Genomic DNA, 72,089 nt, shown 5'->3' on the forward strand with positions numbered 1-72,089 from the left:
TTTTTTTTTCCTTTTTTCACTTTTTTGCACTTTTTTCCTCTTTTTTTTTGCTCCGCAACAATTTTTTCAAAAAAGTCCACAAATGGTCTAAAAACTGCCTAGCCAGTATTTTGAAAATGGAACTATTTTTCTACTGCGGGTATCACGGAAGTTCGGGAGTCCTAATCTGTCATGACTCGAAGTATGGCGTGATCTGGAAATCCAAAATAGAGTAACAAAATACTGGACTCAGACTGGTAGCGGAGCTGAATCTAGTGGAATTCGGAATGGTGGCGGAGATGAATCTGGTGGAACTCGGACTGGTGGCAGATATATGTTGCAGGTGGTCTCGAATTGGCGTGATGGCGACGGATATGTGGTGGCGTATATGGACTCGGATTGGTGGTGAATATGTGGTAGTGATATATGGTAGTGGCGATGAAGTTGGTGTGATGATGTTACATGGCAGCAGCGATGATGATGATGTGGTGGTGATATATGGCAGTGGCGACATGACAACCTGTGAACAGAACTCGATACTCTAAATGACTAGACGCTAAGACCAGCAACTTGACACGACGATGCAACCGCAAATTCAACAAAGCAAATACAGAAAAGATTATGCAAAGTCTCGGATTTGTTCGGATAGGATGAAATAACCCTATTTTTTTGGCTTTTTCGTGTACTATATGTATGAAGACAGACTCGATCTAAACTACGAATAACTGTAAAATCTCACCGAGCAACCTGGAAATTTGATACCACTTGATAGAGGCAAAGTTGTCCCGTCTTTTGATGAGATGGTGCCTATCGTTTTGGAGGAAGTCGACTTTGACGATCCGACTACAAACGTGAGAGGACGTCGCGCCTTAGCAATCGCTAAACCAACTCCGAGAGGTTATTGACCATGCCGAAGCATGATCAACCTGACCATGAAGATTTGTTTCCTGCAGGCAAACGAAGAACACGCAAGAAACGAAGATTGCAATCTGGATATTGCGAATATAAGAGGAAAGCTTTATTGATCAAGGTGGGGTTCTTTGACGCCTTTGTCTGGTCGTTGAACACAAACGAAGTACGCGAAGTTGCAGCTATGGCGAACTTTAATCTAAACAAAACCCAAAGTCTAAATGATGCCCTAAGGGCTGTATATATGGAGGAGAGAGGGGGGAATTTCGTGGCCCTTGGAAGAGGGGTCCGAAACAAACCCTAACTCTTGTTTCCCCACACATACAGACTCTAAGACAGCCTATAATCAAGTATTTCGAAATTACATGGGCCTGACCCAAAAATAAGGTGATGCAACACCTAGAATAGCCTCTAGACGAAACTTATGAAGTGGCATCTTGTATATTTCATCCAAGGCTTCGTGCACTCATTATGGTGGCTTCAAAGTCCTGGAATCATCACTTGTAACTCCATTCTTGTTCCCCTTGCGCATGCCATCATCTCCATGCTTGAACTTTCTGCAAGGTTCATCTGTCTTGTCCAAGCTAGGCCCTTCATTTGTAAGCAAAACAAACGTATCCAATTTAGGCAGCATCATATTCTCATGAACATTAGAATCGTTACCAAGAAACGAAAGTACCTCGTAATTCAATTGGCGTGCGCGAGCTCTAGTAATTGGTCCAGTATGTATATCAGCAGGGGCTGTGGGTATAACAATGGTATTGATGTCCTCATTAGTAGGACACCGTAGCGGTGTACCACGCCGGATATAAAGTAAATCACTGGCCCTGCTTCAGCCATTCTTACTGGTTTGGCCTCTATCCACTTAGTGAATTTGTCCACCATAACCAGTAAATATTTCTTTTTGTGGCTTCCCCCTTTAAGGGGTCCGACCATATCGAGCCCCCAGACTGTGAAAGGCCAAGTGATGCGGATTGTTCTTAAGGCGGTGGGAGGCATATGACTTTGATTGGCGAAAAGCTGACATCCCACAGAACGTTGGACAAGGGATTGTGCGTATGCTCGGGCTGTTGGCCAGAAGAAACCTGTCCGGAAAGCTTTGCTTACGAGGTCCCGAGCTGCGGCATGATGGCCACCCAGGCCAGCATGTATTTCAGCCAAGAGTTGTCGTCCCTCCGCTTCGTAGATGCACCTTTGTAGAACTCTGGTAGTGATTTTCTTGTACAACTCACCTTCATGAACTTTGTAGGCTTTATAATGCTCATTTTGATCATCAGGAAGCTCCTACCTGGTTCGGTCCATGGAGCAATAACGTCCATGATCTCATGAGCAGAGGGTGTTATTTCAGTATCCGAAGCCCCGATGATATCGGTATTGTGTTCGACTATTGGGGGTGTGATCAGGTCTGTACTGGCATCTCCGCTCTCGTCCTGCCATACCACGGATGGCTTGAAGCGCCTTTCCACAAAGGTATTAGGCAGGACGGGGTCGCGCTTGGTGCCCATGCGAGTGAGTATGTCCGCTGCCTGGTTACTGTCTCGAGCGACGTGACAAAATTCGAGCCCCTCGAACCGAGCCAATATTTTTAATACGGTGTTTCTATACGGAGCCATTTTTGGATCTTTTACATTGAATTCTCTTTTTACCTGAGATATTGCGAGTTTTGAGTCGCCACACACCTCTAGGCGTTGTATGCCCATGGAGTCAGCCATGCGAAGACCATGTAGAAGTGCCTCGTATTCGGCTGCATTATTGGAGTCCTTATGCATGATTTGCAACACATAGCGGACTGTGTCCCCCGTAGGGGATGTCAAGATAATGCTAGCCCCTAGTCCGGTTAGCATTTTAGAGCCGTTGAAATACATTATCCAGTTGGAGTAGGAAAGATGTAGGGTGGAACCCTATACAGTCGATCTTTCACGAAAAGAGCGGATCCTGCGATGAACAGGAAGAACACAATTAGAAATCATGAGGGGAAACATGAGAGAATCACTCAAACAAACAAGATACGGTCACACATGTGCTAGATTCTCGAAACAAAAAGAGATACACGATCCAAATCCAACAAAGGACGATACATAGGGTAACCAGTTCTTCTCCGTGAGGAAGCCTTGAATCCGTGAGGGATCTTCCTGTGAAGGGGTCTTGTATCCAAGATGGATCTTCTCCGAAGAGGCCATGATCTCTCTCGGTGGAGTAGATCCGGATGGATGAGCGAAGCTCCATCTCACATATGAGCTAACACAACGCTAACCCTGACTAGGACGAGGTGGAGGAGTATATATAGTCTAGGGCTACGAAGGGGTAACTTGGGGATACATGGGCCTCGGCATGATACTCTGCGCACAAACAGGCATCAGACGTCTGACAGGCACCGGACGTCCGGTAGCTCGCAAGGGCCCGGTCGTCCGGTACTTGTCGGACGTCCGGCGTCTTGATTCGGGATAGGTGGCACTAGATTTCCGGTCGGCGTCGGTTGTCCGGTGGCTCACGAGTGTCGGACGTCCGGTGTCTGGCGGCCGTCTGGTCACTGTACACTTGGTGTTCGGCTGTAGTTGTCCTGGCTGGCTAAACCTCCAGGCGTCGGACATCCGGTATGGACCGGTCGTCCGATGGCTGTGACTTTCTATCAGCCGTTTCTTTTGTTCCTCGCACTTGGTGTAGTCGTCGTCTTGTCCATGGTCTCCCTCTTGGTTCCTGGTCATGCATAGCAAATATGTTTGAGGTAGTAGCCATGTCTCACAAGTGGGAAGTGACAGTTCGGATAGGAGCGAGTTCACCTTGTGTCCAATGGCGTATACTTGACGTCTCATCTTATGTCCTCTTGGGGTTTGGAGAGTAGACATAATGTACATGGGGATGATCGTAGGATGCTCCGCATCATCTCCCTCCTTGGGAAAGATCTGACCTCGAATCATGATCCTCATCACCATGGAAAACGGTTATAGTGGACGGACTTGTAGTTGGACGATGTTGAAGACATGGCGCAATCCAAGTACTCCAAGGTGTCTCCGGAGTGATAGACATGCAAAAAGAGCGAACACAAGCGACACTCAAAAATACAATGATTATAGCACACAGAGTGTCCATCAAGTAAGTATGAGTCCGTTCGGCAAGTTTTTGTGTGGCAAGACACATGATGCTTATCCAAAAGATGTAAAATGATATGCAAAGCATTCATGGGAGCAAAAACATTTGTAATATGCACAAAGGAATTAGGAATGTGATTAATGCGACCATTGTGCAAAATGATGTCATAATGGGATGGTTTATCAAAAGCATGAACATGGTAATTGGTGTGCAAAGTGATTATGTTGTCATGCAATTGATGGTGGGCAATATGATCATCATGTATATGAATATGCCATCAAGGAAAATCACAACAAATTTGCTAAGGAAATGCACATGCTCATATATCATGGATGACATGGGAATACAAGATACCACAAGGCAATCATAATGTGAGTCAATCCATGCATAAGATTCAAATTTGTCATGTGTATGATATGTCCATCGAGCATGACATGTGTGAGCACAATCAACAAATATGGAGGTGTTGGTGTACCAATGCTCGCTGTCATGGCATGAGTGGAGGTTTAAAGGTGCATCCAATAAGTCCGAGCGCTCCTCGATGTGAAGGTCCATAGAGCCAATCTTCAATGTCTCTCCTCCATTTGCGAGATGTATCATGTAGACAACAAGAAGGAAACAACAATGAAAGAATGACCCATCCAATATGCGTATTTGAGGGTGTCTCAAAGGGAATGAGGTCACCTTTAGAAATGTCTCAAGGATGTTGGAGTTGCGCATCTTGTATGCCTTCACACAACCAATATGTCTCGTGATGGTACCATCTTGTGAATCCTTCAAAACAAAAGAACAATACAAACACTTGGAAAAACAAATGAGGTTAGCGGGAGTGCAAAACCTATCATTCGTGTGGTAAGATACCCAACAAGGGTATGCATCATTCTCATCATAAGAAGGGACAAGGGAGCATTTCATAGTATGGAGGCATATGATGCGAGAATGACCAAATACAATAGGCTCAATCAAACAAGCATGCATCACAAGTAATATGTCCAAGTCTCCACGATCAATAAGAATAGCAAGTTGGCACTCATTACAAGGGTATATGAGCGATGGCACTAATGGAGACAAGAGACAATGATCAAGACAAATCAAGTGAGAGGCATGAACATATATGTCATCAACCCAAGAAAGTGAGTAAGAATGGAACATGGGTGATGCGATAAAGCAAGCAATCATAGTGATCAAGTCAAGCAAGCTAGTAGTGCGAAGATGCAACATACTAGAAGGAATCATGGCAAGTGTGTCATGGGTGCAAATAGTGTGCATGGCTACTTCACATGAAGTAGCACAAGCATGAAAGGAAGATCTGAGCAAAGTAGGTTCATGGTGTTGGCAATAAGTCCTATGTAAATAGCAATGGAACATCATGACTCTCCCAACACAACAAGCATCAATAGCATGAGGGACATGATAAACATGGCAATAGCAACAAGGATCTCCACCAAGCATGCAAATACATATAGGAGTAGCATAATGGTGAATCATGGGTAGATGCAAGCAAGGGTCACAATTGCATGGTAAAATCATGTAAATATGCATAACATGCAAAGTGAACAAGATACAATGGGCATAAAGTAACAAGTGATATATAGCCCATAGCCGTGTGAGAGACAAGTGAAAGAGATGCGCGTAGTTCTTGCGCGAATGGAACGGTGGTAGTGACAATCCACAGGATACCAAATTGTCGTTGCTCTCAAGAGCTCGTTTCGTCAACTCTTGGGATTGAGAGGTTGACGAATATACGTGAGTACCTACACAAAACAAAGACAAAAGGAAAAATTGTGTGTGCATGGTATATGTACACATCATCCATTATGATGCGCACGTGCTTGTGTTGGTAAGCTCAAAATATCCAATGCTCAAATAAATGAGATGCATGATATAGAAGCATGTCATCCATCATGATAGGTTTGTTATTATGTGTAGCATAATGGAGACCCAAATTGTGTAGAGCATTGTTATTCATGTAATGCATATGGTGCAAGCAATTATGGGAGTAATGCAAAGTATGGAATGCATCAAAATCTCCTAATATGTATGAGGAAACTATGGGGGTCTCCTCATGAGAATTAATGGAAACATCACATGGAGAATATTGAGAACATCCAAAACAATGCAATTTGGAACATTGTGATCGTGGCATGGCATAGTAGATGAATTGCACAAATCATGTAAAGGAAGCATGGCAATATCATCATATGAAAAACAAAAGCCAATGACCATCATCTCGTCATCTATGCCATAAGTGCAAATGGGATTTATTTTAATGGGGCATGCATAGCTACTATGTTGAGATTGAAATGATGCAATATGGGAGATCTCACTCATAGCATATGACAAGTTTAATGGATTGTCAAACATGAACTGACCAATAGAATTTTCATATGATATCCTATGGAGCATAGCATCACAAGTAAGCAAATGAACATGCTCATCATCATATTCATCATAAATGGGTGGCATATCGAAACATGACATAGTATGCGATGAATCCATAAGGTGATCATCATCATGCAAGCAATCATTTGCAAGATAGTCCATTAGTGGGACAAGTGAAGTACCATCACCTAGGTTACCTTTGGAGTGTCGCTCATGTGTTGTAGGTGAGGTGTCGAAGATCCACTCGTTGTCATCTTCATCTTGATGGAACCATGTGGGGGTGCACCTTCTTCCACCATGGCCATCGTCGTCTACATTGAAGGTATGGACTCATCGAGGATAGGCATGTCGTCATGTAGGAGACCTAGCACCAAAGAAGAAAACACACTCGGAGTAGAGGTTAAGTTGTTATAAATCATAGTGGCCTCACATGCCGTGTCAACTACCTCACTCACTAAGTGTTGTGGCTTACTCACTCCCTCTTGGATGCGCTCACTCGTATGGTTGGTGGAGTCACTCAAATGGCTCTCAACCTCACATAGGATGTGTGGCATGCTCTTGTGTGTGGGGCTAGCGGTGATCACACTCATCCTCTCATAGGAAATGCTCTCAATGTCACGTATGGTGGAGTCACTCATGTCACTCATGTGGTGGTGGCTCTCCTCACATGGAAATTGGGGCATCTCGTCATATGTGGGTGTCGGAGAGATGTAGGTGGAAATGTCTCCATGCTCAACTTTGTTGTCACCGTCTTGTTGTTGGAGGCCCATGTTGTAACACCGCATGGCTATATCTCCCACGTGTCGGGGCATGACTTAGAGGCATAGCCGCATGGTAGGCTTGTCGCAAGAGGGGTAATCTTCGCACATCCCATGTACCGAATAAGAGAGGGATGAAGAGTTGGCTTACAATCGCCACTTCACACAGTACATAAATAATCCATACATCATCCAAGGTACAATCAAAGGTCCGACTACGGAACCAAAATAAAGGAAGACAACCCCAAATGCTAGATCCCCGATCGTCCGAACTAGGCTCCACTACTGATCAACAGGAAATGGAAACAAAACAGCAAGAAAGAACTTCATTGAGCTTCCACTTGAGTTGGGTTGCGTCACCTGCACTGGTATCATCGGCACCTGCAACTGTTTGGAAGTTTCTATGAGTCACGAGGACTCAGCAATCTCACACACGTGAGATCAAGACTATTTAAGCTTATGGGTAGGAGAAGGTAGTGAGGTGGAGCTGCAGCAAGCACTAAGCATATATGGTGGCTAACATACACAAATAAGAGCGAGACGAGAAGCAACGCAACGGTCGAGAAGCTAGAAGTGATCAAGAAGTGATCCTGAAACTACTTACGTTCAAGCATAACACAAGAAAAGTGTTCACTTCCCGGACTCCGCCGGAAAAAGACCATCACGGCTACACACACAGTTGATGCATTTTAGTTAAGTTAAGTGTCAAGTTCTCTACAACCGCATATTAACAAATTCCCATCTGCCACATAACCGCGGGCACGGCTTTCGAAATCTCAAACCCTGCAGGGTTGTCCCAACTTAGCCCATCACAACCTCTCATGGTCAACAAAGGATATTCCTTCTTCTGGGAAGACCCGATCAGTCTCGGAATCCCGGTTACAAGACATTTCGACAATGGTAAAACAAGACCAGCAAAGCCGCCCGATGTGCCGACAATCCCGATAGGATTCGCACGTATGTCGTTCTCAGGGCAACACCGGATGAGACTAGCTACGAGTAAAACCAACCCTCAAGTTTCCCCGAGGTGGCCCCGCAGGCAGCTTGGTTCAGACCAACACTTAGAGAAGCACTGGCCCGGGGGGATTAAAATAAAGATGACCCTCGGGAGCACGACTCCCAAGGGAAAAGTAGGTGGTGGTGAGGCAAATGTAAAACCAAGGTTGGGCCTTCCTGGAGGAGTTTTATTCAAAGCGAACTGTCAAGGGGTTCCCATACACCCAACCACGTAAGGAATGCAAAATCAAGGAACATAACACCGGTATGACGGAAACTAAGGCGGCAAGACTGGAACAAAACACCAGGCATAAGGCCGAGCCCTCCACCCTTTACCAAGTATATAGATGCATTAATTAAATAAGATATATTGTGATATCCCAACATAACCATGTTCCGACATGGAACAAACTTCATCTTCACCTGCAACTAGCAACACTATAAGAGGGGCTGAGCAAAAGCGGTAACATAGACAAACAACGGTTTGCTAGGAAGGTGGGTTAGAGGCTTGACATGGCAATATGGGAGGCATGATATAGCAAGTGGTAGGTAGCACGACATGGAAATAGAGCGAACAACTAACAAGAAAAGGTAGAAATGATTTTGAGGGTATGGTCATCTTTCCTGAGATCCCGCAAGGAAGAAGAATGAGTCCATGAAGTAGGCGACCCAACTTAGACGAATGAATCCTCACAACTCCGGAACGAAACTGAAGCTAACGAGAGAAGCAACCCGGAAAGAAGCAATAAACATAGTAAAAAACCATCACATAAACATAGCATGATGCACAACCAAGTATGATGCATGTCCGGTTTAATGAGGCATGGCAAGGCAATATGCAAAAACAATACTACAAATTAAGTGGAGCTCAATATGCAACGAGTTGCATATTGATGAAACACCACATTCATATATTTAGTTCGGCCTTGTTTATGTACCCAACAATATTAAATGTTGTTAAACATGGCAAGAGGTGAAGCATAAATAAGCTATCTATCTAGGCAAGTTTGAATGAGGCCAGAAATAACAAACAATAAGTCCGGAAAATCCCCATATGCAATTTATGGATTTGGTATTGTTCTACCCTAAACACAATTTTAGATTTATTAAACATGCAAGATGAATGCACCATTTTAAACTAGGCATTTTTCTACCCCATTTACATATAAAGTTTAATTAAAATGGAGCTACGGTTAATTAGTTATGAAATACATCATTTTAGCATGTTATTAGAGCAAATTTAATCAAACAGCATTTTAAACATTTTAAACATGCATGAAAGTTGGATATTATGAATCTAGATGCAATTCTAAGAATTTTTCATATTAGAAGTTTTTACATATGATGCATGGTTATAAAGTTATTAAATGCATGGACTTGAAGGGCTTCTCTGTAAAACTGCCAATTCCCTGGAAAAATGCTAAAATCGCTGGACAGGAAAAAACATGACGGGCTGAATCTAGAGGGCAGGGAGCTGCTCACATTGGGCCAAGCCCAGCTTGCGGAGGAGGCCAAGGCAGGCCGGCTAACTTGGCGATGGGCCTTGATGGAGCAAGAGGACGGTCAACACGAGCGCTCGGGCAGCACAGCTCGATGCAGAAGAGTCGTCGCTCGTCTCCCTCGCTCGAACAGAAGGAGGCGGCGCTGGGGACTCGCGGCAGGGCCAGCAGGCGCGGGACTTGGAGCTCGGGGAGGATCCAGGCGGCGGTGGAGCAGCGGGGCCGGCGACGATGCTGGGGCATGGGAGGCCGCTTCCAGCGCGGACGGGGCAAGGAGGAGGAGCTCAGGCGCAGCTCCAACAGTGGCGCTTGCCAGCGAAGCTGGAGATGGGACTTGTAGTAGCGATGATGAGGCATGGTGATGCAGTCGCCTGCAAGCAAGCGTGATGGAGATGCGGCGGAGCATGGCGCTGGACCTGGGGCGGCCAGTCCAGCGGGAAGTCGAGGCGGGCGGCTCCGTGGAGGTTGGCGCACGGGAGCTGGTCGGAGCGGAGGAGAATCCAGGCGGGGGTCGAGGTAGAGGCGGCATCCTCCGCCTGAACTGTTGCCGCTTGATGCAGGGACGCAGGAGGCGGCTTCAAACGCGGAGCTCGCCGGACCTGATCGCGGTGAGGGTCATTGAGGTAGGAAACGGAGTAGCTGCGGTGATTCTTGGGGGCGGCGGCCTGGCTCGATCAAGAGAGGGCGCTGGGTGGCTGTACATGCGCACGTGTTTGGAGAGCAGAGGCGAGGATGGGACACCGGCGGTTGGATGGAAGAGCAGCGACGAGGTGGTGGCGAGGGGAGCTCGAGGCGGCTCAAGTGGTTGGGCAGGTTCGGGCGCGGTGCCGGAGACGGCAGGGGAACGAGGTCGCTCGGGGCCTGGTGCAGCTCGAGCGCAGAGGAGCTCCACGCTGCTGCGGGCTGGAGGTAGCGCTCGATCCACGAGCGCTTGGGCTGGCTGCGCGACGGTTATGGCGATCCTGTGCATGGGAGAGAGAGAGAGAGAGAGAGAGAGAGAGAGATGTGAGCGAGAGACGGGGGAAAGAAGAAGCACGGGAAGAACCAGAGGAGAGGGACGCGACGGTCCTGCTAGTTGCCGGCAAGGAGTGACTTGGAGGCCTCGGGCACAAGGAAATCGGCGAGCGGTGCCGGTTGGTTGGTTGCAGAAAACGAGGTGGATTAGATCGGAAGGGATCCCGAGGGAGATGGTAGAGAGTGGCGGCGGCGGAGGGAGGATCCCTAGAAATTAGGGATTTGTCTGATTTGGGTAGGGGTTGGTCTATATATAGGGACAATAGGATTAGGTTTGGACACTTTGATCAACGGACAGACTCGGATAAAGAGGTTAGGGAGCCCAATTAACAAAACAGAGATAGTTTATAGATGTTTGTGGATGATCCGAATCCAACGGGGATGACTGCCCAGGTCGGGTCCGGGACAGCTTTCGGACGCGCGCGCGAGGAGGGCCACGGGCTGACAAGAGAGGTTAGGTTGGGCCTGGCGGTATGTAGTGGACTGTGTAGACGGTCTAGGGAGAAAAGAGAGGGAAAGCCCGGCAACAATTTTTGGAGACCAAAAACGTTCGACGATAGACCGACTATAATGCCGCTATAGTTATCCGTTGGGGCGTCAAACGAACTCCAAATGCGATGAAACTTGGCAGGCAGTCTGCCTACACTACACCAACTCTCATCCCATTCTGAGAACATTCACCAACCACTTATACAATATTATTTCAGACGTGCCGCGGGCGCGTGCAAGTGTGTCTGGGCTCAGAACGGACAACAGACGGAACTGGGAGACCGGATGAATGCAAGTTTCGCAAACATGTAGATGCAATGTGGATGATGACATGGCAAGATGCAACACGCAAGCGAATGACAAGGCAACAACATTGAATAACAGGAAGACACATGGCGCATCGGTCTCGGGGCATCACACTTATGAAGTGGCACCTCATAGCTCGTGACCATGACCTAAGGGAATTTCCCATGCTTGGCCATCTTCCTTGGGGGGCTTTCGAAGAGGGAAGGGTCGCCCTCGCTCGTAGTTGGCCGCCTTGTACTTGATGATGTCAATGTAGGCGAACTCATGGGAAGTGGGCAAAGATGTCGTACGTCCAAAGGCAAAGATGCCTTGATAGCACTTCGCAAAGATGCTGAAGTGGTTGTTCTAGCCGTAGCGCCGCCTTGGTGGTGCCCGTCTCGTGGTCTTCTCTTGTGCTCATGAAGTTTGTCCTTGGTGTGAAGTAGGGCTTGTTGGGACTTGTGCATTTGCGCTTGGCGAGCATCTTCATGATGATGGTGTCGTTGTCATGCTTGAGCTCGATGGCATGCGTCGTCGTCGTGCACATGATGCTTGGAGGTGACTTTCCGTTCATGACGATGTGGATCACGAACGTGATGGTGGTCACCATGTAGATGTCGACGTGGACAAATTGCAGTTGCATCACATGGGCACTCCAAAGATGATCGACTTGCTCGCCGCCGCCTTGAAGATGACAAAGGGGAAGTAGACTTGACCAAGGCCCGAAGCTCCTCCATCCTTGCATCATTCTCTAGTTTATGGTCGTCAAGCTTGCGGTCGAAGAGTCGCAAGTCGGTCTCGAGGTTGTCGATGCGTTCTCACAATCTTGATTGTGCGCCTTGCATTTGTTGTTGTAGATCGAAGATGGACGCTATGGTGATGTAAATGGTTGCGCCGTCGTTGTTGTCGAAGACCGGAGATGAAATGCCTTGCCTATCCATCACAAGACTCGAGCAAATATGAGTGGGAGAAAGAAGAGAACTATACCAAATGTACCTTTATCGATGTTGAAAATGGACCAATGATTACTCAATGATTTAACAAGGAAATAGCACAATTGGTACCAATCTCGTCAATTCTCACACCTACACAAGTAAGGCTTATAGTGGAGCTCGGTGAGGATAGTGGCACAAAAATTTGATGCAAAATGTTAGCAAGAATCAATAATGTTGAAAAAGATTCACAAATTCGCAAGTAAAACAAGTAGACCAATAGCAATATATGGCACACGGAAATGCACACACGGATAGATAAAAATGAGGTCATGCAACCAAGAAATGAGCACAAAATGTGGAATCCACGGAAAATGCTCGTGTTGCACAACTCAAAAGAGATGCCAGCACGATTGCTCAATAGGCGGATACGACACTTGTGCACAACCTATAAGATGCAAAATGTATGAATTTTCTATCCCAAGTATGCTATGTATGTATGGTTCCCGGTGTTTCGCACACAATGATCCAAGATGATCAATATGGTAGTATGATATGTAATGTGGTGTGATTCTATGGCTATTGCTTACAAGCTTCTTTGCTCTTTCTCTTTTTCTTAAAAGCTTATTCTTTTTTTGTGTATGGCCACTTTTGCACAATGCACAAACCAAGATAGCAATTGTGTATATGCGGGAACAAACTTGAGGCACACGAGATGATATGATACCTAGATGATACCGATATGGTATGGTATGTACGCAATGGGAGGTGTAGATCAATGATCACTAATGTGCACAAGTAATGTTGCCGGCAATTCTCAAAGGCTAGTCTCGATAGGCAAGTGACGTAAAATGGGCTAGGGGTTATCAATGTAATGGCAAGGGGAATATACAATGGTGTCATCGAGGTTACCGTCCTTGGCGATGATGAGTGGCGGTGTTCTTGATGTAGAACTGTTCCTAATTAGCCGAAACACCTTAGGAAACGGAAAAAACCACGAACTAAAAATCTCAAAGGAAAATGTCAAACGGTGGTAGTAGGAATGCGGTGTTGGTTGCGAAAGTATTGGTGGAAACCCGGTCAAAATGGGTTATGGTGGTGGAAGGGTATGATGGGCTATACACGGTGTCTGAGTTGGAAGAATGGTCCCTCAGTAGCCGAAACACCTTAGGAGACACTACTCACAACACAAACAAAATTGGGTTAAGTTGGGGTGGTAGAAGTGTATGGTGGGCAAGCTTATGCGGAAGTTATGGTGGTGGTTGATGAGGAATCAATGGTCGTTAAGTAGCTGAAACACCTTAGGAGACTCGAATCACAACTCCAACAACCTCAAATGCTAAGGGGAACAAAATGGGTTAGGTTGCGGAAGGCTATGGTGGTTTTGTGGAAGATATTGTGGAAGCCCTAGGCAAAGATAACAAAGTTACAAAAATTTGATGGACTCAACTGATGTGGGTGGCATTTTTGTGGGAAGGGGGATGTCAAGAGCTTCAAAACAAGCTAAAGAACGTCAAAATCGGAGTCCGGATGAATTAGTTATGACCGAAACAAAAATCATCCGAAGTTGATATTTACAGGTAGCGTCCGTCCGGAAATGGATGGATGTCCGCTGGTCGAACGTAAGGACGGCTCGGAAATCCACTGATTTGAGGTCGGGATTGGCGTGTCGGATATCCGGTAAGTACCGGTCGTCTGGTGATACCTGGGGCTCCGGACGTCCGGTAAAGTGTCGGTCGTCCAGTGGGTCGGAGTCAACGCGAGATGCGAGATTCGGGACGTGATTTTGGGCGAAATTTGGGGATTTGGGGGTCAAAATTGAGGAAACTTCGCGGACGAAAAGTGGGAAAACTTGGGGAAATGCTAGATGCACTTAAAACCAAGCAAATCCATGGATCAAAATCAACAAAACTTCATCATACCAAAAAATCACAAAAAAATTAGGGCTATTTTTGGTGGGGATTTTCGAAATTGGGGAAGAACACAACAAAATCAAGCTAGAAAAAGAGGGGCATGGGCTCCAAATTCGTGATCAACCTTGCTCTGATCCCAAAATGATGTAGGGTGGAACCCTATACATCCGATCTTGCACGAAAGGAGCAGATCCCGTGATGAACACAAAGAACACGAGGAGAAATCACGAGGGGAAACATGAGAGAATGACTCAAACCAACAAGATACCATCACACATGTGCTAGATTCTTGAAACACAAAGAGCTACACGATCCAAATCCAACAGAGGACGATACATAGGGTAACCGGTTCTTCTCCGTGAGGAGGCCTTGAATCCGTGAGGGATCTTCTCGTGAAGGGGTCTTGTATCTAAGGTTGATATTCTCCGAAGAGGCTACGGTCTCTCGCGGTGGAGTAGATCCGGATGGAGGAGCGAAGCTCTATCTCACATATGATCTAACACAATGCTGACCCTAACTAGGAGGAGGTGGAGGAGTATATATAGTCTAGGGCCACGAAGGGATAAGTGGGGGATACATGGGCCACGACCCGATACTCTGCGCACAGACAGGCGTCGGACGTCCGACAGGCACCGAACATCCGGTGGCTCGCAAGGGTCCGGTCGTCCGGTACTTGTCAGACTTCTGGCGTTTTGGCTCGGGATAGGTGGCACCGGATTTCCGGTCGGTGTTGGTCGTCCAGTGCCTGATGAGTGTCGGACGTCTGGCGTCTGGCGGTCGTACGGTCGCTGTACACTTGGCCTTCGGCTGTAATTGTCCTGGCTAGCTGAACCTCCATGCGTCGGACGTCCGGTATGGACCGGTCGTCCGGTGGCTGTGACTTTCTATTAGCCCTTTCTCTTGTTCCTCGCACTTGGTCTTCCTCTTCGTTCCTGGTCATGCATAGCAAATATGTTTGAGGTAGTAGCCATGTCTCACATGTGGGAAGTGACGGTTCGGAGAGGAGCGAGTTCACCTTGTGTCTAATGGCGTATACTTGAGGTCTCGTCTTATGTCCTCTTGGGGTTCGGAGAGTAGACGTAGTGTACATGGGGATGATTGTAGGATGCTCCGCATCAAGGAACTATACTCTTTAGGGAGCTCGGCTTGCGTCCACTCTGCAACAAAGTCGGCTAGCACCTAAGATTTAATAGCTCAGCGTGGCTTGTATGTTATTTCAAATGGTAACAGCTCGATGGCTCATTTAGCTACGCGGCCAGTGGCGTCCCTATTGTTTATAATGTCGTTCAGTGGTACTTCGGATGCCACCATAATCAAACACTCTGTTGACACACGAACACGTCACGTGTACCCTCTACGCCGGGGGTGATGCACCACAGCTCACGTTGAAGGAGACCCGACCGACAGCACGATACGCAAGACAGTCGGCGGGCGCTTTTGCAGAGCCGAAACCCCGCGCACCCGGGAGGGACCCCGTCAGGGATTGCGGCGGCTATGGGCTGCTATATGTCGATTCGCTCACCCCTAGAGCCTCGTGGATCGCGGCCCTCCAACGTGAAGAACGAACGAAGAACGAGAAAGAAAGATACAAGGGAGAGATAAAAAGTAGATGAACACGAAAAAGTAGTAGATTGATTTGTTCGATTGTGTGTTGTTCAATCGGCCGTCACCCCTTAGGTATATCAGAGGTGTATGGACTTCCCGTGCAAGGAAAATTCTTGGATTCACGTCCAAAACCCTAGTCAAATTCGGATAGGTTTTGTCCGAACTTTCCAAAACTGTTCGGTTTAAACTGGCTGCACCTTGCTGGTCCTTTTTGTGGTGGCAAACGATCTCAGATGGAAACGAGCCCAAAAGGAATCTTGACCGTTTCGACGAGACGAACAACTTTCATGTTGAACGCTTTTCGATTTGAGGCCTTCTTCTGGGCCAAAACGTTCACGCAGTACACCTGTTCGCTCGCGCTACCCATCAGACCTATGTCTGGTGGGGCGCGCCACATCTCGCCTCATGACAGGGCTGCACTCCGATAACTCTAACTTTTGCATGCTAACTCGGATTGGGACGATTTTTATATCAAAATCAACCATTTCGACGAGACGCACAACTTCCGTGGAGAACATTTTTCCATCCGAGATAATCTGAATAACCTTTTGAGCCTATATTCAACTTCTCGTCCGATTGACTATCACAGCCTCCAACCCGGCAAGGTTTCCATCCGATTAAGCTTTCCATACTGGCAATGTTTTTACCCGGCAAGATTTCACACCGGCAAGGTTTCACTCCGTCAAGGTTTGTACTCCGGCAAGGGTTCCTCCCTGACAAGGTTTCTCCCTCGGCAAGATTTCACACCGGTAGGCTTCCACACCGGTGATCTTTGTGTGCCGGCAAGCTTTCCACGCCGGCAAGCCTTCACACCGGCAAGCTTTCACACCGGCAAGATTTTACCCCGGCAAGGTTTTCGCCCCGGCATGCTGCTTTATGATTGTGCCACTTTTGAGCGTCAACACATGCCCCCTGTTTTTCGACAAAGCTAGCGTGCCAAAAAATACTTGTACCAAGTTTGTTCTAAGGACGATGTCAACACTCCATCGGCCATTTATATGTTCTTAGGACGATAAGTATATATCGTCCATGTCTTGTGTGAACTTTCTGATGCAAACTTGGGTGAAACCTTCTCAGCTTCATTAACAATCCAGTGATAAAGTTCCATAGATATGTATCTCAATGTCATCCTCCGAACCATATTGTTCGCCCTTTTGCTAGGATTTTGTAGACAATCAACAATAAACTTTCTCCAATCCTTACTTTCGCCTGTATAAAAATTTCATTAGTGGCCAAAGCTGTGGACTTCGGTTCGGCCTTACCTATGTTGACGAGACTAAGCATCGGCTATTGAGAGAAATGCAATACAACATGATGGACATGGTAGCCGGATGCTTGCTATGCCAACTCTCTCCAATTGTCATGTCTAAATATATGAACAATTTTAATGCAACCCAAGGTAAATTCTTCATCTAGACATACCCCAAGATAAACTATAAGTGATTCGTCAAAACACATTGATAACCCTTGGATATTTGTTGCACTACTCATAACGAATCACCAAAAGCCTCAATATGTATGGCACCTATAGCAAGTAAAAGAGTCAATCCAAATAACAATGCATATTCGGCCTTGATTAATCGTGCATAAAAATATTCTAAGCGGCACGAGGCTTCAAAAAATAATACCATAAAGAAATATATATAAACAACACCAACACTTTGGACATTTCTATGAATTGAACCATCAATACATAATCTCCATAGTACTAGAGAGACAAGGCTAATATTAATATTATGCATGACATTAATCCGATGTTCAGTAACAAAATCAACTATGATTTGGCCTCTTATAGATCTCAAAGATGCATAAGCCAAATCATATGCAAACAAAGTATAAGCCCACCAACCAATTCTACATCTATGAATTGGTCTATGTAGCATATATTCAATGACATCGGTCATGATGTCTTAACTCCATTCAATCATAATATAGGCATACATATAAATTTTCATGAGCACGTACCTTGTCTCGCTCTCCAATCAAACTAAGGACGATGTTAGAATACTACACCGGCCATGCATTGACATACTCTTAGGACGATAGATAAATATCGGCCATTACCTTGTAAACTTCATTCAAAGCACATATAGCCGAAATAAACAAATGAAATGACAAATCAAGTATTTCAGCCTTTGGATCAGCAACAAACTTGTAGCTAATCAAATGTATAGTGACTTGGTAATACCCTCTCATGACGTAAGAAATTATATTGCATCCATGGATTAAAATAAGCCCATTGAGGGTTACCAATCATACCTGATGACGAATTCCATGGCATAGGCGTTAATGGCATAGTTGAGGAATATGGATAATGTGTAGACCAAAGATGTTGAAACCTTCGGCTTGGTCCTTCATAGTTTTTACTCTTTTCCTTCTTCACTTTTGCCGCACTTCTTGTAATGGAGGCTTGCACATAATTCTTATTTTCAGCACTTCCTTTGGGAACCCATGCCATGTTCCTTTCTTCAAGTTCTTGTGCACTAAGTTTGTGTAATTCCCTCTTTTGCCAATACGATAAGCCGAGTGGGCATCTCGGCTGTGATTCTGTTTTGACCAATGGCAATTCCTTTTTGTCCTTGTGCACTCTCAACTTCTTTTCTTCAGATTTGGCACTTTGACTCTCAATAATTGGTTCCTTCGTCTCATTGCCTTTTGTAGCCAATGTCAACACTTTAATTGGCTCTTCATTATTTGAGATCAAATCTGAAGTAGCACACTTACGACCATCTCTTTTCACGCGGTAGACTTGCTTGACCACCTCTTTTTTCATCCATGGTGTCCGGACCGATTCCTTATAATTGAAACGGTCTTTAACATGTGACTGTTCAAATGTTGATCTTCTCGGAGTTGCATAATATTGGTGAGATGGTCTAAAATAAGATGGAGAATGTGCCCTTGTATCGTACCTGTCCCATGATGAACATGGATCTACATGAGCATAGGGAGGCATCCACGGCATTGGCATTGGCGGCCCAAAATAAGGATATGAATATGTTGCATTCAAACTCTCACTTTGCCAATACCGATCCTCATATTTGCGCCTTGGGGGTGATCTTGGTTTCTTTGCATGATTGGGCCGATAAGCATTCTTCTCTTCACTCTTCTTTTAATATTTCTCCAATAGTTCAGCGAAGGTGATTTTTGATCTTTTACACTTGCGCTTAGTTTGGCCTTTGTTTTCTTTTGGTTTGCTTTCATCGATCGTTGGATTTGCTTGCTGCCCCCCAGTCCTTGGCGTCTCCATTGTAGCTTCGATGGAATTCTCACCCTCAAGATTATGTTCATTATGCTCTTCAATAACTTCTTTACTTGAAAGCTTGATCCCATCACCTGCAGTTTTTACCTTCTCTTTAAATGGATCGGCTTGAAGCAGCCGATGCAAAAACTTTTTGCCATCGGGACCAATCGGAATAGACTGGTCATCTCTTGGTGTTTCAACAAACTTCAATCGTCCTTTTTCAATGGCCGATTTAACTATTTGACGAAACATGTTGCAATCCTCAAAATTATGCTTGGACGAATTATGCAACTTACAATACATTCGTCCTTGGATTGACGGCTTAACATGGTGATCAAGAATTGTAATGTAATTATTTTTCAGCAACAAGTCAAATATTTGATCACACATGCTTGAATTGAAAGTATACTTCTTGTTTTCTAGCCGATCTTGCTGTGAGAACGGCTTTGGAACTAAGCAAACGAATGGTTCAGATTTTGCTTCACACCATTCGGCTATGCATTGTGTTTTGCACTCTATCTCCGATGTCTTTGGGTAAGATATTATACTAGCATCGGTTTTCTCAACGGAATTTAATCTTGGCTTTAAATTTCTAAAACGAATAGAACACACATGTCTCAATTGAGACCAAGTGCAAGCAAGTATGAAATAAGCAAAGCTACCCAAATAGATATGAACTTTAGATAAAGCAACGGGGAAAGCTTTGGCTGTAATAATAAGTCACTATCGGTCTTTATAAATGGCGTAATGGGTTGACCGACATGCTCAATAACAACTTTATTGCTAGCAAGTAAATTACCCTTCTTCATTGGTCTTTCAAAATTACTTATGAGGATTTTTCTAATAGATGCATCAACAATAAAGTCCTGACCAAATCTGAAAATAGGTAAATTACTTGCTAAACATACCTCTTCAAATATTTTGGGAGAGCACGATGGTAGTGTGACTTGAACAATATCTTGCTCCGCCTTTGGATGGCTCCCCAACGCTTCTTCATCTTCTTTTTCTTGATTCCGTGCATCATTACATTGAAGATTTTTGTTGGCCGAAATTTGTTCGGCTACTTGTTCTTGTCCTTGAAGTTCATCAATTTCTCCGGCACGAAACTCATAGGGCAGGAAGTAGGTTCCATTAACTTTAGAAAAATCAAGTATGGTCGCTTTGCTATGCTTTCCATGCCCTTTCTCAATAATGCTTGCCTCTTTGCATTTGATGGATTCAGAATATATACTTCTTGATCCGGCTCTTTCAACCGGAGTACTTTCATGTTCTGAATCATCTTTCTTTACATTGCTTCTACCAATTGGCAATGCTTCTTTCACTTGAGCCAATTCTGTTTCTTTTTGTTTCTGGCGGCGAGCGGCGAAATTGGCTTTAATCTTTTTCTCAATTTCAGCCCACTTCGGATACGATTGTCCCCCAATGCTTTTAGATTCTTTCGGCAATGGCACATGGGTGTTGCCGAAACTTTGCAATTGTGTAGGGGATGTATAATATGATGTAGTATTAGGTGAAGGCATATGCATTGTTGTAAAACCATATTTTTGCTCGCCAATTTTATCAATTGGCAAAGATTCATCTTCTTGCAAAACTCTAGCTTTTATTGCAGCATAATCAGGAAACAACCCCTTTTCATATTGTTCAAGGCAAAGAGCACTAATCCTCTTGTTTTGTGCCAAGCTCTTTGTTAATGCAGCCACAACCACTTCTGGAAGGGATTGCTCCGCAACGCTTTCAGATTCTTTCGGCAATGTTTCGTGAGTGTTGCCGAAATTCTTGAATTGCGTAGAGTATGCATTATATGCTATAGTATTTGATGACGGCACATGTGTTCCTGTTAAATTTTCACTTATTCGGCTGTGACCATGAAGATGCGGGGCCAAATTATGAACATCTACAGTTGCATATGGTGCTGAAAAATTACTAACTTGAGGTGTAGCATATGATGGTTGAGAGTAACTGGCCGAGTAGTAGAATGGCCAATTCTCCCATCCATTGGCAAGGTTGGATTCACATATTGCAAATCAGTTGCCGATGAATAAAACGGTGAAACACTTTCTTGTATGCTATTGGAAATTTTAATATGAGGTATTTCAAATTCATTAACCAAACCCATCATGTTGTTCATCGGCATATGGATTTGTGGGGTTGCCGATGCATGAGAGTTTGGATACATATGTTGTAGTTGCTAAAATCATAAAAATTTGAAGCAAGAAAATTGTTTTGCATCGGCCCTTGCGCATAATTAGATGCATGATTGATAAAACTAGGGCTAGCCGATACATTATGCTCATTAGGTGATCCAGCAACAACATATGAATTATTTGCATCTACAAAGGGGAATTCGGTATTCATATTACCTTTGTAGATTTCAGCAACTTGATGACGATCTCTTCGCAGCAAGAACGGGCCAGAGACCGTTTGAAGATTCGTCCCCAGCGGAGTCGCCAAAAAGTGTGTTGACACACGAACACATCGCGTGTACCCTCGACGCCGGGGGTGATGCACCGCAGCTCACGTCGAAGGAGACCCGACCGACAGCGCGATACGCAAGACAGTCGGCGGGCGCTTTTGCAGACACGAAACCCTGCGCACCCGGGAGGGACCCCGTCAGGGATTGTGGCGGCTATGGGCTGCTCTAGGTCGATTCACTCGCCGCTAGAGCCTCGTGGATCGCTGCCCTCCAACGTGAAGAACGAACGAAGAACGAGAAAGAAAGATACAAGGGAGAGATAAAAAGTAGATGAACACGAAAAAGTAGTAGATTGATTTGTTCGATTGTGTGTTGTTCAATCGGCTGTCACCCCTTAGGTATATAAGAGGTGGCTGGACTTCACGTGCAAGGAAAATTCTTGGATTCACATCCAAAACCCTAGTCAAATTCGGATTGGTTTTGTCCGAACTTCCCAAAACTGTTTGGTTTAAACTGGTTGCACCTTGCTGGTCCTTTTTGTGATGGCAAACGATCTCGGATGGAAACGATCCCAAAAGCAATTTTGACCGTTTCGACAAGACGAAAAACTTTCATGTTGAACGTTTTTTGATTTGAGGCCTTCTTCTGGGCCAAAACAGTCACGCAGAACACCTATTCGCTCGCGCTACCCATCAGACCTATGTCTGGTGGGGCGCGCTACATCTCGCCTCGTGAGAGGGCTGCACTCCGATAGCTCTAACTTTTGCATACGAACTCGGATTGGGACGATTTTTATACCAAAATAAACCATTTCGACGAGACGCACAACTTCCATGTAGAACATTTTTCCATCCGAGATTATCTGAATAACCTTTTGAGCCCATCTTCAACTTCTCGTCCGATTGACTATCACGGCCTCCAACCCGGCAAGTTTTCCATCCGAGTAAGCTTTCCATACCGGCAATGTTTCTACTCGGCAAGATTTCACAATAGCAAGGTTTCACTCCGGCAAGGTTTGTACTCCGACAAGGGTTCCTCCCTGACAAGGTTTCTCCCCCGGCAAGATTTCACACTGGCGATCTTTCTGTGCCGGCAAGCTTTCCACGTCGGCAAGCCTTCACACCGGCAAGCTTTCACACCGACAAGCTTTCACACCGGCAAGATTTTACCCCAGCAAGGTTTTCGCCCCGGCATGCTGCTTTATGATCGTGCCACTTTTGAGCGTCAACACACTCTTGAAAATAGTGCCGGAGCTTTCGGGATGCCATAAAGACCATTTAAGCAATCCTTTGGTAACGAAGGTATCGGGATTTGCATGGTGTAAGGACCTCCGATACGTAATAGACCGACTTTTAGATGGGGAATTTATGTCCCTCTTCCCCTTGCTTGACGACGAGTACAACGCTCCCTACCTGGTGAGTTGCGGAGATATAAAGCAACATAGGCTCGCCAACACTTGGGGCGTCTAGGATTGGGTTTCCTGCTAGTAAGGTTTTTATTTTTTCCAATCCGGCTATGGCCGCTGTCGTCCATTCGAAGTTGTCCATCCATCTAAGCAGTCTATAAAGTGCTAATGCTTTTTCCCCTAATATGGAGATGAAGCGGCTCAAAGCCGCCACGCACCCTGCTAGCTTTTTGACCTGCTTTAAGTTTGTTGGTGTAGCCAATTGCGACAAGGCTCGGATTTTAGCTGGGTCTGCTTCAATTCCTCTATGGGAGCCAATGAACCCTAGTAGCTTTCCGTTTGGAACGCCGAAGACACATTTTTTCGGATTGAGCCGTATGTCGTATGTTCGGAGGTTGTCAAATGTGAGGCAGAGATCATCCACCAATGATTCGATGTGTTTAGTCTTGATGACTACGTCGTCCACATATGCTTCAGCTGTCTTGTCGATTTGTGTTTTCAAGCACGTTTGAGTCATGCGTTGGTAAGTGGCACCAGCATTTTTAAGCCCAAAAGGCATAGTGTTGAAACAAAAAGGCCCGTATGGGGTGATGAACGCCGTCGCGGCCTGGTCGGACTCCTCCATTTTAATCTGATGGTATCCGGAGTAAGCATCGAGGAAACACAGTGAGGCATGTCCCACGGTTGCATCAATGATCTGGTCAATGCGGGGCAATGGGAAAGGGTCTTTAGGGCAAGCCTTATTGAGGTCTTTGAAATAGTCACAAAGGCGCCAAGATTTATCCTTCTTCGGCACCATGACCAAGTTAGCTAGCCAATCCGGGTGTTGATTTCTCTGAGGAACCCGACCTCAAGTAATTTGCCTAGCTCCTCCCCCGTAGCTTGTTGTTTGTGTTTGGAAAATCATCGTAGCATTTGCTTGACTGGTTTGAACCCTTTGATTATGTTGAGGCTGTGTTCAGCCAGTCTACATGGGATCTCACGCATGTCCAAAGGGTGCCAGGTGAAGATATCCCAATTTTCACATAGGAACATGCGTAAAGCGGCGTCTACTGTCTGATCCATCTGTGCTCCGATGGATACTGTTTTATTAGGATCCGACGGGTGCACTTGAAATTTAACTATTTCATCTGCTGGCTTGAAAGAGGTGGATTTAGGTCTCTTGTCGAGAATCACGTCATCCTTGTCCACCATGGATCGTAGGGTGGTTAGTTCTTCAGCCTCAAAGGCTTCAGATAGTGACTCAAGAGCTAAGGATGCAGTTTTGTTTGCGACGCGGAGTGCCGTATCCGGATCGCTTGTAATTGTGATTATTCCGTTGGGCCCTGGCATTTTAAGCTTCATGTACCCGTAATGGGGTATGGCATGGAAGCGTGAGAAAGCGTCCCGCCCTAGAAGGGCGTGATACCCGCTATTGAAGGGGACAACGTGAAAGAGCAACTATTTTAACCAGTAATTTTCAGGCGTGTCGAATACAACGTCAAGCTTAATTTTCCCCGAACATCGTGCTTCCCGACTGGGGATGATGCCTCGAAAGGTGGTACTCCTTTTCTTGATGCGTGTTCTATCAACCTGCATTTTGTCGAGCGTGTCCTCATATATGAGGTTAAGCCCACTATCGCTGTCCATGAGCACTTTGGTAAGTTGAAAGTCATCCACAATGGGGTTTAATACTAGAGAGGCGGGTGCTCAAACTGATCGGGCCCTTGGTTCATCCGTCAACGGTGAAGGTTTCTGCCGCGTTGTTCCGTGGGCTCACTGCTGTTACTTGGTGGACTTCAAAGAGGTCGCGAAGTTCCCTCTTACGCCGATTATTGGAAGAGAAAGTCTTGAAAACTGTAAGGACTTTAAAATCATCATCCTCAGGAGAGTGCTTCTCTAGAGTGGCGGTGGTGAGGATGGCCTCCCCACTTTTAGCTACCTGCCAGAGTACCCAACATGCTCGGAGGCTGTGAGTTGAGTCTGTGCTTGGCGTCACATGTATTGGACAGGGCTTGTCGAGGAGTATGTCTAGGATGGACCCGTATCCCGCAAAGGGTTTGTTTTTCTTGCCGACAGGCTTACGGTCGGATGCCTCATAAGGGTGTATCCGTTTTGCCCGAGTTGTAGATTGCTTGAAGCCAGCGGGTTCCAACTGGATTTTCTATGCCTTCCATGTGCTTTCCATCGTGTAGTACTTCTGTACTAATTGTGATAATGTTGTGAAACACTGTATGCGACGACGGCCGAGGGCATTCAGAATTCCCTCATCCGTACAATTGCGATGAAAGACCAGTACTGCATCACCGTCACTGCAGTCTTTAATCTTATTTTTAACCAGTAGGTACCTGGCCCAAAAGTGATGGACCGTTTCCTGAGGTTTCTGCCGTACATACATCAGGTCACATATGTCTGGAGGGCCTGAATTACTTGGAGAGTATTGATTGTGGTGGGCGGGTGGGAGAAAACACGAATCCCGACCCAAAATTGTATCTAGAGTTTGCCAAATCTCCAAGGTTGCCAATTCGGGTCCGGGGAGATCCAAGTGCTCTCCGGACTCCCTGTCTGACCCTTAGTTTAGGAGGCGCGGATTCCCACTGAAAAGAAGGGTATCCGACTGAAGGGATTCGGAGGTTCAAACATAGCTGGTCTTTAATTCGGGAGAAGAAGTGTTTTCGGCTCGTTCCTCGATGACCGCTACCAGGTGAGTGATCGGTGGGGGATTGATTTCCCTCTGGTCAGGTTTAAGCCCGATCATAGTCTGTTGAAAGCCCCAGGGCGGCGATGTGATCTAGCAACTCGTTTAAGGATGAGTTGTCCGCCATATCCATCTTTTTGGAGTATTCGAGACCGATGTGGGGGTGGTGTTTGGCGATCACGGGGGACGCTGTCGGATCAATAACCGTGTGGGCACCCATGGTAAAACCGTCGAGCTGGAGGACCTGTCGTGAGGTTAGGCTCGTTCTAGAGGTGATATCGTCATTGTTGACAAGGCAAGCCATAAATCGCTTTTCACGACAACACAACAAAGCTCTTAATGAAAGCACCATTGTCGGTATCAAAACTGGCAGATCTTGGGTAGGGGGGCCCAAGCTCTGAGTCTAAGGATCAATGGTAACAAGGGACAATGGGGACACGGTGTTTACCCAAGTTCGGGCCCTCTCAAAGGAGGTAAAACCCTACATCCTGCTTGATTGTATTCGATGAGTATAGGGGTTAAAAGAGTTGATCTACCTCGAGATCGTAATGGCCAAACCCTAGCTGTCTAGTGTATGATTATTTCTAATAGACTCTAAGGATTGAACCCTCTGGTTTGTATACACACCAGAGGGAGCTAGGGTTGTACAGAGTCGGCTTGCAGAAGAAGGAAACATTACACCCAGACAAAAAACTTGCCGTGTCGAATAGACCGTAACACGGGCAATAGCCTTCTGCTTTATCTTCACGGCCCATCAGTCCGGCCCATATCGAATAGACCGGACACCTGAGGACCCCCTAATCCAGGACTCCCTCAGTAGCCCCTGAACTTGCCGTCAATGACGATGTAGTATCCAGCTTATGTCTTCGGCTTTGCAAGGAAGGTTCTTCATCATACTCCAGATTGACGACAGTCTGGTTTTGACCTCCAGGACTCCCTAATCCAAGACCCCCCACTACTTCGCAAAATCGTAGTAGTAGAGCTTGTTTTATAGCTAGAAGTAGCGCTTGTACGAGCGCTACCACTAAGGCGCTATAGCTAACTAGTAGCAGTAGCGCTGGAAAGGCACCATATTAAGTAGTAAGTAGCGTTGGTGAGGATAGTGGCACAAAAAATTGATGCAAAATGTTGGCAAGAGTCAATAATGTTGAAAGAGATTCACAAATTCGCAAGTGCAACAAGTAGACCAATAGCAATATGTGGCACACAGAAGCACACACACGGATAGATAAATGTGGTCGTGCAATCAACGAATGAGCTCAAAATGTGGAATCCATGGAAAACGCTCATGTCGCATAACTCAAGAGAGACTCTAGCACGATTGCTCTATAGGCAGATATGACACTTGTGCACAACCTATGATACACAAAATGTATCAACTTCTATCCCAAGTATGCTATGTATGTATGGTTCCCAGTGTTTCTCTCAAGATGATCCAAGATGATCGGATATGCCAATCTTATGCAATGTGGTATGATGCTATGGCACTTGCTTACAAGCTTCTTTGCTCACTATTTTTATTTGCTTAAAACTTTATTCTTTTTTTTGATATGGCCACAATGCACAAACCAAGATAGCAATTGTGTATATGCGGGAACAAACTTGTGGCACAAGGGATGATATGATGATACCAATATGATATGGTATGTATGCAATGGAAGGGTGGATCACTAATGTGCACAAGTAACGTTGTTAGCAATACTCAAATGGCTAGTCTCGATAGGTAGGTGACGCAAAATGGGCTTGGTGTTAACAATGCAATTGCAAGTGGATTATACAATGGTGTCATCAAGGTTACCGTCCGGCGGGTCAAACTGCTCCGGATTTCCTCTCGGGGATGAAATTTTGGGTGAAAATGGATGATTTCGGGGAAAAAATTGAGGGGGTTTTGTGGACGGAAGGCGGGGAAACTTGTGGAGATGCTAGACCCACTTGAAACCAAGCAAATACATGGATCAAAATCAACAAAACATCATCAAACCAAAAAATCACAAAAAAATTGGGGCTATTTTTGGTGGGGAGAACTCCAAATTCGTGATAAACGTGGCTCATGATACCAAGATGATGTAGGGTAGAACCCTAAAGCCCGATCTTTCAAGAAATGGAGGGGATCCCACGAAGAACACGAAGGGAAAACACGAGGGGAAAGAGAGGAATCACTCAAATCAACAAGAAACAATCACATATGTTCTAGATCCTCGAAACACAAAGAGATACATGATCAGAATCCAACAAAGGACGATACATAGGTAACCGGTTCTTCTCCATGAGGAGGTCTTGATGGGGACCACCCGTGAGGGTGTCTTGAATCCAAGGTGTATCTTCTCCGTAGAGGCGTGCGGTCTCTCTCATGGAGTAGATCTGTATTGATGAGCCAAGCTCTATCTCTAATGAGCTACCACTTTGCTAACACTCAAATGATGGAGGAGGTCTATTTATAGTCTATGTCACGAAGGGGTAAGTGAGGGGCGAAGTGGGTACACTGGCCTCGGCCCAAGTCATGCCCACAGGCAAGGCCCGGATGATCCGGCCGTCGTCCGGATGATCCGGGAGGGGGCCCGGATGATCCGGCTTCACATGAGGCCTTCGGGTGTCTTCGGTTGCGAGTTATCCGTACAATCCGGGAGAGGGTCCGGATGATCCGGCTGAGGCCGGATGATCGGGACGGCGGTCTGGATGTCCGGCCTGGCTCCAGCAGCCGCTCCAGCTTCTTCTCCTTTCTTCCGTCTTCTCTTCCACGCTTCCCTCGCGGACGGTGTAGTCGTTCCTAGGCGCTTGCGCTCCTCCTCGTCTTCTATGAAGTTCCAACAATACCTATGCATGCACACGGGAGAAGTGTCAAGCAGTATACCATCCTCGAAGGGGTCAAGTGAGCATGTGTAAAGGAGATTATTCACCATTGTGTATGTGAACTAGATGGCGCACGTGTCACTTGCCAAACGAACTCTTGACATGGTGATGTCCGTAGGATGCTCGGCATCATCCCCTCTAAGGGAGTCCTGGACTAAGGGGTCCTCGGGCGTTCGGCCTGTTAGCCATGGGCCGGACTGATGGGCTGTGAAGATATGAAGACCGAAGACTGCACCAGTGTCCGGATGGGACTCTCCTTGGCGTGGAAGGAAAGCTTGGCGACCAAATATGTAGATTCCTTTCTTTGTAACCGACCTTGTGTAACCGTAGATCCTCCCGGTGTCCATATAAGCCACAGGACTTAGTCCGGAGGGAAGAGATATTCATTACCATAGCCATACAAGCTAGAGCTCTAGGGTTTAGCCATTACGATCTTGTGGTAGGTCAACTCTTGTAATACTCGTATTCATCAAGATCAATCAAGCAGGACGTAGGATATTACCTCTGTAGAGAGGGCCCGAACCTGTGTAAACATCGTGTCCCCTGTCTCCTGTTACCATCGACCTTAGATGCATAGTTTAGGACCCCCTACCCGAGATCTGCCGGTTTTGACACCGACATTGGCGCTTCCATTAAGAGTTCCACTGTGCCGTCCTCAAAAGGTTCGATGGCCCCTTCAATCGTCAACAATGACGCTGTCCAAGGAGAAACCTTCCTCCCCGGACAGATTTTCGTGTTCGGCAGCTTCGCACTGCGGGCCAACTCATTTGGCCATCTGCAGGAGATCGATAGCTATGCCCCCGACCATCATGTCAGATTTGGGAGCTTGAACTACATCGCGGACATCCGTGGAGATTTGATCTTCGCTGGATTCGAGACCGCGGCGATCGCTTCTGGCCACCTCGATGAACATGACCTAAATCTGTCGTCGGACCACATTCAGGAGATAGCTCTTGTAATTGCTCTAGCCTTAGATCCGGAGCCTACGACGCCATCTAAGGACTGGAGGTTCAATCCCACCACGGAGGCCATAGATTCCCCAGTGTTGGAGCCGCACATGGACTTAAACTCACACAATATTTGTGTCACGGGAACCCCGGACTCATCTCTGGGTGTAAGTTCCGAACCATGTGAGTCCACGGATGTCGAACTTGATCGCTTATCGATCTTTGAGTTCAGCACCGCAGACATCTTCCAGCACTCACCCTTGGGCGATGTGCTAAGCTCATTAAACAACCTGTCCTTGGCAGGGGACTCACAGCCAAACTATGTCCGGTTCGAACCAGAAGCTGATGACAGGGAATTTCGCTCCCCACCCGCCACCCACTTTATAGCCACTGTTGAAGACTTAACTAACATGCTCGATTATCGCTTCGATGACATTGACAGTATGGGCGACGATGCCGGCGAAGAAGAGGCCTTGGACCCGCCATTCACCGGACGTTGGACGGCCACTTCCTTGTACGATGTGTACATGGTGGATGCACCAAAAGAGAATAGCGGCGATGACAAAGAAAATCCAGTTGTGAATAAACCTCCTGAGACACAGCAAAATGGTTGGCGTCCTCAGCGCCGCTCTAAGTCAGTCATTCAAAGGACAGCAGTACCGGCACCGGAGAATACAATACTTCAGACGATGCTGAAAACAATGAAGACCTTGTTGAGGTAACATCCGAACAGGAGGAGCAAGAAAACGGGCAAGCCAACCCCGACGAACAAGCCAGGCCCAATGACTCGGAGGACGGTAGTTATCATCCGCTCTCTGAGGATGAGGAAAGCCTCGGCAATGAAGATTTCATCGTGCCTGAGGAACCTCTCGCGCAGGAGCGCGTCAAGCGCCAGCTAATAGCCACCGCAAGGAGCCTGAAAAAGAAGCAGCAGCAGCTTCCAGCTGACCAAGATCTGCTCGTCGACAGGTGGACTGACGTTCTGGCAGCCGAAGAATACGGCCTCAGACGCCCAGCCAAGAGTTACCCAAAACGAAGATTGTTACCTCAGTTCGACGAAGAGGCGCCGGAGCTCATACTTCCCTCGCGTAATGCGGCCGACCGGACACTACGCAGTCGGGACAGTGCGGCGGACCAACCACCTCGTGGTCGGGATAGAGCAGCAACTCAAGCCGAACAGCAGCCCACCCCGCTGCCACAAAAAACAGAGACAAAACAGTTCGGGGTCATACACACGAACTCCGGCAGACCCTGGATAGTAGAGCAGGATATACCTGATCGATTTACGGATCGCGAGGACGTTCCTCGTCACGTGATGATGGCTAGCTATTCGGACATGACAAACCTAGTCACACCCGAGCGGGCAACCGCAGACTCCATCGGAGCTACGTCGTGACGCGGCCCGATATAGAGGCGCTGCACACCCTCTTTGCTTCAGCGATGAAGTAATGGATCACGAATTCCCCGAAGGGTTCAAACCCGTTAACATTGAATCATACGACGGAACAACCGACCCCGCGGTATGGATCGAGGATTTTATTCTCCACGTCCACATGGCCCGCGGAGATGACCTCCACGCTATCAAATACCTCCCACTAAAGCTCAAAGGGCCAGCTCGGCACCGGTTAAATAGCCTGCCTGAAAACTCTATTGGCAGCTGGGAGGACTTTGAAGAAGCCTTCCTTGACAACTTCCAAGGTACATATGTCCGGCCACCATACGCCGATGACTTAAGCCACATAGTCCAACAACCTGGAGAGTCAGCCAGGAAATTTTGGACTAGGTTCCTAACCAAAAAGAACCAGATCGTCGACTGTCCGGATACCGAAGCTCTAGCGGCCTTTAAATGTAGCATCCGCACTTAATGGCTCGCCCGCCACCTCGGCCAAGAAAAGCCGAAATCCATGGCAGCCCTCACGACACTTATGACCCGCTTTTGTGTGGGTGAGGATAGATGCCTGGCTTGTAGTAAAAATACGGCCAGCGACATAGGCCCCTCTGAGGCTAAAAACAGCAACGACAAGCTCCGACGTAACAGACACAAACGCCGAAGCAATGGTAATAATACCAACAACACTACAATCAACGTCGGATTCTGCAGCTCCAAGCTCAGCCAGCGGAAGAAACCGTACAAGAGAAACAATCAGGGACCATCCAGCCTGGACCGCATACTCGACCGTCCGTGCCAAATCCATGGCACCCCAGACAAACCATCCAACCATACCAACAAAGATTGCTGGGTTTTTAAGCAAGCCGGCAAGTTAAATGCCGAGAACAAGGAAAAGGGATAACAGAGCAAGGACGATGACGAGGAGCCCCTATAGCCAGACACAGGGGGACAGAAGAAGTTTTCCCCTCAGGTCAAAACGACGAACATGATATAAGCTACACACATCCCTAAGAGGGAGCGCAAGCACGCACTCAGGGACGTCTACGCAATAGATCTAGTCGCCCCAAAATTTAATTCATGGTCATCATGCCTGATCACTTTTGATCGCTGGGATCATCCGACCAGTATCCGTCACGGCGGTTCAGCCGCACTGGTCCTGGACCCAATAATTGATGGGTTCCAGCTGACGTGAGTCCTGATGGATGGTGGCAGCAGCCTCAACTTTTGCTCTATCAGGATACAGTGCACAAAATGGGCATTCATCCATCACGGATCAAACCCACAAAGACTACCTTCAAAGTAGTCATACCAGGTGTAGAGGCCCACTGTACGGGCTCAATCACGCTCGAGGTTGTCTTCGGATCCCCGGACAATTTCCGAAGCGAGGAGATAATCTTCGACATAGCCCCCTTTCGCAGCGGCTATCACGCACTGCTCGGACGAACCGCATTAGCCCAGTTCAACATAGTGCCGCACTATGCTTATCTCAAGCTCAAGATGCCCGGTCCACGTGGCGTCATAACGGTTAATCGAAATACGGAACGCTCCCTCCGTACCGAAGAGCACACAGCTGCCTTAGCAGCAGAAGTACGGAGCAGCCTTCTCAAGCAGAACCTTAATTTGGCTGCCGAGCCCTCGGACACCGTCAAGAGGGTCCGAACTACCCTGCAGCAGGACAACTCGGCTCGTCGGGAGCTATACTAGCAATTCGGCCTCCATCTCAGTCCTGGTCAAGTAGTGGCATTCACACCACACGTACATAACTACGCACTCAAAATTCCATGGGCATCGACGGAGGCATAGCTAGTTTATGATCCACAATTCGGCTAGACCACCCCGGACACTCATACTTTCACAATTCTCCTTTTTTCTTTTATTTTTCCTTTTTTACAGGCCTTTTCTGGCAGCATGACCCTCGACTCTTTTCAAAGGATAAAAACACCAAGACAACAAGAAGCATGGACGTACTGGAAAAATCTTAGGTGGTCTCTTTAACGATCCCTTTACCTATCTTCAGGACCCATACGCAGCTCTCTCTAGGTGAAGACATAGCAAATAGCCTTTCTTCTTATTGCACTACCTGTATAAATGCACTTTAACGCACCAATGAAATTATAATAGAAACAGTTTGCGGCCCAAATTTTCACGGCTCTAGCTTACCACTGGTTCTTCTTTTTCTTTATTTTTGTCTTTTCCTTTCTGGTAATTCTATCAGGTAACACCTGTACACTCGGGTGCGTTTCAATTTGCTAGGGGCTTCATAGCACCCCACACTACGACAACAAAAGTCTGAACACTTTTTATAAGTATAGTTCGGCTCCCCGAATTTAGCATTATATGCATTGGCTCTGAATCATGTCTTTGGTCAATAGTTGGGTTGCCTGGTCCTGTGCTTGCTACCTTACGTTCTGCTATATCGGCTAAGGTAGTAAAGGGAGAACTATTGCGATTGTGCCTTACTTTATCCAAAGGAGCACCTCAGTAGAGAAAGCCAAAAACTAACTGTCATGATGCGGCGAGAGCCGGTTAGCTGTTCGGAGGATGCAAATCGCTGGAGATTTCTTCCGCATCACGCGAAGGATCGGTACTTCCCGATTAGACGCTTGCAGCACTCTAGCTCGGATACTAGGGGCTATGCACATGTTTTTATTGTCAAACTCCTATGGCTAACTAAGGGCGTTAATGCTGCATAGTCTGATTGCCTGGTTCATTGCGCTAAACAACTCCTTCAAGGACCATATAATTGGATCAAGATTGTTTCGATTCCATCCCGAACACCTCCGTACTACCTACGTGGGGGCAGAAGCGGACGACTAGAAAACCCACAGATTTCACATAACATGGCCGCACAGGAGGAAAAATTTAAAAACGTAACAACCATTATATTGCAAACCCGCTTTGTTCTATCATACAAGGTAGAAGGAACTTGAATACATTCATTCAAAGATAGTGTCCTGCACACACTGCGTTGCTACAATGCGAGCCCCTCTAGGACATCTGCAAAATAGCGCTTGGGTGTGCGGTGCTCCTTGCCCTCCGGTGGCCCCTTGGCCAGCTCGACGGCATCCATCTTCGCCCACCACATCTTGCAGCGGGCAAAGGCCTTGCGTGAACCTTCAATGCAGGCCGATCACTTGATGACATCCAGCCGAGGACAGGCATTCACCAGCCGTTTCACGAGCCCGAAGTAGCTGTCGGGCATAGCTTCGCCCGGCCATAGCCGGATTATCAAATCCTTCATGGCTAGCCCGGCCACCTTGTGAAGCTCCACCAGTTGTTTCAGCTGATCGGTGAAGGGCACGGGATGCTCTGGCGCAAGATACTATGACCAGAACAATTTCTCCATGGAGCTCCCTTCTTCGGCTCGAAAGAACTCCGCGGTGTCGGACACACTGCGTGGCATATCTGTGAAGGCCCTTGGAGAACTCCGAATCTGGGTTAGTAAGAAATACTTCGTATTTATATATTTGCTTCGCATGCTAAACGCCTTACCCACTGCGATCTTCCTGGCCTCTTGGATTTCTTGGAGGGCACCCTGGGCTTCAACCCAGGCCGTTTCCGCGCTCTGAAGAGCCTTGGAGAGTTTGATATCTCGAGCCGAAACATCGCCCTACAGGGTCTCGTACTTCTTCACCGCATCCTAGAGCTCTTGTTGGACCTCCTTCAGTCGGGCCTTCAGCTTCTTGCGAGCGGCCTGCTCCTTAACGGCTCTCTCCTCGGCTTTGGCCAGGGCCGTTTTTTGGGCCTCGACCTCGGTCGTCGCCCTACACATATAATGACACTACGGTCAGTATACATCATTTACTCTTTCCGAATATATCGCGAGCCATTGCATACCTTGCTGGTCTTCCAGCTGCTTCCTCGCATGGCCAAGCTCTTCTTCAGCCCGCTCTAGTTTTTGCTTTAGTCTGGAGACTTCGGCAGTATGAGAAGTCGCGGCCAGTAGCGACGCCTACTTATTCACATCAGACACACTTGGTTAGTTTCCTACAAAATTTAATTGATCCTCCATCTGGCTTCTCTTTCTGAACACCAGACAGTGTCTCAGGGGCTACTGTCTATGTGGAGATTTTCTCGATTAAACGTCGCTTACCTCAAAACCTATCAGCAAGCCGCTGCAGGCTTCGGTCAGTCCGCTCTTGACGGACTGAACCTTCTCAATCATCGTACCCATAAGGATGCGGTGTTCTTCCACAATGGAAGCGCCTCATAGCGCTTCCAACAGATTATCCGACGCCTCTGGTTGGACAGAGGTCTCCGGTGGGGCGGCCGCGCCTCCTTCTCTTGATGGAGGCTGCTCGTTGGACTCCGGGGCCATATGGGTCGCTGGATCAGTTCCCAGAGGGGGGCCGAATCGAGTACGGCCCCCATCGTCAATCACCATGGGGGCTTGTTCCCCCATGTATCCGACGGCCGAGGTATCACCCTCCGGCACCTCCTTGACGGCCTCCCGAACCTCTCCCTAGCCTGGAAAGTCCTTGAAGACAGCACCTCGACGTCTCCCTAGGCCTCAGGAGAGTAAGCGGCCGGCGGTGTCTCGCTGGCCATCTCCTTTGAGTCCAACGAGCCTCTTGATGAGGATTGCTTGGAGCTGTCATGGGCCGGACCGCAATAGCACAATTAATCATGTCAATACGACAAAGAGGAGAGGTTAGATTTATGGGCATGTACGAGTCTTAACACTTACGATGCGGCCCGAGGCTTATTGCGAGGGCGTCGCTCCAGACTGCTGTCGATGTCCCATGCGGAGCTGCCCGCGAGCGGGCCTTTCCCCTTCTTGGGCGCCTCCCCCTCCAGAATTTTGGAGGTCGCCCTCTTCTTCCTCCCTCCATCAGAGGGAGAGTCTTTCTTGTCCTCCTCATCGTTGTCGTCTTTGGCGACGGAGGAACGGGTCTTGTATTCGCATGTCGCGTCCGAAGCACCCTTGCGGCGGGGGCCACTTCGGACACCCTTGGCCTTCCCCGTGGCCTTCTTCGCCGGCGCCGTATAGGATGCTAGCACCAGCATCTTCGCTAAACGTGGAATGACTGGTTCTTCAGGCTGCGGAGCCGGACACCGGATCTGCTTCGCCCTCTCCATCCAGTCCTGAAGAAGCAATGATAATAATAGCTTAGATATCATCCTTGAAACAAGCAGGTAGGGGATGCGTTAAAAATAACATACCTCGTTGGCGAGGTGATTGATGTTGTGCCAGCGGTCTGAATCCGTGGCCGGCGGTGTATCGTTGCCCTTGAAGAGCAACTTCCAGGCGTCTTCATGAGAAGTTTCGAAGAACCTCTTCAGGGTATGGTGCTTCTTCGGATTAAACTCCCATAGAGGGCGGCTTCGGCTTTGGCACGGGAGAATCCAGTGAACAAGCATCACCTGGATTATATCGACAAGCTTGATATCCTTGTGCACCATACTTTGAACGCGCGTCTGCAGCACTATCATCTCATCTAACGATGACCAATTAGGGCTCTTCTCAACCCAGGATGTGAGATGCATTGGTGCGCTGGAGTTCAATTCTGCAGCAGTGGCCCAGTTTGCGCCGCGGGGTTCTGTGATGTAGAACCATTGTTTCTGCCATTCCTTGACAGTCTCCATGAAAGTACCTTTCGGCCAGGAGACATTAGTCAGCTTGCTCACCATGGCACCTCCGCACTCCGCATGCTGGCCATCCACCACCTTCGGCTTCACATTGAAGGCCTCACACACGACGATGAACGCCGAGATGTTGAGGAAGGAATTCGGGGATAGATCATGGAAGTCTATCCCGTAATAGTACATCAGCCCGCAGATGAAAGGGTGGAGTGGAAACCCTAGCCAGCAGAGGAAATGAGGGATGACTACCACCCTCTCATTGGGCTTCGGTGTGGGGACGACTCGCCCCTAGGCTGGAAGACGGTGGGCGATTTCCTTCACCGGGTACCCGGCCGCTCGAAGCTTAGTAATGTCCTCCTCCTTGACGGAGGAGACCATCCACTTGCCTTGACCTCCGGATCCGGACATGGTTGAGTGCTAGCTTCAGTGGGAAGAAGATGAGAGTTTGGGCGCTGGAGCTCAAGAGTGGAAGGGTAGAGGAAGAGAGAAGGCGTGGGAGAATAAGGGGGAATCCTTATCCCCTTATGAAGGCAGTGAATATCGAACGCCTCCCCACTCGCCTTAAAACTCGCCTATTCCCAAGGGCTGTGTAAACAAGCACGGTTGGGTTACCCATGCCCGAATTGATGAAAATCCCACAATAAGGGGACACGATCTTTGTTTTGACAAGACGTGCCAATGGCAACCGCGTCTTGAAACATGGAGCGGCAGACGAAAAGCGGTTCGAAATTATGACCGGGCAAACATGATGTCATATTACAAAAAGTTGTCAGCAGATTAGACTCGTGGAAAATTATATTCCCTCTACGGTTGTGTGTGGTGCGTGTGTTACAGGTCCGGACACATTCAATACATCCGAAGACTATCTTGGAGTTCGGAAGGAGGAAGCCGCCTTGGAATGCCGAAGACGGATTTATGCGCCGGATACCTTGTCATTGAAGCCAGGTTCAAGGGCTACTGAGGGAGTCCTGGACTAAGGGGTCCTCGGGCGTCCGGCCTGTTAGCCATGGGCCGGACTGATGGGCTGTGAAGATACAAAGACCGAAGACTGCACCAGTGTCCGGATGGGACTCTCCTTGGCGTGGAAGGCAAGCTTCGCGACCAAATATGTAGATTCCTTTCTTTGTAACCGACCTTGTGTAACCCTAGATTCTCCCGGTGTCTATATAAACCAGAGGACTTAGTCCGGAGGGAGGAGATATTCATTACCATAGCCATACAAGCTAGACCTCTAGGGTTTAGCCATTACGATCTTGTGGTATATCAACTCTTGTAATACTCATATTCATTAAGATCAATCAAGCAGGACGTAGGGTATTATCTCCGTAGAGAGGGCCCGAACCTGGGTAAACATCGTGTCCCCTGTCTCCTGTTACCATCGACCTTAGACACACAGTTCGGGACCCCCTACCCGAGATCCGCCGGTTTTGACACCGACACCCTCCCCCTTGGGAAAGGTCCGAGCTCGGATCGAAATCCAAATCACCATGGGAAAGAGATGGTGTCGCCGTGTAGGAGTGGTCGATCACTAAGTTCTCATCATCTTGAAGCTCGAATTGGCACTCTCCAATGTCGCACTGTCTTCGGATTCCTTCAAAAGGAGCAAAGACAACAAACACTTGGAAAAAAATGTGGTTAGCGTTAGTGCAAAACCAAGCATTCAAACGGTGACAAGTGTCGTCGTCAAGCATAGCATAAGGTTTGACAAAGGATTGTAGCATGTCATGTACGCATATCAATTGAGAACAAGCAAAGATATCATGGAAACAAGTATGCAATTGTGAGGTGGTGATGCAAATATGTGTGACAAGGGAAGAAGCATCTACCTCATGGTCATAGCAATCATGCATAAAGAACTCAATGAAAGGTGTATGGTAGGCATAAGAATCATTCACAACACCAAAGAAGACGATATGTCTAAACACGTGGGTCAAGTGCAAGACAATCCCAACAATACATGCATAAGGTGTAGTGAACATAGTGTGGCACTCAACATGATAGAAAGTGCAATTGTTCATCATGTGTGAGGCAATCAAGTCAAGCATGTAGCAATCAATGGGACATGGCATATGTGAAGAAATGATATTGGTGCAACCAAGCATATTATAGGAGCAAATAATCCAAGAATTGGATGCAACACACAAGGCATATATATCATGATGCATGGAACAGTGAAAATGACAAGTCGAAGCAAGATCTCTAACATGTGTGCAATCAAGTGATCCAAGATGAACAATAAGTCGCATAGTGCAAGCAACACAAGTAGTATGATCCGCAATATCTATGTTCAAGAAAGATGCCACCTCGAAGGCATGTCCTTGTGCATTCTTCACAATGCCAAAGTGGTAGGAAAGGTGGTGTAGAAACGAGTCATGGTTGAATCTATGAGGCTCGCTCTCAAGAGCTCGAATGGTCAACTCGCGTGACGTGGAAGTCGACAAAAAGTCCAAGTATCCTACACATGCACACAACAAAACAAAGAACGTATGTGCATGGTAGATAAACACGTCATCCATCATCTCTTCTCTTGCACATAACCATTAGAGGCGCAAGTGCATGAATAATATGATGCAACAATGTCTATATGCATGGCACTAGGTATATGGTGCAAAGAGGTAAGACAAGCATGCTTCACAAGTAATATGTCCAAGTCTCAATGATCAATAAGCATAGCAAGTTGGCACTCAATACAATGGTATATGAGAGATGGCACTAATGTAGACAAGAGACAATGATCAATATAAATCATGTGAGAGGCAAGAACATATATGTCATCAACCCAAGAAAGTGAGTAACAGTGGAACATGGGTGATGCGACAAACTAAGCAATCATAGTGAAGTCAAGCAAGCTAGTAGTGCGAAGATGCAACATACTAGAAGGAATCATGGCAATCATGTCGTGTGTGAAAATAGTGAGCATATATGATGCAAATGACATATCACAAGCATGAAGGCCAGATATGAGCAAAATATCATCAATGTATTGGCAAGATGCCATATGTAAATAGCAATGGGGCATCATGACTCTCCCAACACAACAAATATCAATAGCATGGGGCACAAAGAAATCATGGCAGCAGCTACAAGGATCTCTACCAAGCATGCAAATACACATAGAAGTAGCATAATGGTGAATCATATGTAAGTGCAAGCAAGGGTCACAATTGCATGGCAAAATCCTGTAAAGAGGCATAACATGCAAAGTGAACACGATATAATGGGCATAATGCGACAAATGGTAAATAGCCCATAGTCATGTGAGAGACAAGTAAAAAGATGCGCGTAGTTCTTGTGCGAATGTAACGGTGGTAATGGTAGTCCATGGGATCCCAAATCGTCGTTGCTCTCAAGAGCTCGTTTCGTCAACTCTTGGGATTGAGAGGTTGACAAGTATACGTGAGTACCTACACAAAACAAAGAGAAAGGGAAATTTGTGTATGCGTGGTATATGTACACATCATCCATTATGACGCGCACATGCTTGTGTTGGTTAGCACAAAATATCCAATGTTCAAATAAATGAGATGCGTGATAGAGAAACATGTCATCCATCATGATAGGTTTGTTGTTATGTATAGCATAATGGAGACCCAAATTGTGTAATGCATCATGGGAAATATGTAGAGCATTGTTATTCATGGAATGCATATGGTGCAAGAAATTATGGGAATCATGCAAAGTATGGTATGCATCAAATTCTCCTAATATGTATGAGGAAACTATGGGGGTATCCTCATGAGCATTAATCGAAACATCACATGGAGAATATTGACAACATCCAAAACAATGCATATTTGGAACATTGTGATCATGGCATGGCATAGTAAATGAATTGCACAAATCATGTAAAGGAAGCATGGCAATATCATCACATGAAAAACAAAAGCCTATGACCATCACCTCGCCATCTATGCTATACGTGAAAATGGGATTTATTTTAATGGGGCATGCATAGTTACTATGTTGAGATTGAAATGATGCAATGTGGGAGATCTCACTCATAGCATATGAAAAGTTTAAACGATTGTCAAACATGACGTGACCAATAGAATTTTCACATGATATCCTATGGAGCATAGCATCACAACTAGGCAACTCAACATGCTCATCATCATATTCATCATAAATTGGTAAGTCATTACATGAGGAAGTCATACTAGCATGAACCATGGTAATAGGTGTGTCAACATCATGCAAGCAATCATTGGTGGGATAGTCCGCTAGTGGGACAAGAGAAGCACCATCACCTATGTTACCTTTGGAGCATCGCTCATGTGTTGTAGGTGAGGTGTCCAAGAACAAGTCATGATGATCTTCATCTTGATGGAACCATGTGGGGGGTGCATCATCGTCCACCATGGCCATCTTTATCTCCATTGGAGGTATGGACTCGTCGAGGATAGGCATGTCGTCATGTAGGAGACCTAGCACCAAAGAAGAAAACACACTCGGAGTAGAGGTTAAGTTGTTAGAAATCATAGTGGCCTCACATGCCCTATCAACTACCTCACTCACTAAGTGTTGTGGCTCACTCACTCCTGGTAAGATGCTCTCACTCATATGGTTGGTGGAGTCACTCAAATGGCTCGCAACCTTACATAGGATGTGTGGCATGCTATCAAGTGTGGGGCTAGTGGTGGTCACACTCATCCTCTAATAGGAAATGCACTCAATGTCATATATGGTGGAGTCACTCATCTCACTCATGGGGTGGTGGCTCTCCTCACATGGCAATTGGGGCATCTCATCATATGTGGGTGTCATAGAGATGTAGGTGCAAATGTCTCCATGCTCAATCATGTTGCAATCATTGCCATGGATGAAGGCCAAAGATGGCACATCATCACTCTCCTCTAAGACCAAAGATATGGTCTCATGTGCGGTCTCGTAGCTTGACTCGGAGTATGAGTCCCGTTGGGGCGCCGTGTTCATGTTGTTGAAGAGGTTCGTGCTCGTTGTCGTGGTCGAAGGGGATGGCCCTTGCTCAACCTTCTTGTCACCGTCTTGTTTTTGGAGGGCCATATGATGTGGCACCTCGTAGCTCGTCTCCATGACCGAAGGGAATGTCCCATGCTCGGCCATCTTCTTTGAGGGGCTTCTGAAGATGGAAGTGTCACCCTCGCTTGTAGGTGGTCGCCTCATTGTTGAAGATGTCGATGTAGGCGAACTCGCGGGATGTAGGCGAAGATGTCGTACGTCCAAAGGCGAAGATGCCTTGATAGCACATGGCAAAGATGTCGAAGTGGTTGTTGTAGTAGCCGTAGCTTCGTCTTGGTGGTGCTCATCTCGCGGTCTTCTCTTGTGCTCATGAAGTTTGTCCTTGGCATGAAATAGGGCTTGTTGGGACTTGTGCATTTGCGCTTGGTGAGCATCTTCATGTTGATGATGTCGTGGTCGTGCTTGAGCTCGACGGCGGTCGTCGTCGTGCACATAATGCTTGGAGGTGACTTGCTCTTCATGACTGTGTGGATCACGAATGTGATGATCATCGCCATGGAGATGTGGATGTGGATGACTTGCACTTACATCATTTTTGTGCTCCAAAGACTTGTGACTTGAATGTCGCCGCCTTGAGGATGATGAAAGGGAAGAACGGTTGATCAATAAGGTCCAAATCTCCTCCATCCTTGCATCTTCCTCCTCCTTTTGCGCGGAAAGCTTGTTGTCGATGTAGTCCCTTTTCCTTGCTTCGGAGTGGTGAATGTCGATGGAGATGTTCCTGTTGCGCTCTTGCAATCTTGATTGTGCGCCTTGCATTTGTCGTTGTAGATCGAAGATGGGCACTTTGGTGATGTAGTTGTTCACGCCCTCGTTGTTGTCAAAGACCAGAGATGAAATGCCTTGCATATCCATCAGAAGACTCGAGAAAATATGAGTGGGAGAAAGAGAAGAACTTATACCAAATGTACCTTGACCGAAGTTGAAGATGGATCGATGATCACTCAATGTGGAATAAGGAAATAGCACAATTTGTACCAATTCTTGTCGGTTTCTCACACCTACGCAAGTAAAAGATTATGGTGGAGCTCGGTTAGGATGGTGGCACAAAATTTGATGCAATTGTTAGTGAGCTTCAATAATGTTTGAAAAGATTCGCAAATTTGCAATGCAACAAGTAACCCAATAGAAAAATATGGTACACGGAAACACACATGCAAAGTGATAAATGGGGTTGTGCAACCAAAGATGAGCCAAAATGTGGAATCCGCGCAAATGCTCTTGTTGCACAACACTAGAGAGACGCTAGCACGATTTCACAATAGGCGGATACGAAGACTTGTGCACAACCTACTAAGCAAAACTGCAACGACTTCTATCCCAAGTATGCTCTATGTATGGTATTCCGATGATATGATCCAAGAAGATCTAGTATGACAATCTTAATGTTGTATGATGCTACGGTTCTTGCTTAAAAGCTCTTTGCTTATCTTTCCCTTTTGCTTAAAATCTTGTTTCGCTCTTTCTCCTTTGAGCTCTTTTCTCGTGCAATGCTTCACGAACCAAGATAGCAATTGTGTATGTGATGACAACTTTGTGACACAAGAGATGATACCAAGATATGCACCAATGGTATGATATGTATTCTATGGCAAGTATGATCACTAATGTGCATAAGTCACGTTGCCGGCAATACTCAAAGGCTAGTCTCGATGGGTAAGCTATGCAAAAATTAAGGCTATGGGGTTATCAATGCAGTGGCAAGAATGATGTATCACGATACCAAGAAGATGTTACCATTCTTTCTTACGGTATGGTGTCAAAATGGTGGAGTGGTTGTTGTCGATGATGAATCCGTGGCGAAGATGAGCGGCGGTGATGTTGATGTCGAACCGTACCTAAATAGCCGAAACACAATAGGACACGGAACCGCAACTCAAATTATCAAAGGCAAAACGTGGCAAAAATGTATCGGAGTGCAAAGTGAGTAAGCAATGGTGGTTGCGGAAAGTGGTGGTGGCATGGGAATGCGTATGCGCAAGTGGGACGGTGGCTGAAAATTTCGGGTGTAGAAAAATTCAGTTTCGTCAGGGTATTACGGACGTCTGGGGGTTTACGTTCGTCCGGTCGTCGGACGTTCGGAGGCTGTCAGACGTTCGGTGCCTGTGCGATTTCGGGCATGGGAAGAACTGCAAGGGTTTGAGGTGGAAGTGGCGAAAGTGGTCAAATCCGGCCGATTTTGTGGATGAAAAAGGTGGATACGAAGGGGGAAACCTAGATCCACTCAAGGCAAAGAAAGTCCACGGATCAAATCCAACAAAATTTCATCATACGAACAAATCACAAAAAAATTGGGGGCTATTTTTGTGGGGGATTTTCGAATTTAGGACGAAAACAACAAAACAAGGCTGGAAAGCACAACGGGGAGGTTCCTAAATCATGATCAATGTGGCTCTAGATACCAAGATGATGTAGGGTGGAACCCTAGATGGCCGATCTTTCACAAAAGGAGAGGATCCTGCGAAGAACACAAGGGGAAGCACGAGGGAAAACATGAGGGAAACACGAGAGAATCACTCAAACCAACAAGAATGATCACACATATGCTAGATCCTCAAACACAAAAGAGATCACACGATCCAATGTCAACACGGGATGATACATAAGGTAACCGGTCTTCTCCAAAGGATGTCTTGATGGGGCCACCGAAGAGGGGCTCTTGAATCCAAGGGGATCTTCTCCGTAGAGGGGTCGCGGTCTCTCTCAAAGAGTATATCCGTATGGATGAGCGAGGCTCTATCTCACAAATGAGCTATCACAATGCTACCCAAGCTAGGAGGAGGGAGAGGTCTATTTATAGTCATAGTACAAAAGGGGGGGGGTAAAGTGAAGGGGTACATGGGCCTGAGCCCGTAACTAGATACAGACAGTGGCCGGATGTCCGTTAGGCGTCGATCATCTGGAGGCTTGTGAAGGTCCGGACGTCCGTAGATCTTCGGACTTCCGTAGATTACGTTCTATCACCGTGGCATCAGACGTTCGTAGGAGTCCATTCATCCGGCCGCCAGTCGTCCGGTCTTCCACGGACTTCCGCATTTTCTGCTCGGTTGGGGTGGCGTCAGTTGTCCGGTCCTGGTCGGACGTCCGGCCGCTGTAGCTTTCTTTGGCCTAATTTCCTTGGGCTTGACTCTTGGTGTCCTTGCTGTCTTGTCCTATGGATGTCGCTGCTCCATGGGTCTCCTCCAAGTACCTAGTCACACATAGTGTTTCCTCTTGAGGTAGCAGCCATGTCTCATGCATAGAAAGTGGTATTTCGGAAAGGAGCGAGTTCACCTTATCTTCGATAGCCTTTGCTCATGCTCTTGTCATTGGTCCAAGTGGTGTCATGGGTGATGTAGGTAGGTCCATGGGGATGACCTTGGGATGCTCTGCATCAGTTGATCTCACAATCGCACACTCCTCCCCCTATCTAGTAGGCCTCTCGCACCACCTCCTAGCTCCATCCCTCTCTCTCTCCATCCCTCTCTCTGGGCCTTATTTGCCTCTAACAAATGGATGTACACTGACTAATCTCCCACTATACATATAGCTAGTTAGGTCATCTCTAACTCGTTTTCCCCACGCGCCGATTGATCTAACTCATTAATTAGGTCTCTCCCTTCCTCCGTCGACACACAACGAGTGATCTGCCTTCCTCCCTCTCTCCCTTCATCATCCATGTATGCGTCCCAACACTTCTATCAAGAACACGCACACGCACACACAGAAACACATCCCCTTTCTTCTTGATATTGCAGTTGTACCCTCCGTTTGTATAGTAGGCCTCTCCCACCACCTCCGAGAAGCAACTCCACCACCACCCCTCTGGCAACCTATTTCCCGTCCCACACTTATGTATGGATGTTGATCAATCTCCCTCAAGACATAGCTAGTGTCTCCTTCTCCACACATAGACGAGACGATCTACCTCTCTAGTTAGGTCTCTACCTCCCCCACCCCACACACACCAATACATCGAGCGCCCTAGTCATGTCTCCCTACCACACACAAACTTTCCCTCTCCCCTGTGACATGCCGGTAGGTCACGCCCTATATCATTGACGTGTGTACACACAATTTCGATGGCTCTCTACATCAATCTCGCACCCACACACTTGATCCTATCTTCAATTCAATCAACGTCTCACACCTATGATCCCTCCCTCTCCTTTCATAGATTGCCCCCTAGGCCTTCTCACAACTTTGTCTTAAGTTGTGAAGTAATTATTGGGTCTGATATATGAATCATTGATATGCATTAGCATGGATGTTAGTTTCCCTTGTATTTGATGGAATGTTGTAACAAGATAATCTTCAAGGCAAGACACATGAAAGAAAAGCTAAAAGCTTGGTAGCATTGTACTAGTATAATTTTATATCATTGAGAAATTATATTTACTAGCACAATATATATACCAAATGCTAAAAGGTCGATAGCATTGTGAGAAACCATCCTCGACATGTGGGCCATCCAGCATCCAGGTCCACATGCCATGCACCAAATTATGAGTGCACAACCGCAAGGAATACTACTAATGAGCCTTCAAATATCAAAGCCACACCTTTCCAATAGTAAGTTGGACGCATGAACAAGACATCATTTCACACATCGTAGAACCTCTTCTAATAATTTTCCAAGAAAAACACCGCACGTGAAGATTGGATGGTACTGTTGCAACAAGGCATATAACCTTTCTCTAAAAGATCAAGTATGGCCGTATGGGGATGGTTCCAGAAAATAATATTCCCTCCCTTCTGGTTTATCGACCTCAATTCCAAATCTAAAACAAGTAATGAACTAGTACTACTAGATAGTGAGTGTTTACTACTGTATCATGTATGCACTAATTGCAACACATGCATCTATTAGCAGTAAAATGACCACATACGAATTTGATGGTATGATTGTTGCAAATATGCCCTGGAGGCAATAATAAAATGGTTATTATCATATTTCCATTCATGATAAATTTTTATTATTCATGCTAGAATTGTATTGATCGAAACTTAAATACATGTGTGAATACATAGACTACACCGTATCCCTAGTAAGCCTCTACTAGACTAGCTCGTTGATCAAAGGTGGTGATGGTTTCCTAACCATAGACATGAGTTTTCATTTGATAAAGGGATCACATTACTAGGAGAATGATGTGATGGACAAGACACAATCATAAGCTTAGAAACTCATCGTATTGCTTAGTTTATTTGCTATTGCTTTCTTCGTGTCAAGTATCTATTCTTTAGACCATGAGATCATGCCAGTCCCGGATATCGTCGGAATGACTTGTGTGCTATCAAACGTCACCTCATAATTGGGTGATCATAAAGGTGGTCTATAGGTATCTTCGAAGGTATCTCTTGGGTTGCATGGATCGAGACTGGGATTTGTCACTCTTTGTGACGGAGAGATATCTCTGGGCCCTCTCAGTAATAGAACGTCATAAGAAGATTCATGTGACTAATGAGTTTAGTCACGGGATCTTGGATTACGGAACGAGTAAAGACACATGTCGGTAACTAGATTGAACTAGGTATGGAGATACCGACGATCGAATCTCAGGCAAGTAACATATCACTTGATAAAGGGAATATCACACGGGATTGATTGAATCCTTGACATCGTGGTTCAACCAATAAAGATCTTCATGGAATATGTAGGAACCAATATGGGCATCCAGGTCCCTCTATTGGGTATTGACCAGAGAGGTGTCTCGGTCATGTCTACATGATTCTTGAACCCGTAGGGTCCGCATGCTTAACGTTCGATGACACTAGAGTAGTATTGGGATATGTGCATTGGTAACCGAATGTTGTTTGGAGTCCCGAATGAGATCCCGGACATCATGAGGAGATACGGAATGGTCTACAGGTAAAGATTGATATATATGAAGTCATGTTTTGGTCGCCGGAAAGGTTTCGGGCATTACGAGTATTGTACCCGGAGTGCCAAAAGGGGTCCGGGAGTCCACCTACCCCGAGGGACCACATCGGCTATAGGGAGGGTGTCCTAGCCTACATGGGCCAACGGCACCAACCCCAAGAGGCCCATGCGCTGAGAACAAGGAAAAGGGGAAGAGTTCTAAGGGGGGGAAGGCACCCCCTAGGTGCCTTGGGAAGGGAGGAGACCTCCCTTGGCCTGGTGTAACGCCCCGAGACCGTTGCGCCAGGTGTATTCCAGTTTTTTGTTGTTGTTGCCTTGTCATTTGTTTGTGTGTTGCATTTTTGCCATGTCATCATCCGCATTGCATCATCATGTTTTCAAACTTGCAACCGTCCGGGTTTCCCCCGTTCCTTTCGTTGTCCGTTCTGAGCCCAGACACACTCGCACGCACTCGCGGTACGTCTGAAATAGTATTTTATAAGTGGCCGGAAACATTTTCTCGCAATGGGATGAAAGTTGGCATGTGGTGTTGTTTTAGTGTAGATAGGCCGCCTGCCAAGTTTCTTCACTTTTGGAGTCCTTTTGACGCCCCAACGGATAACTATAGTGGCAATAGTAGCCTGTCTTTCGTCGGACGTTTTGGTCTGCGAAACTGCTGTCGGGCATCTCTCTTCTCTCTCTTTTCTGAGCCCATCTAACCCCTCACCTTCATTGACCGTTCCGAGACCAACAGGGTTATCGTTTCCCTCTTGTCAAACCACCTAGTCCCTCTTTGCACAGTGCATCGACCGCTCGCCCATGTCCGAAACTGTCCCAAACCCGACCTGCTCTGTCGTTACCAACGGGTCCGGATCATCCCCAAACATCTACAAAACATCACCATTTTCTTATTTGGACTCCCTAGCCTATATTTTCCTGACCGTCAGATTTTAATCGGAGGGACGAGATAGCCCCTAATCTAACCCAGTCACTATTTAAACTAGACCAACCCTAGATCCTAGGCAGTTTGTCCCATCCATCAAATCCTCCCAGCCGCCGCTGACAGTCCTCTTCCACCTCGGGAATGCCCCGATCCAAACCACCAATCATCCACAGCTTTCATATCTGCCGCCACCAACCTTCTCCTAGTCTTCCGAGCTAGCCACCCGGCACTCAGCGCCGCCTCCCTCTTCTGCTCAAGCACGCCTGCCCGAGGAGGAGCCCCCGCCACTCCTGGATCAATCCCCGCGCCCTGGATCCCTGCCTCGAGCACCTCCGTGGAGCCAAACCCCGAGCGCATCGCCTCTGCACCCATCACCACCGGCCTGCTACCTCCACCGCCCGAAGTCGTGCCTCCGTCAGCTCGCCATCTCCTTCCTGGAGCCCCGCGACGAGCTCCTCGTTCGCCGCCAGCTTCAATCAGTGCCGCTGCATCCACTCCTTGACACCCGCAAAACCGCTCGCGTAGGCCATGACCAAAACCGCCGCTTCCCGCGCCTGCCGGACCCCCCTGCCGCGTAGAGCTCCTTTCTAGAGCTCCTCCTCATCGTCCCAGCAGCAGCACCGAGCCGCAAGCGAGCAGCAGCGGTTCCCTCCTCCCTGACCGCGGACGTGCCACGACCGTTGCCGGCGAACCCAACAGCAATGTCGTCAGTCCACCCCCTGCAACTCCCGTCAGTCGTCGCGTTCTTTGTCCGGTGCCTCGTTCCCGTCCGATTTTCTCGAGCTCGACACCCCTGCGCCTCAAGTTCCTTCCGCCAGAGTAGCCAGTCTCCAGGTCGTCCCGCTCCCTGCCATCACCCTCCTCTCACTTTCTCTGCTTCCTCTGGATGCCTCCCACCTCTCGGCCTCTCTCTCTCTCTCTGTTCAAGCAGGAGCAGTCTCGCCTCCCAGCTCGCCATCGCCGGGAACGGATCCCTTCGTCCCGGATCCGTCCGCCTCCAGCCGTCCCCGTCGCCAAGCGCCGCCGACGACCTCCATCTTCCTGCTTCGCGTCAAGAGCCGCGCCCCTGCTTCGCCTCGAACAGCTACAGCGCCGCACGCCTCCTGCACGCGCGTGTGCGTGTGAACACACACACAGCCCAGCTCCCTTGCTCAATCCGGTGCTCCGTTGACCGCGAGCATCAGCTGGGTCATAGCTGCTCCAGGGCCTAGCGGCCTCCCCTCCAACACATGGGCCAAGCCCATGGTGAGACCCCCCTTCAGCCCCTTGTGCTCTGTCGGGCCAGAAGTTTTGGCCCGTTTCACGTTTTTTCCACAGAATGAATTTCCTATTAGCCAGGACTTAACTGTTTTGCAGAGAACCCCCTAAACTTCATGCATATCGTATCTCACAAACCGTGCATCGGATCTAAATAATTTATATATGTAACTTGACTAGAATTTCATCTAGTTTCATAATATCCAACTTTCATCCATGTTTGACATGTTTAGAATGTTGTTTGTTTAATTTTTCTCATATGCCATGTTAAAATGATTTATTTCATAACTAAATAACCGTAGCTCGGTTTTAAATAATCTTTATATATAATGGGGTATAAAAATGCCTAGTTTAACATGGTGACATTATTTTGCATGTTAAACAACTCTAAAATATGGTTTAGGGCAGAACAATACCAAATCCATAACTTGCATATGAGGATTTTACCGGAATTGTTGTTTGTTGTTCCGGCCACATTTAAACTTGTCTAGATAGGTAGTTTTCATTTGCTTCACCTCTTGCCATGTCAATCAACATTTAATATTGTTGGGTACATAAACGAGATCGAACTAAATAACTTGTATGTGGTGTTCCGTCAATATGCAACTCGTTGCATATTGAGCTCCACTTAACTTGTAGTATTGTTTGTGCACTTTGCCATGCCATGCCTCATTAAACCGGACATGCATCATACTTGGTTGTGCATCATGCCATGTTCATGTGTTGGTTGTTTACTATGTTGTTTGCTTATTTCCGGGTTGCTTCTCTCGTTAGCTTCGGTTTCGATCCGAAGTTGTGAGGATTCGTTCGACTACGTCCGTTTGTTTTCTTCATGGTCTCGTTCCTCTTCCTTGCGGGATCTCAGGCAAGATGACCATACCCTCGAAATCACTTCTATCTTTGCTTGCTCGTTGCTCGCTCTATTGCTATGCCGTGATACCTACCACTTGCTATATCATGCCTCCCATATTGCCATGTCAAGCCTCTAACCCTCCTTTTCCTAGCAAACCATTGTTTGGCAATGTTACCGCTTTTGCTCAGCCCCTCTTATAGCGTTGCTAGTTGCAGGTGAAGATGAAGTTTGTTCAATGTTGGAACATGGATATGTTGGGATATCATTATTATATCTTATTTACTTTAATGCATCTATATACTTGGTAAAGGGTGGAAGGCTCGGCCTTATGCCTGGTGTTTTGTTCCACTCTTGCCGCCCTAGTTTCCGTCATACCGGTGTTATGTTCCTTGATTTTGCATCCCTTACGTGGTTGGGTGTTATGGGAACCCCTTGACAGTTCGCTTTGAATAAAACTCCCCTAGCAAGGCCCAACCTTGGTTTTACATTTGCCTAACAACCTATACTTTTCCCTTGGAAGTAATTAACCCGAGGGTCATCTTGTTTTAACCCCCCCGGGCCAGTGCTTCTCTAAGTGTTGGTCCGAACTAGAGCACCATGCGGGACCGTCCCTTGGCAACTTGGGTTATGTTCGTACCTGTACGATTAGCTTATCCAGTGTTGCCCTGAGAATGAGATATGTGCAGCTCCTATCGGGATGTCGATGCATCGAGTGGTCTTGCTGGTCTTGTTTTACCATTGTCGAAATTTCTTGTAACCGGGATTCCGAGACTGATCGGGTCTTCCCGGGAGAAGGAATATCCTTCGTTGACCGTGAGAGCTTGTGATGGGCTAAGTTGGGACACCCCTGTAGGGTTTTGAACTTTCGAAAGTCGTGCCTGCGGTTATGGGCAGATGGGAATTTGTTAATGTCCGGTTGTAGAGAACTTGACACTTAACTTAATTAAAATGAGTCAACCGCATGTGTAGCCGTGATGGTCTCTTTCCGGTGGACTCCGGGCAGTGAACACGGTTCTTGGGTTATGGTTGTGCGTAAGTAGTTTCAGGATCACTTCTTGATCATTTCTAGCTTCATGACCATTGCATTGCAGCTCTTCTCGCTCTCATTTGCGTATGTTAGCCACCATATATGCTAGTACTTGCTGCAGCTCCACCTCACTACCCTTTCCTACCCATAAGCTTAAATAGTCTTGATCTCGCGGGTGTGAGATTGCCGAGTCCTCGTGACTCACAGATACTTCCAAACAGTTGCAGGTGCCGACGATACCAGTGCAGGTGATGCAACCGAGCTCAAGTGGGAGCTCGATGAAGATCTTGATCGTTGCTTTGTTTCTTTTTCGGTTGATCGGTAGTGGAGCCCAGTTGGGACGATCAGGGATCTAGAATTTGGGGTTTTCTTCTTTTATTTTGGTTCCGTAGTCGGACCTTGATTGTATTCTGGGTGATGTATGTTTAACTTGTATTTGTGTGAAGTGGCGATTGTAAGCCAACTCTTTATCCCTTTCTTATTCAGTACATGGGATGTGTAAAGATTACCCCTCTTGCGACATTCCTACCATGCGGCTATGCCTCTAAGTCGTGCCTCGACACGTGGGAGATATAGTCGCATTGTGGGTGTTACAAGTTGGTAATCAGAGCCTTCCCCGACTTAGGAGCCCCCTGCTTGATCGAATCGCTGACGTTGTTGAGTCTAGAACAAAATGTTTTGAGTCTTAGGATTATATATATCGGAGAGTAGGATTCTTTTTACTCCTCAGTCCCTTCGTCTCTCTGGTGAGGCCTCCTTACGTAGAGTTTTGACTCTTCTCTCCTCAAATTTCACTAAAAAAAATTAGGATCACGCGCGTATCTTGGAATCGTTCCGATGTTTTTGTGACAAGAACATTGTTCTTGGTGCCTCCTGACATTTAGGGGTTGTGGTAGTGTCCCGGGGAGTTGAGCTCTGAGGTGTTGCCGTCACAATTTTATCGTTGAAGTTCTGGAATACCTGAGTTTGCCGACGTCGAAAATCTCTTTTATGCAGTTGTTGGTGAGATAACCTCGACGCCACCCAGTACTGGGGCGGGAGTTCGGGAGTATTGCCATAACTCGTATAACGGATGCTTTTTGAAGGTTGAGGTAAATGATTTCCGAAGGTTTCTTGGTTATGTGTTGACGGATGGATACAGCTGGATGTAGGATTTGCTAGTTTTGGGTGAGATATTATGCTTACCATGTATCCCCAACACCTGATTGCATAATCAGAAAGTTTCGGGATTTTATAAGTGGGAATTCAAGTATCACGTAGGATATCTTTCCAACGGACACATGATATGATATGGGCTCTATCATATGTTTGTTCTGGCTTATTTTGCAAGCCAATCCATTGTTTTGTTTTGGAGTTGTGGTATTCGAGTTGCTTCGAAGTCAAGTGTTGAATCCATACCTTTTCCTAAGCGGTGTTCTCACATGTCTATGTGAATACTAATCCTTCATGATAATCGAGATTGTCATGTCAATCCTTTTCAAACGGCGTGTTTCTCTTCAAGTGGATCCGATCATTTTCGACATCCGCAAGAGAAGACAACTTGAAAACGAAGACAACTTGAAAAGTCTTCTCTCAGGTATCCGCAAGAGGCGTTTCTTCTCAACGGTGTTTGTTTCATCCGTCCCCAAGTTGTCTTTGTTTTCCCTCCCACCCACCCTTTTTCTTCAAGGATTCGCATTTCTTAATCAAGTATCCTTTTATGGATGTGAAGTCTCTCCATTCTTTTCCGTCAATGTCCTTATCCGGTGATTCTCACGAAGATACTAACGGAGCTTCAAGTTAATCATTCTTCGTTCTTTTCCTTCTCCGGTGGATTCAAGTCTAGCCTTGTCGATCATATCCCTTTACTCGTTTCAAATGCTTTCTCATGCCGGTGCACTTCGTAATTTTTCACTTCTTATTATTCATTTGTGCTGGAGTGCTGAAGATATCTCAAAAGGCTCGTCTTTCCATTCAAGATCCGTTCAACCTGTGTATCTTTTGAGTGGGCCCTAACCCACAGGTCTTTTCCTAGGATCTTTCCTGACTCTTCTAATCTTTCTCGGAGATATCCTCAAATTCTTCTCCAAGTTTACGTAAGAATGAATTATCATCAGTCATATGTCTTTCCCCAAGATCTTTCAAATTCTTTTCATTGTTGATTCAACCTTTATATTCTTCATTATTCCGGAGTGTCTCAATAATTCATGATGGTGTTTCTCGTCATCATTCTCGGATTTTGAAGACCGAAGAAGAGTTTTTCCTCCCAATCTTACCCGCTCTCTCAAGACTCGTGGTTCTAGCTTCATGCCATCCTCTCATAATTGTTTGCAATTGTGAGAATTATTTTCATCCTTCCGGAGCAATTCATGAGTCTTTTCAGTTTGATTCTTCGAACGGCATCATTTCGGGTTTATTCATTCTCAGCTTTAAGCTCTCATTCTCAAAATCTTACCGGTGCATCGCTCAAGTATTCTCTAGTCAGTTCATGATCTCTTCGTTTCACGTGTATCTGAAATCCCTCAAGTATCTTCATTCATTTTTCCAATTCTACCCGGTGACTTGTCCTTTCCTACCTTCTTTTCTAATTCTTACGGTGGTTCGTTCAAGAGTTCTCTTCCTTGATTATCATATTAATTTATTCGTTCTTTCCAAATCCTACCGGTGGATCGTTGAAGAACTCCTCAAGTTTTGCACTATATCTATCTTAATCCTTTCTACGAGAATAAGTAGTATGTCAAATCCATTGCTTGTCATCAATCTAAATTGATGAAGGATAAGCATAGTGTAATTCTTATTCTTGTTTCATCGAGTAAATTCAATTCCTTATTTCGGAGGCTCATCAAGTTCTCGGTTTAAATTGTTTCATCTTTTTCTTTTCCCGAGTTCCAAGCTCTCGTCATCACGAAGATCCATCTAAATCATTGCAAGGCTTCACCTTGTGTTTTCAACATCTCTTTCTTTGATCATCCTTTTATTACCGGAGTTCTTCATGGAGGCACTACATGATGGTTCAGCAAGGATTTAATTCCTTCTCGAAGTGCTCATCAAGATTCTTTTCAGAGGAGATCAAGTATTCTTCATCTTGCATTCTGTAGTGCAATTCTTTCTACCTTATGTTTTGAGATGGTGTTATGTCATTCTTGATAATTTTCCCTTCGTGTTTCATGATTCTCAAGTTCTCAGGAATGAGATATCTTAAATACATCAATCTCTTCATTAGAGTTATCTTGGTATAGATTTCACCTAAAGCCTTCCATTGGGAATGTTGCCATTATGTTGCTTATCTATGATCCAATTTCCGCTTCTCATCTCGATGAAGGAGTTTTCATCTCCTTGTTAATCTCAATCCAACTGATTCATTTTCGTTAGTGGCTGGTTTTCACCTCATAATTTGGGGATGTTTTCCTTAAGACCATTGGAAATCATATCTTTTGTTGTTGGTTTTCCAACAACTCCGTTCGACCCTTCTCCTAAAGATGCTTCTTCAAGCTCATTTGTGGCATAAATTGTCATTTTCTTCTCCGTCCCTTTATCCCAACAATCTAGCTTCTATTCTTTTGTTCCGGATGCATTGTGATGTTGCTCTCTTCACTCTTCATCTCAAATTGTGAAGATCATGTTCTTTCTTTTGCTTCTCCATTCAACCGGCGTGTCGTGTCCTTCATTCTAGTTCTCTCATCTTATCAAGCTTTATCCCCTTCTCAACCGGAGTGCTGTCTGAAGTCTTTCTTACCCCTTGTGCCATTCTTTCAATAGTTCTGGAGGAAGTGTGTTGTTGTTTTCGTCAAGTATCATCTAATCTTCCCAAATTCAAGTTCAATTCCGTCCATTTGCAGTCGGAGTGCTGCCCAAATTATATCATTCTTTTTTGTTCTCTATATTGTTTTAACCAGAGTGTTGTGTCTATCATTCCTCTTCTAACCGGACTCTCATCGTAGTGCTTTGATTTTGCCAAGTTCATATTATTGCCTTCCATTTCCAACCGAGGTGTTGTCGTAATTGATCTTTATATTTTCCTTGTACATCTCGTTTCACCTAGAGTGCTTGCATGTACTTCTTGACCATTGCAACCCTTTTCTTATGCCTTTCAACCTACAAGGTTCTAGTAATGTTCCTTGTTCCTCTTTTCTAACAGAGTGTTTTCAATTTTGTTCATCTCCGTTGTATTGTTCTCTCGAAATGGTTTAACCTCTCAAGGTTCGTGGTTTCACTCATTTGTCAAAGAAGCAACTTAGTTTTACCTCTTCTCTTCCTCTTCTGTTTCTCTCTGGTGCCATCCTAGATCTCGGGACGAGATCCTCTTATAGTGGGGGAGTGTTGTAACGCCCCGAGACCGTTGCGCCAGGGGTATTCCAGTTTTTCGCTGTTGTTGCCTTGTCATTTTTTTGCGTGTTGCATTTTTTCCATGTCATCATCCGCATTGCATCATCATTTTTTCAAACTTGCATCCGTCCGGGTTTCCCCCGTTCCTTTCGTTGTCCGTTCTGAGCCTAGATACACTCGCACGCACCCGCGGTACGTCTGAAATAGTATTTTATAAGTGGCCAGAAAAATGTTCTCGGAATAGGATGAAAGTTGGCATGTGGTGTTGTTTTAGTGTAGATAGGCCTCCTGCCAAGTTTCATCGCTTTCGGAGTCCTTTTGACGCCCCAACGGATAACTATAGCGGCAATAGTAGCCGGTCTTTCATCGGACGTTTCGGTCTCCGAAACTGCTGTCGGGCATCTCTCTTCTCTCTCTTTTCTGAGCCCATCTAACCCCTCACCTTCGTTGACCGTTCCGAGACCAACCGGGTTATCGTTTCCCTCTTGTCAAACCACCTACTCCCTCTTTGCAGAGTGCATCGACCCCTCGCCCATGTCCGAAACTGTCCCGAACCCGACCCGCTCTTTCATTACCAACGGGTCCGGATCATCCCCAAACATCTACAAAACATCGACGTTTTCTTATTTGGACTACCTAGCCTATATTTTCTTGACCGTCCGATTTTGATCGAAGGGATGAGATAGCCCCTAATCTAACCCACTCACTATTTAAACTAGACCAACCCTAGATCCTAGGCAGTTTGTCCCATCCATCAAATCCTCCCAGCCGCCGCCGCCAGTCCTCTTCCACCTCGGGATTGCCCCGATCCAAACCCATCAATCATCCATAGCTTTCAGATCCGCTGACATGATAACTAAATAACCGTAGCTCGGTTTTAAATAATCTTTATATATAATGGGGTATAAAAATGCCTAGTTTAACATGGTGACATTATTTTGCATGTTAAACAACTCTAAAATATGGTTTAGGGCAGAACAATACCAAATCCATAACTTGCATATGAGGATTTTACAGGAACTGTTGTTTGTTGTTCCGGCCTCATTAAACTTGTCTAGATAGGTAGTTTTCATTTGCTTCACCTCTTGCCATGTTAATCAACATTTAATATTGTTGGGTACATAAACGAGATCGAACTAAATAACTTGTATGTGGTGTTCCGTCAATATGCAACTCGTTGCATATTGATCTCCACTTAACTTGTAGTATAGTTTGTGCACTTTGCCATGCCATGCCTCATTAAACCGGACATGCATCATACTTGGTTGTGTTTCATGCCATGTTCATGTGTTTGTTGTTTACTATGTTGTTTGCTTCTTTCCGGGTTACTTCTCTAGTTATCTTCGGTTCCATTCCGGAGTTGTGAGGATTCGTTCGACTACGTCCGTTTGTCTTCTTCATGGTCTCATTCTTCTTCCTTGCGGGATCTCAGGCAAGATGACCATACCCTCGAAGTCACTTCTATCTTTGCTTGCTAGTTGCTCGCTCTATTGCTATGCCGCGATACCTACCACTTGCTATATCATGCCTCCCATATTGCCATGTCAAGCCTCTAACCCTCCTTTTCCTAGCAAACCGTTGTTTGGCTATGTTACCAGTTTTGCTCAGCCCCTCTTATAGCGTTGCTAGTTGCAAGTGAGGATGAAGTTTGTTCCATGTTGGAATATGGATATGTTGGGATATCCTTATTATATCTTATTTACTTTAATGCATCTATATACTTGGTAAAGGGTGGAAGGCTCGGCCTTATGCCTGGTGTTTTGTTCCACTCTTGCCGCCCTAGTTTCCGTCATACCGGTGTTATGTTCCTTGATTTTGCATCCCTTACGTGGTTGGGTGTTATGGGAACCCCTTGACAGTTCGCTTTGAATAAAACTCCCCTAGCAAGGCCCAACCTTGGTTTTACATTTGCCTAACAACCTATACTTTTCCCTTGGAAGTAATTAACCCGAGGGTCATCTTGTTTTAACCCCCCCGGGCCAGTGCTTCTCTAAGTGTTGGTCCGAACTAGAGCACCATGCGGGACCGTCCCTTGGCAACTTGGGTTATGTTCGTACCTGTACGATTAGCTTATCCAGTGTTGCCCTGAGAATGAGATATGTGCAGCTCCTATCGGGATGTCGATGCATCGAGTGGTCTTGCTGGTCTTGTTTTACCATTGTCGAAATTTCTTGTAACCGGGATTCCGAGACTGATCGGGTCTTCCCGGGAGAAGGAATATCCTTCGTTGACCGTGAGAGCTTGTAATGGGCTAAGTTGGGACACCCCTGTAGGGTTTTGAACTTTTGAAAGTCGTGCCTGCGGTTATGGGCAGATGGGAATTTGTTAGTGTCCGGTTGTAGAGAACTTGACACTTAACTTAATTAAAATGAGTCAACCGCATGCGTAGCCGTGATGGTCTCTTTCCGGTGGAGTCCGGGAAGTGAACACGGTTCTTGGGTTATGGTTGTACGTAAGTAGTTTCAGGATCACTTCTTGATCATTTCTAGCTTCATGACCATTGCATTGCAGCTCTTCTCGCTCTCATTTGCGTATGTTAGCCACCATATATGCTAGTACTTGCTGCAGCTCCACCTCACTACCCTTTCCTACCCATAAGCTTAAATAGTCTTGATCTCGCGGGTGTGAGATTGTCGAGTCCTCGTGACTCACAGATACTTCCAAACAGTTGCAGGTGCCGACGATACCAGTGCAGGTGATGCAACCGAGCTCAAGTGGGAGCTCGATGAAGATCTTGATCGTTGCTTTGTTTCTTTTTCGGTTGATCGGTAGTGGAGCCCAGTTGGGACGATCAGGGATCTAGAATTTGGGGTTTTCTTCTTTTATTTTGGTTCCGTAGTCGGACCTTGATTGTATTCTGGGTGATGTATGTTTAACTTGTATTTGTGTGAAGTGGCGATTGTAAGCCAACTCTTTATCCCTTTCTTATTCAGTACATGGGATGTGTAAAGATTACCCCTCTTGCGACATTCCTACCATCCGGCTATGCCTCTAAGTCGTGCCCCGACACGTGGGAGATATAGTCGCATTGTGGGTGTTACAAGTTGGTAATCAGAGCCTTCCCCGACTTAGGAGCCCCCTGCTTGATCGAATCGCTGACGTTGTTGAGTCTAGAACAAAATGTTTTGAGTCTTAGGATTATATATATCGGAGAGTAGGATTCTTTTTACTCCTTAGTCCCTTCGTCGCTCTGGTGAGGCCTCCTTACGTAGAGTTTTGACTCTTCTCTCCTCAAATTTCACTAAAAAAATTAGGATCACGCGCGTATCTTGGAATCGTTCCGATGTTTTTGTGACAAGAACATTGTTCTTGGTGCCTCCTGACATTTAGGGGTTGTGGTAGTGTCCCGGGGAGTTGAGCTCTGAGGTGTTGCCGTCACAATTTTATTGTTGAAGTTCTGGAATACCTGAGTTTGCCGACGTCGAAAATCTCTTTTATGCAGTTGTTGGTGAGATAACCTCGACGCCACCCAGTACTGGGGCGGGAGTTCGGGAGTATTGCCATAACTCGTATAACGGATGCTTTTTGAAGGTTGAGGTAAATGATTTCCGAAGGTTTCTTGGTTATGTGTTGACGGATGGATACAGCTGGATGTAGGATTTGCTAGTTTTGGGTGAGATATTATGCTTACCATGTATCCCCAACACCTGATTGCATAATCAGAAAGTTTCGGGATTTTATAAGTGGGAATTCAAGTATCACGTAGGATATCTTTCCAACGGACACATGATATGATATGGGCTCTATCATATGTTTGTTCTGGCTTATTTTGCAAGCCAATCCATTGTTTTGTTTTGGAGTTGTGGTATTCGAGTTGCTTCGAAGTCAAGTGTTGAATCCATACCTTTTCCTAAGCGGTGTTCTCACATTTCTTTGTGAATACTAATCCTTCATGATAATCGAGATTGTCATGTCAATCCTTTTCAAACGGCGTGTTTCTCTTCAAGTGGATCCGATCATTTTCGACATCCGCAAGAGAAGACAACTTGAAAACAAAGACAACTTGAAAAGTCTTCTCTCAGGTATCCGCAAGAGGCGTGTCTTCTCAACGGTGTTTGTTTCATCCGTCCCCAAGTTGTCTTTGTTTTCCCTCCCACCCACCCTTTTTCTTCAAGGATTCGCATTTCTTAATCAAGTATCCTTTTATGGATGTGAAGTCTCTCCATTCTTTTCCGTCAATGTCCTTATCCGGTGATTCTCACGAAGATACTAACGGAGCTTCAAGTTAATCATTCTTCGTTCTTTTCCTTCTCCGGTGGATTCAAGTCTAGCCTTGTCGATCATATCCCTTTACTCGTTTCAAATGCTTTCTCATGCCGGTGCACTTCGTAATTTTTCACTTCTTATTATTCATTTGTGCTGGAGTGCTGAAGATATCTCAAAAGGCTCGTCTTTCCATTCAAGATCCGTTCAACCTGTGTATCTTTTGAGTGGGCCCTAACCCACAGGTCTTTTCCTAGGATCTTTCCTGACTCTTCTAATCTTTCTTGGAGATATCCTCAAATTCTTCTCCAAGTTTATGTAAGAATGAATTATCATCAGTCATATGTCTTTCCCCAAGATCTTTCAAATTCTTTTCATTGTTGATTCAACCTTTATATTCTTCATTATTCCGGAGTGTCTCAATAATTCATGATGGTGTTTCTCGTCATCATTCTCGGATTTTGAAGACCGAAGAAGAGTTTTTCCTCCCAATCTTACCCGCTCTCTCAAGACTCGTGGTTCTAGCTTCATGCCATCCTCTCATAATTGTTTGCAATTGTGAGAATTATTTTCATCCTTCCGGAGCAATTCATGAGTCTTTTCAGTTTGATTCTTCGAACGGCATCATTTCGGGTTTATTCATTCTCAGCTTTCAGCTCTCATTCTCAAAATCTTACCGGTGCATCGCTCAAGTATTCTCTAGTCAGTTCATGATCTCTTCGTTTCACGTGTATCTGAAATCCCTCAAGTATCTTCATTCATTTTTCCAATTCTACCCGGTGACTTGTCCTTTCCTACCTTCTTTTCTAATTCTTACGGTGGTTCGTTCAAGAGTTCTCTTCCTTGATTATCATATTAATTTATTCGTTCTTTCCAAATCCTACCGGTGGATCGTTGAAGAACTCCTCAAGTTTTGCACTATATCTATCTTAATCCTTTCTACGAGAATAAGTAGTATGTCAAATCCATTGCTTGTCATCAATCTAAATTGATGAAGGATAAGCATAGTGTAATTCTTATTCTTGTTTCATCGAGTAAATTCAATTCCTTATTTCGGAGGCTCATCAAGTTCTCGGTTTAAATTGTTTCATCTTTTTCTTTTCCCGGAGTTCCAAGCTCTCGTCATCACGAAGATCCATCTAAATCATTGCAAGGCTTCACCTTGTGTTTTCAACATCTCTTTCTTTGATCATCCTTTTATTACCGGAGTTCTTCATGGAGGCACTACATGATGGTTCAGCAAGGATTTAATTCCTTCTCGAAGTGCTCATCAAGATTCTTTTCAGAGGAGATCAAGTATTCTTCATCTTGCATTCTGTAGTGCAATTCTTTCTACCTTATGTTTTGAGATGGTGTTATGTCATTCTTGATAATTTTCCCTTCGTGTTTCATGATTCTCAAGTTCTCAGGAATGAGATATCTTAAATACATCAATCTCTTCATTAGAGTTATCTTGGTATAGATTTCACCTAAAGCCTTCCATTGGGTATGTTGCTTATCTATGATCCAATTTCCGCTTCTCATCTCGATGAAGGAGTTTTCATCTCCTTGTTAATCTCAATCCAACTGATTCATTTTCGTTAGTGGCTGGTTTTCACCTCATAATTTGGGGATGTTTTCCTTAAGACCATTGGAAATCATATCTTTTGTTGTTGGTTTTCCAACAACTCCGTTCGACCCTTCTCCTAAAGATGCTTCTTCAAGCTCATTTGTGGCATAAATTGTCATTTTCTTCTCCGTCCCTTTATCCCAACAATCTAGCTTCTATTCTTTTGTTCCGGATGCATTGTGATGTTGCTCTCTTCACTCTTCATCTCAAATTGTGAAGATCATGTTCTTTCTTTTGCTTCTCCATTCAACCGGCGTGTCGTGTCCTTCATTCTAGTTCTCTCATCTTATCAAGCTTTATCCCCTTCTCAACCGGAGTGCTGTCTGAAGTCTTTCTTACCCCTTGTGCCATTCTTTCAATAGTTCTGGAGGAAGTGTGTTGTTGTTTTCGTCAAGTATCATCTAATCTTCCCAAATTCAAGTTCAATTCCGTCCATTTGCAGTCGGAGTGCTGCCCAAATTATATCATTCTTTTTTGTTCTCTATATTGTTTTAACCGGAGTGTTGTGTCTATCATTCCTCTTCTAACCGGACTCTCATCCTAGTGCTTTGATTTTGCCAAGTTCATATTATTGCCTTCCATTTCCAACCGAGGTGTTGTCGTAATTGATCTTTATATTTTCCTTGTACATCTCGTTTCAGCTAGAGTGCTTGCATGTACTTCTTGACCATTGCAACCCTTTTCTTATGTCTTTTAACCTACAAGGTTCTAGTAATGTTCCTTGTTCCTCTTTTCTAACAGAGTGTTTTCAATTTTGTTCATCTCCGTTGTATTCTTTTCTCGAAATGGTTTAACCTCTCAAGGTTCGTGGTTTCACTCATTTGTCAAAGAAGCAACTTAGTTTTACCTCTTCTCTTCCTCTTCTGTTTCTCTCTGGTGCCATCCTAGATCTCGGGACGAGATCCTCTTATAGTGGGGGAGTGTTGTAACGCCCCGAGACCGTTGCGCCAGGGGTATTCCAGTTTTTCGCTGTTGTTGCCTTGTCATTTTTTTGCGTGTTGCATTTTTTCCATGTCATCATCCGCATTGCATCATCATTTTTTCAAACTTGCATCCGTCCGGGTTTCCCCCGTTCCTTTCGTTGTCCGTTCTGAGCCTAGACACACTCGCACGCACCCGCGGTACGTCTGAAATAGTATTTTATAAGTGGCCATAAAAATGTTCTCGGAATAGGATGAAAGTTGGCATGTGGTGTTGTTTTAGTGTAGATAGGCCTCCTGCCAAGTTTCATCGCTTTCGGAGTCCTTTTGATGCCCCAACGGATAACTATAGCGGCAATAGTAGCCGGTCTTTCATCGGACGTTTCGGTCTCCGAAACTGCTGTCGGGCATCTCTCTTTTCTCTCTTTTCTGAGCCCATCTAACCCCTCACCTTCGTTGACCGTTCCGAGACCAACCGGGTTATCGTTTCCCTCTTGTCAAACCACCTACTCCCTCTTTGTAGAGTGCATCGACCCCTCGCCCATGTCCGAAACTGTCCCGAACCCGACCCGCTCTTTCATTACCAACGGGTCCAGATCATCCCCAAACATCTACAAAACATCGACGTTTTCTTATTTGGACTCCCTAGCCTATATTTTCTTGACCGTCCGATTTTGATCGAAGGGACGAGATAGCCCCTAATCTAACCCACTCACTATTTAAACTAGACCAACCCTAGATCCTAGGCAGTTTGTCCCATCCATCAAATCCTCCCAGCCGCCGCCGCCAGTCCTCTTCCACCTCAGGATTGCCCCGATCCAAACCCATCAATCATCCATAGCTTTCAGATCCGCTGCCATTAACCTTCTCCTAGTCGTCCGAGCTAGCCACCCGGCGCTCAGCGCCGCCTCCCTCTTCTGCTCGAGCACGCCTGCTCGAGGAGCGGCCCCCGCTCACTCTTGGATCAATCCCCGTGCCCTGGATCCCTACCTCGAGCACCTCTGTGGAGCCAAACCCTGAGCGCATCGCCTCTACACCCGTCGCCGCCGGCCTGCTACCTCCACCGCCCAGAGCTGTGCCTCTGTCAGCTCGCCATCTCCTTCCTAGAGCCCCGCGCCGAGCTCCTCGTTCACCGCCACCTTCAACCAACACCGCTGCAGCCGCTCCTTGATGCCCGCGAAACCGCTTGCATAGGCCACAACCAAACCCGCCGCTTCCCGCGCTTGCCAGACCCCCTCTGCCGCACAGAGCTCCTTCCTATAGCTCCTCCTCGTCGTCCCAGCAGCAGCACCGAACCACCGGAGAGCAGCAGCGGCTCCCTTCTCCCTGACCGCGGATGTGGCACGACCGTTGCCGGCAAACCTAGCAGCAATGTCGTCGTTCCATCCCCTGCAACTCCCGTCAGTAGTCACGTTCTTTCTCTGATGCCTCATCCCCGTCGGATTTGCTCGAGCTCGACACCCCTGCGCCTCAAGTCCCTTCCGCCGGAGCAGCCACTCTCCAGGTCAACCCGCTCCTTGCCATCTCCCTCCTCTCGCTTTCTCTACTTCCTCTGGATGCCTCTCACCTCTCGGCCTCTCTCTCTGTTCAAGCAGGAGCAGTCTCGCCTCCCAGCTCGCCATCGCCGGGAACGGATCCCTTCGTCCCGGATCCGTCCTGATCCAGCCGCCTCCAGCCGTCCCCGTCGCCAAGCGCCGTCGACGACCTCCATCTTCCTGCTTCGCGCCGAGAGCCGCGCCCCTGCTTCGCCTTGAACAGCTGCAGCGCCGCACGCCTCCTCCACGCACGGGTGCGTGTGAGCACATGCACAGCCCAGCTCCCTTGCTCGATCCGGTGCTTTGTTGACCGCGAGCATCGGCTGGGTCATAGCCGCGCTAGGGCCCAGTGGCCTCCCCTCCAACTCATGGGCCAAGCCCATGGTGATACCCCCCTTCAGCCCCTTGTGCTCTGTCGGGCCAGAAGTTTTGGCCCGTTTCAAGTTTTTTTCCACAGAATGAATTTCCTATTATCCAGGATTTAACTGTTTTGTAGAAAACCCCCTAAACTTCATGCATATCATATCTCACAAACCATGCATCGGATCTAAATAATTTATATATGTAACTTGACTAGAATTTCATCTAGTTTCATAATATCCAACTTTCATGCATGTTTGACATATTTAGAATGTTTTTTGTTTAATTTTGCTCATATGCCATGTTAAAATGATTTATTTCATAACTAAATGACCATACCTCGGTTTTAAATAATCTTTATATATAAATGGGTTAGAAAAATGCCTAGTTTAACATGGTGACATTATGTTGCATGTTAAACAACTCTAAAATATGGTTTAGGGCAGAACAGTACCAAATCCATAAATTGCATATGAGGATTTTACAGGAATTGTTGTTTGTTGTTCCGGCCTCATTAAACTTGTCTAGATAGGTAGTTTTCATTTGCTTCACCTCTTGCCATGTTAATCAACATTTAATATTGTTGGGTACATAAACGAGATCGAACTAAATAACTTGTATGTGGTGTTCCGTCAATATGCAACTCGTTGCATATTGATCTCCACTTAACTTGTAGTATAGTTTGTGCACTTTGCCATGCCATGCCTCATTAAACCGGACATGCATCATACTTGGTTGTGTTTCATGCCATGTTCATGTGTTTGTTGTTTACTATGTTGTTTGCTTCTTTCCGGGTTACTTCTCTAGTTAGCTTCGGTTCCGTTCCGGAGTTGTGAGGATTCGTTCGACTACGTCCGTTTGTCTTCTTCATGGTCTCATTCTTCTTCCTTGCGGGATCTCAGGCAAGATGACCATACCCTCGAAGTCACTTCTATCTTTGCTTGCTAGTTGCTCGCTCTATTGCTATGCCACGATACCTACCACTTGCTATATCATGCCTCCCATATTGCCATGTCAAGCCTCTAACCCTCCTTTTCCTAGCAAACCGTTGTTTGGCTATGTTACCAGTTTTGCTCAGCCCCTCTTATAGCGTTGCTAGTTGCAAGTGAGGATGAAGTTTGTTCCATGTTGGAATATGGATATGTTGGGATATCCTTATTATATCTTATTTACTTTAATGCATCTATATACTTGGTAAAGGGTGGAAGGCTCGACCTTATGCCTGGTGTTTTTTACGCTCTTGCCGCCCTAGTTTCCGTCATACCGGTGTTATGTTCCTTGATTTTGCGTCCATTACGTGGTTGGGTGTTATGGGAACCCCTTGACAGTTTGCTTTTAATAAACTCCTCCAGCAAGGCCCAACCTTGGTTTTACATTTGCCTAACAACCTACAATTTTTCCTTGGGGTAATTAACCCGAGGGTCATCTTATTTTAACCCCCCGGGCCAGTGCTTCTCTAAGTGTTGGTCTGAACTAGAGCACCATGCGGGACCGTCCCTTGGCAACTTGGGTTATGTTGGTACCTGTACGCTTAGCTTATCCGGTGTTGCCCTGAGAACGAGATATGTGCAGCTCCTATCGGGATGTCGACGCATCGGGTGGTCTTGCTGGTCTTGTTTTACCATTGTCGACATGTCTTGTAACCTGGATTCCGAGACTGATCAGGTCTTCCTGGGACAAGGAATTTCCTTCGTTGACCGTGAGAGCTGGTGATGGGATAAGTTGGGACACCCCGGTAGGGTTGTGAACTTTCGAAAGCCGTGCCCGCGGTTATGGGCAGATGGGAATTTGTTAATGTCCGGTTGTAGAGAACTTGACACTTAACTTAATTAAAATGAGTCAACCGCGTGTGTAGCCGTGATGGTCTCTTTCCGGTGGAGTCCGGGAAGTGAACATGGTTCTTGGGTTATGGTTGTGCGTAAGTAGTTTCAGGATCACTTCTTGATCATTTCTAGCTTCACGACCATTGCATTGCATCTCTTCTCGCTCTCATTTGCGTATGTTAGTCATCATATATGCTTGTGCTTGCTGCAGCTCCAGCTCACTACCCTTTCCTACCCATAAGCTTAAATAGTCTTGATCTCGCGGGTGTGTATTTGCTAAGTCCTCATAATCACAGACACTTCCAAATAGTTGCAGGTGCCGATGATACCAGGTGACGCAACCGAGCTCAAGTGGGAGCTCAATGAAGATCTTGAGCATTGCTTTGTTTCTTTTTCGGTTGATCTGTAGTGGAGCATACTTGGGACGACCGGGGATCTAGCATTTGGGGTTGTCTTCTTTTATTTTCGTTCCGTAGTCGGACCATGATTGTATTCTGGGTGATGTATGTTTAACTTGTATTTGTGTGAAGTGGAGATTGTAAGCCAACTCTTTATCCCTTTCTTATTTAGTACATGGGATGTGTAAAGATTACCCCTCTTGCGACATGCCTACCATGCGGCTATGCCTCTAAGTCGTGCCCCGACACGTGGGAGATATAGTCGCATTGTGGGTGTTACACCTGGCCGCACCAGCTTCCTTGGAGAAGGCACCCCCCTTGCCTCCTATAAATAGTGGGGGAGAGATAGGGGCGGTACACACCAAATCCCAATCCCGATAGCAGCCATACCTCTCCCAAAACTCCATTTTCTCCTCCGCTTGGTTCCGACAACGTTTGCTGAAGCCCTTCCGGGATTGCACCACCACCATCTCCACCACGCCGTCATGCTGGTTGATATCCCATCTTCTTCTCCTCTCTTGGTTGTTGGATGAAGAAGGAGGAGACGGCATCGAGCCGCACGTGTGCTGAAGTCGGAGGTGCCGTCCATTCGGCGCTGGATTGGATTGGATTGGTTCGTGATTGGATTGTGAAGAGTACGACTACATAAACAACGTTATATATGCTTGCGGTTTTGGTTTAGAAGGGTATGTAGACACACTCCTCTCTCTTAGCTATGCATCTCCTAGATTAGATCTTGGGTGTTTCTTTGAAGAGAGAGGGGGGAATTTCAGGGCCCTTGGAGGAGGGTTCCGAAACCAACCCTAACTCTTGTTTCCCCACACATACAGACTCTAAAAACAGCCTATAATCAAGTATTTCGAAATTACATGGACCTAGCCCAAAAATAAGGTGACACAGCACCTAGAATAGCCTCTAGACGAAATTTATGAACTGACATCTTATATATTTCGTCCAAGGCTTCATGCACTCATTATGGTGGATTCAAAGTTCTGGAATCATCACTTGTAACTCAATTCTTGTTCCCCTTGCGCATGCCATCAACTCCATGCTTGAACTTTCTCCAAAGTTCATCTGTCTTGTCCAAGCTAGACCCTTCATTTGTAAGCAAAACAAACGTATCCAATTTAGGCAGCATCATATTCTCATGTACATTAGAATCGTTACCAAGAAATGAAAAAACCTGGTAATTCAATTAGCATGCGTGAGCTCTAGTAATTGGTCCAGTATGTATAGCAGCAGGGGCTGTGGGTGTAACAATGGTATTGTTTTTCTCATGATCATCCCCTTCTTGAAATGAAGTCATCCTCGATGGAAGCTCATCTTCCTCACCCAAATAAGGCTTCAAATCTGCAATGTTAAAAGTGGGACTAACCCCAAAATCTGCAGGCAGCTCAAGTTTATATGCATTATGATTTATTTTCTCTAACACCTTAAAAGGACCATCAGCACACGGCATTATCTTTGATTTGCGCAAATTAGGAAATCTGTCCTGACGCAAATGTAACCAAACAAGATCGCCAGGTGCAAACACAACATGTTTTCTACCCTTATCTCCAACAAGTTTATATTTAGCATTCATATGCTCAATGTTTTCCTTAGTTAACTCATGCATTTTAAAATCAATTCAGCATGTTCTTTAGCATCAAAATTAACCTTCTCCGAAGATGGAAGAGGCAACAAATCAATAGGTGCACGAGGTAGGAAACCATACACAATTTCAAAAGGGCACATCTTAGTAGTAGAATGCAATGAACGATTATAAGAAAATTCAATATGAGGCAAGCATTATTCTCACATTTTCTTATTATTCTTCAAAACAACCCTAATCATAGTTGACAATGTTGTATTGACTACTTCAGTTTGTCCATCAGTTTGGGGTGACAAGTAGTACTAAAAAGCAGTTTAGTCCCCAACTTAGCCCATAAACATCTCCAAAAGTGGCTAAGGAATTTAGTATCACAATATGAAACAATATTATTTGGCACACCATGCAAGCGAATAATTTCACAAAAGAACAAATCAGCAACATTAACAGCATCACCGCTTTTATGACATGGTATAAAGTGTGCCATTTTCGAGAATCTATCCATGACAACAAATATGCTATCCCTCCCCTTCTTTGTTCGAGGTAAACCTAAAACAAAATCCATAGATATATCCTCCCAAGGAACACTAGGTACAGGCAAAGGCATATATAAACCATAAGGATTGAGTTGTGACTTAGCTTTTTGACATGTAGCGTGGCGAGCTACAAAATGCTCAACATCCCGTCTCATCTTTGGTCAAAAGAAATGTGTAACCATTACGTCCTCCGTCTTCTTCACGCCAAAGTGTCCCATTAATCCACCTCCATGCACCTCCTGCAACAATAAAAGATGAACGGAGCTAGCTGGAATGCATAGCTTGTTACCACGGAACACAAATCCATTATTAACGATGAACTTGTTCCATGTTCTTCCTTCTTTACAATTCTGCATTACATGTTTAAAATTAGCATCATGCACATATTGATATTTGATGGTCTCCAAACCAAATATTTTGAAGTCAAGTTGTGAAAGCATAGTATAGCGACGAGACAATGCATCACCAATAACATTTTCTTTACCCTTCTTGTGTTTAATGACATAAGGGAAAGTCTTAATGAATTCAACCCATTTAGCATGTCTACAATTCAGTTTAGCTTGACTTTTCAAATGTTTCAGGGATTCATGATCAAAATGTATAACAAATTCTTTGGGCCATAAATAATGTTGCCATGTCTCTAAATTCGGAACAAGAGCATATAATTCTATATCGTAAGTACAATAATTCAGACAAGGCCCACTCAATTTTTCAGAAAAATATGCAACAGGTTTGCCATCTTGTAATAACACACCTCCTAATCCAATTCCACTAGCATCGCATTCAAGCTCAAAAGTCTTTGTAACATCCCAAAATTCTAAATTTTGGAATGTTATAATAAATAGATAGATTTGATTGATTGTTTGATTGATTAACTGAAAGTGAGTAAATTTGAAACTTTTGAAAGTTAAATGAGAGGGAATAAAAGGACTTTCCCAAACTTTCATATTTGCTTTCTGATCTCCATGAATTCAAATTCTTTTCAAACACAAAACCCTTGAGCGAAGATGATATGACTTCTTCCATTTAAATTAAATGAAAGGGTATTTGAAAATAATTGGATTTCATTTGGAAATATTTCAATTCATAAACTTCATGCAGCTCAATGATTTTCGTGAGAGAAGAAAAAATGACTTCTTCAAATTATATGAAATATGAGTTGGGAGTTTCAAAGAATTAAATTCAAAGTTCTTTGAATTTATTTTTCAATTTGGAGTTATTTGAGTTTTATTCAAAATATTTTTCTCCAAAAATAAAATATATAGAAATTAGGGTAACATGATTCCCTACATTAGAAAATTGGAGAAAAATTAATTTGAAATCATTTTGGTATTTTTAAAATGATTTTTGTTGAATTTTAATAGACCAGTAGCACTCTTTGAATTATCTGAATTTGTGTGAATTTTATTTAATGCTAGGAAAATGTTCATGTCATAGAAAATAATTTTCTGAAAATTTTGATATATTATATGCCTATACGAAATTTTTATTTATTTTGTTTTATTTATGTTTCTCTTGTCTGGAAAAATCTTTAAAAAAAACCCTTTCCCCGACTGGGCCGGCCCAGCCAACCGGCCAGGCCAAGGCCCAGCTCCGCGCCGCCTTCCCCGTCGTGGCCGACCGGGACTCCATCGGAGGCCGGCGCCGACACGGCTCCGGCCGGCCCCTCGCCCACGCCACGGAGCCGCCCCGCCTCCTTAAATAGCGTGGCACCCGGGCGCCGCCTCTCTCCCCTCGTTCGCCGCGCCCCGCCGCATCCCGCCGGATCTGCGCCGCCGCCTCGTCGCTGCATCGCCGCCTCGCCGCTGCTACCGCTGCACGCCGCCTCGCCGCTGCTGCCGCTGCACGCCGCCACCGCCACCGTATTCGCCGCCTGCAGTCGCGCCCGGAGGCACCGCCGTTCGCCCCTCGCCTCGCAGCCGGAGTCCACCGGAGCAGTCGCCGCCGGCGATCTCTGCTCCGCCATCGACCCCCGCCACTGTCGGGATCTCGCCGGATCTCGGCGGTTCGCAAACCACCGAACCGGTAAAACCACTGCCTGGTTCACCCCGGGTTTTTTCGTTGTTATGTTTTGTTTTCGTTTTTTTTTCTTAAAAAAAAAAACGATCTGGTTTTCTTTTCAGATCTAGTTAGTTAGTACACGTTTTCTGTTTAGTAGTTCTTAGCGAATGTATTCGTTCCCTAGTACTATTCAGCGAACGTTCTTAGTTTAGATTCTGTTTCGTGGCCAGGGACCTAGGAGTAATTATTTATTTTACAAATTAGCCCCTAATCTTCAAACTATCACTACTTTTTGCTCGTTAGTCCAAATTCAACGAAACCAACGCCCACTTCTTCGTTATGATCTCCTCTATCCAGTAATCCGACTCAAACATGTTTTTGAAAATTTTAAAATTTTAATTAGATCAGATTTGAATTCAAACTTCATTTGATCATAACTTGAGTTTCGTAGCTCCGTTTGAGTTGATTCTTTTTGCAAATCGAAGTGCTTGACCTAAACATTCTAATAAGGCCAAATTCATATAATTTTGGTACTGTTAGAAATTGTTTTATGTTGCAAGAGTTATTTGCTTGGTTTCGATGATTTCCGATTTACTTTCTTCGTTCTTCCCGATCTTTTGAGTGATTGCTTATGTGTGGTTACTATTGCTTGCTTACGATAGATTGACCGGAGTGTGAGGAGTAGAGCTATCAAGAGTTTTGAGTGAGAATCATCTTCATCAACATTGCAGGCAAGTTCACACTTTGATCATACCTTTTCTACAACCCATGTTTTATTGCATTAGATTAATCCTCTCACATTGCATGATTAGGATCTAATTAAATTGTGGGATGGGAAGTAGATGAGGTAGTACATATTACCTGTATTATTATGAAACCTTTGGGAGTTGCTTCTACGCTTGCTTATTATGCCATGCTATGCTAGTAGACGTGGATTGGGTGAGTGATATCCATGACAGATGTGAGATTGATAATTTAATGGTTTACCTAAGGTGGCAACTTAAACACACATCTGGGTGGATTGAGGCACCTGATGTCTATCAGGACTTGCCTGTTTTTATTTCGGACCGCCACCCAGGCTCAAAGGGATCATGAGATTATTCATACTAGAAACTTCCGTGTGCAGCCACAAGCCATTATGGGCTCTGGCATAGTTGATTAAGTCGTGCGAACTCTTATGGGTAGACTAGCAGATGTAGGGGAAAGTAGGTGTACCGGTCTACCCACATGCAAGGTGCTAGCGCTTCTGAAAGACTATGTCTCGGTCATCCGTCTTCTCAAACACCCTACAGTGCGAGAAACCAAACGGAGGCGATCGAGTCTTGTGGGGAAAAGTGCGCAAACCTCTGCAGAGTGTATAAACTAATCATGATTAGCCGTGTCCCCGGTTATGGACATCTTGAGTATCTAGTTCTTGGATTATCCTGTTGATCTCATCACGTTACTTTAAATGAATATTGTTGGGTTTTAATGATGATGCTTAATTGGGATTGAGAATGCTGTCAACCATTCTCAATGTTCAACAACCACCATG

Source organism: Triticum urartu, chromosome 4A (genome assembly GCF_056163025.1).
Source record: "Triticum urartu cultivar PI428250 chromosome 4A, HENAU_Tu73, whole genome shotgun sequence".
Taxonomy (NCBI): Eukaryota; Viridiplantae; Streptophyta; class Magnoliopsida; order Poales; family Poaceae; genus Triticum; species Triticum urartu.